This window comes from Erpetoichthys calabaricus, chromosome 6 (genome assembly GCF_900747795.2).
Source record: "Erpetoichthys calabaricus chromosome 6, fErpCal1.3, whole genome shotgun sequence".
NCBI classification, from domain to species: Eukaryota; Metazoa; Chordata; class Cladistia; order Polypteriformes; family Polypteridae; genus Erpetoichthys; species Erpetoichthys calabaricus.
In genome coordinates this window covers 148,452,068-148,524,156 of record NC_041399.2, presented here as the reverse complement: position 1 = coordinate 148,524,156, position 72,089 = coordinate 148,452,068, and the positions used below count along the sequence as shown (strand labels likewise).

Genomic DNA, 72,089 nt, shown 5'->3' with positions numbered 1-72,089 from the left:
TTTCTTTGGACACCCACTTATTGGCTATGTCTCATGAATGTACATGTTAAGCTAATTTAGAGATTTAAATTTACTTTACATGGGTGAGTGTGGGAATGTACATACAAATGACCTGAAAATGAATGGCTTCTTCTTTTTACTTGATTCTTGCATTGTGACTGTCATTGATGGGTAATAACATGGAGCTCATGCAATGTAGAAATTACAAAGAAGGTTCTGAAAATTTACCAATATTCACTACATTGTTTAAAATACATTTACCTTCCTATCATTCACTTAAGTGTAGGAATAGCCTCTTATGACATAACTAGCTGTGTAAGCCCGTGCTATAAAAAGCATGGGGTCCTAGAAACCATTGAAATGGTCAGAAAAAAAAATTGAAATGTAGAAATGTCAGGTAATTGAAAGGAACTACTCTGGGCATCTCTCTCCTAGGAAGTTTTGTTTTGCTGACGTGCTTGCATCATTTGTGCATTAGCGGCTAAGCCACTGTGTTTCTTCTGAGGTTTCATTTTGTCGACGTGCTCACCTCGCCTGTGTGTTAGCGGCAGGAAGAAAAGTAAAAGGGACACATTTTTGCTGATGTGCTCGCCACGCTTCTGTAATGGCTGATAAGCAAGTGACTCTCTCTTCGGATGTTTCGTTTTGCCAACATGCTGGCCTCACTTGCATATCCTCGGAGGTGTGTAAGCCTGTGCTGTAAAAAGCCCAGGCTCCTAGAAACTATTGAAATCGTCAGAAAAAAAATGAAATGCAGAATCTGCGGTTTTGTTTTGTGGACATGCTCGCCCCCCTTATCTATCAGAGGCTAAGCAAGTTTCTCTCTCATTTATCTTCCCTTGGTCATTTCACTTTTACGGCAGAGTCGCTTTCTTTCGGCTTCATGCTGTAGCCTCCCTTCTTTCTTCTTCTGACTCGTTAACTTTGGGCTGCCTTGCCGGCTCTATGAGCTTCATGCCATAGCCTCGCACTTCCGGGCCAGACAGACAGACACACACACTTCCATGCGTAGACATTTATATATAAGATTTCACAGTAATTATGTGTCTTGAGAATGCAAGATTGATAACAATGTAGGTATATTTATAGTAAAACTAAACATTGACTAATTAATAGTACTAGTGTTTTATTTGGACATATGTGTCTAACCAAAATGTATAGCAATAAGCTTGTACATTTGTTTAAAAGACAAATCTTGCTTTTTCTCTTTAACTCTCTCTTTTTTCTGAGATGAGGATCAGTCTTTTGAGATTTCTTTTTAATGTCAGCTAACAGCATGCAAAAATGAGGAATTGTCTCCTTTGCAAGATGTTGGTCTGATGAGCCTCACAATTTGTCAATCAAAATTTATCTTAACTTGGCACTGCAGTTTACAGGCTTTTTTCCAGTCTATTTTCTTTACAAGCCTGTGTACAAGCAGCAGAAGTGTCTGTCACATTTTGTACCAACAAAGTAAGTGCATGTTTAGAAGCAGCACTGCAAGGAAGCTGGCAGTCATAGCATGTATATGAGAATTTAAAAGCAAAAAAGATTACATGATCTAAAAAATAATTGCTTTATATTGAACATTTTCATGCCTACACTGACTGTAGTTATGAGCTACTCACCAAGAGATGCACAGTCAACTCATATCTCATTCAACTAATGTCTGCCCACAGGATCCTCCTGCTATACATGTGTAGGAAGTGAAGGTATCATACTGGATTAAGAAGAGGGTTTTGACATCCTAAAACTGCATCTCTTTAGGGATGTAATCAGTTGAAAGATAAAAGTGTATTTCTTCAGAGCTGAGTAGCCGGCCTAGGTAGATTAAGATTGATCTTTCAACAGTGTGTCATACAAAGAAGAATTCTTTTATTAGAAAGCAAAAATATATTACTAATAATTGAAGAACTAAAAAGCATATGATGAATCTGTGTCCTGCCCAAGGTGAAACACTGCCTTTTGGCTACTGTAGCAAGGATAGGCTCTGGATTTCCAAATTTGAGTTGAATGAAAAGTGGGAAGTGAATGCTAGAGTAACAAAGACATACTACACAACGTCTGTATGTTACTCATTTTCGTTTTATTCCTTTGAATGGGCCATCTAACGTTCCAAAACCCAGAGTAAACCTATTACTGTACTACAAAGCTTAAAAGTCTCTTTATTTTCTCCAACTAACCTCTAAAACAAAGATTTTTCTTCACAACTGTTGTTTTCTTTCATCCTCCTACAATTCAAGTGAGCTTTTTTCCATACTCCACTCCAGACTCTGACTCATCTGACGGAGGAGAAGAGACTTCCTTTAAAACCGGACCCAGGAGTACTTCCAGTACATCTCAGGTATACTTCTTGGTTTGTCGAATAAGGTCAGGGAAGTTGTCTCCCAAAAGCTCCATCTAGTAGATCCAGAGGTCCCCAACAGGCTTCCACATGAACTACATTTAATACGCAGAATCCAACCAGGAACAATGATGGATATGTATGTAGCCTTGGCAAACAGTCTTCCACTGTCCTTCCATTACTTTGGCTTCCTGTTCAGGAACGTTATCACCAACCATGCTGGCCAGATACAAAGGACACATTAAAGGAAAAAATTAAGCACAAAGCAACAATGCTTCCTTTTCAAGGTAACATGCGTGTGTTTAATTTCACACACATGCATTTCACCAAAAATCATTCTCTTTCATGGCAAAGAAGGTAGCCAGCGCAGAGTCAGCCAAGTGGTGTGCTGAGATTTAACTATTATTAAAATGTACATCTCATATTTTTATTAACTTACATAAATTAAAAGATGAACTTGTTACTAAAGCTAAAATACATCACAATACTGCTTTCTAGGTTCTCATAGTGTGCCAATTGTTATTACTTAGGAATCTCTCAAACTCGTCGGTATCATTTGTGTGACTGTTGAGTATTATATGCATTTTGAAACATCTTTCCCTTCTAGATTAAGCATAACCCTTTAAAAGCCTTATCTAAGCCAGCCTAACCTCATATGGTGATGTTAACGCTGAGTGTGAATTCTGCTAGCTCACAGCCCTAAGCTCTGTAATCCAACGACTTCACACTGGCACTGATAATTCAGGAGCTGCTAATAATGTGCTTAGGGTTTGCTTGTATATTTAATCTTCCAGAGGAAATCAAAATGACAGTAACATAGTGTATTTGATCCATCCTCTGTTTATTTGCTTCTGTACAATATTCTGCAGTTATTTTCTGTATCTGCCAATTTATGATTATCACTATACTTATTTATATTACAATGTCAGGAAAGAAAACTCATCCATAGGTTTCTTCATGTGAATGTTAAATATCACTGTAGATTTTATTCTTGCATCAATTGCTAGGGCTTCTTGCTGATTTAATGCATTCATGTATTGTGAAATAATTTTAATTGAGCTCAGGGTCATGGATCCTAAACCCTGCAACACTGAGAGCAAGGCTGGAATCAGCCCTTGAGGATTGCCCATTTACTCACACACATATGAGCTCACCTCTTATTATCCAATAGGTTAAGATGAAAACCCTGGGAAAACTCATTGCAAACAGAAAAGAACATCTAAACTTCACAGAAACAGCAGTTGGGCTTTGGATTTGATCTCAGGATCCATGACACAACACTGTGACACCTATAATAGATTTGCTATCAGTTATTTAAAATGTTTTAATGATCAATTAGTTTAGTATTCTTAATTTGTAATATTAAAAATCATTTATTGCACAACTTTGATCTCTTAGTAACAGTAAAATGCTAGAAGCAGTGTCAGGCTCATTACACATTCCATAAAATATCAAGAAACAATTATTACCCTGGAAAAAAAATGAAATTTAAAATTTAACAAATCTTTACAGAAGAAGAAAGCATTAGTGAACCCTGACTGATTCTGTGTTTTGCTTTAGCAGCAAATGCATTGAGGAGCCTTGAGTTTTTTCATTTCTTCTGTATTGCTCCCACATGATAATTTGCAAAATTAGCTGAATGGATTTACTTTGTCTATTAGGAAAAGCTTGGATTACTTAAAGACTATTATCCACTTAATTTCTTTTACCAACTGCTTTTAACCAATTAGGTTTAGATAAATTAGATCTTCACTGTCACAAAGTAGCTTTAATTAATTTAGAAGAAATATCCTAACTAAAATGTCTATAGTGCTTATACACACCACCAATTAGTAATCGATCATATTAATTCCAGTCAGCGGCTCATTCTGTCACATGCTAATGATTTCAGGCAATCTGTGCAGTAATGATTGCTTTCTACTTTTAGCAATGCTAAGACATATTTTTGCATGTCTCCAGCTGCTAGTCATCAATGTATTTTATATTTCAAATATTAAAATGAAGCATTTTTTCAGTTTAAAGCAATTGTCAAAATCTGTCCTTACCAACAGATGCCTCAAGAATTCAGGTATTGATGACATTAACTGTAATTATGTAAAGTCTTCAGCCACTGCTAATGCAAAACTATGTCTCTTTATGCAAATTTGTTAAACTACATGTAAAATGAATATAAGTAGATGGTGTATATTAAATAACAAAATGCATTAACAAAAACACAATCCAATTTAAAAATAGCAAGAACAATAATTTTTGCAATAGAGCAGTAAACCCTCACCCTAGTACAGTAATAGCAAACCTTTTGGGCTCAGTGTGTCAAAAATTCTCAAAATGCCTAACATTGCTCTGCTAGTATGTCAACCCCACAAAAAACAACAAAAGAGAAACAATTCTTTACATGTTCATTTATTTAAAAAATACAGTCCAGTCATGTCTGGTGCTATGTATTATAAAAGAAAACTTCCTTTTATCCTAGCAATGTTATATTTATATCCCTATTTTGGGCCTTTATCCTCCATTATTTTAGGCTTTGCCCAGATTTCTTTTGCTAAGAGGTTGATAGGTATGGAAGGAAATGTTCCAGATTCTGAAGATGGAAGGCTGACAAAGATATGCCCTGTTACACTTTCCTATCTCTATTGTCCACACACAACATACCATAACGTTTGCATGTTGCTTAACGTCACAGTGGTGAATAGCTGAAAAAATAATACAGTTTTAGGAGGGAATAATAGGGATCGGGATAGCGATAGTTGAGGGAAGTGTAAAAAGCACACGCTTAGAGATGCAGACTACTTGTCCTTGCAGATGTGTAACCACGAAGAGAAAACAACATCAGCACTCCCTTTGCAGACTCTGTCGAGACAGGTATACCGAAATAGTCTTTGAGGTTAATAACTTCCTTACCTCTGCAGCAGTGTTGTTGAACTGGCTTCTGGCACAAAATAATTCAATGTACTTCACATGAGCAACAAATGCAAAAGCTCCACCCCCAGAATAATATCAAGGAGATCAAGTTTATATATCAGTGGAGGGATGATTTAGCAGAAGGAGAAAGCTAAGTGTAAGTAAAACAGGACAAAGCAAGTTGCTGTTGGTGCCTTTACCTCCTCTCTCCTGCTCTCTTTTACAGTCAGGTCCTTAAGTATTTGGACAGTGACACAATTTTCATAATTTTGACTCTGTATACCAACACAATGGATTTGAATTAAAGCAATCATTGTGTGATTGAAGTGGAAACTTTTAGCTTTAATATAAGGGTCTTACCAAAAATGACATATGAGCAGTTTAGGAATGACAGACATTTTTCTGCATAGCTTCACCCCCATTTTTTCCAGGGGCTCAAAAGTATCTGAACAAACTAACATAATCATAACTATAATGATCATTTTCAATATTTGGTTGAAAATCCTTTACAGTCAATGACTGCTGGAAGTCTGTAACCCATGGCCATCTCTAAGTGATGGGTTTCCTCCCTAGTGATACTTTCCCAGGCCTTTATTGCAGCTGTCTTCAGTTGCTGCTTGTTCATTGGACTTTCTACCATAAGATTTGTCTTTAGCAAGTGAAATGCATGTCCATTTGGGTTGAGGTCAGTTGATTGATTTGGCCATTGAAGAATGTTCCACTACTTTGTCTTGAAAAGCACTTGGTTTGCTTTCGCAGTATGTTTTGGTCATTGTCCATCTGTACTATAAAGCATCGTTCTATCAGTTTTGCAGCATTTGTCAGAATCTTAGCAGACAGTATAGCACTCTACATTTCAGAATTTATCTTGCTACTTCTGCCAGCAGTCATTTCATCAATAAACACTAGTGAATGACTTCCATTTGCAGCCATGCATGACAATGCCATAAAACTGCCTCTGTCGTGTTTTACAGATTATTTGGTATTCATCAGATCATGAGCCGTTTCTTCTCTTCTCCATACACTTCTCTTTCCAACATTCTGGTATATATTGATCTTAGTTTATTTTTTCAAAGAAAACTGTTCCAGAACTGGACAGGCTTTTAAAAAATGTTTTCTGGCTAGGTCTAATCTGCCCTTACTATGCTTGAGGTTTGCCAGTTATTTGCACCTTGTGATAAACCTTCTGTCTTTACTTTTGTGAAGTCTTCTCTTGATTATAGACTTTGGCAATGATAGGTCTACCTCCCGGAGAGTTGTTCTTGGTTTGGCTAAATGTTGTGAAAGGGTTCTTCTTCACCAAGGACAGAATTCTGTGATCACCCATCACAGTTGTGTTCTGTTTTTTTCCAGACCTTTGGTGTTGCTGAGTTCACCAGTGTGTTCCTTCTTTTTAAGAATGTACCAAATGGTTTATTTGACCACTCCTGGGGACTCAGGTATAAATGGTGCATACGCCTGTTTCCTCGCACACTTGATGTATAAGAAGTAAACTTGGTGTAAAGCAACGCACATTTTCACGGTTACCCTATACTTTGCGTACGCAGTTTCTGGTCAATTTTACAAACTGGCGGCACCCGGCATCAAAGCAGTGCTACTGTTTCAGTGTCATTTACCTTTCTTTTTCATATTCGCATCAATGACGCGGGGTTTATCAAATACACCAAAATTAATTGCATATTGTTTACAAATTTTATTCACTTGATTGTAATCATTCAATAACAATATAATAATGCATGAAATGACCAAACTGTTCCAGCTACCATAGCTGTTTTAGCATTGTTAGAAGACATCGCAAATGGAAGAATTAGAAGAGTGCGTATTTATAGATGATTATGATGACTGGTTTTTAAGTCGATTTCAATTTCCACGAACTATCGTCTTGGAGCTGTGTATGCTAAACTTTTGCCGGTTTTACAAAGGCAGACTTTGAGGAATTGTGCTCTACCTGCTCTTTTGCAAGTTCTGTCCACTCTCAGGTTTTTAACCACAGGAGCATTTCATTGTGAACTTGCTGACCGATTGGGTATTTCACAAACATAATCAAGTCGTGCCATGCCAGCTGCACAGGATGGTATTATCCACTTGTCGTCCAGGTATATATAATCTTCTTACACTGTGTTTGAACTGTGAAACTTAACCCTTTGCGGTCGTTAGGCCAGAAAACTGGCCTTAGTAAAAAGTGCGCTATAGGTCGTCAGGCCACCGCTGGTGGCCCTGCAAGTTTCTGACCGATTTGCACAGTCGCCTGGTCGAGAAAAGTGGCCTGTGTTATTCCTACGTGCTTGAAAAAAATAACTGCTGTAATTATTGGCGTTTTTTCAATAATTAATTACGACTAATGTAGCGTGACGTTGAAAATTAAATACGACTGCAAAGGGTTAAAAGCGCAATTCACAGCAACGTCCAGTTTTCCAAATGTATGGCATTGCATCATCTGTAGCTGAAGAATCTATGAAAACGTCAGCTCCGTACAGTCGCAGGTACTTTTTCCAAATATTGCAGCAAAAGGCAATCAGTTCTTTTGAAGGTGTCACCTAAAATAGCCATCTAAAGAGCAGAGAATCAATCAGTTGTGTCGCTTCGTGCCATCACTACACTATAAAGGGGCCTCCCGATAATGAATTTGCTTATGTACACATAGAATGTATTTCTACTCCATTAATGTGCTTCTCAACAGTCCGCAGAAAGTGTGTCGCATTGTGCAGGCATATAGCATCCTGCATATATAATAATATATCACACAATCGTGGCTTGCCTGTACCTGAAGAGATGCATTGTGATGAACCCGACCCTGACCTGCCAAATTGGACAGCGTTACAACTTCGTTTGAATGTAATTACCAGAATGTAAAAGCAGTTAATCAGAGGCAGTATTTATTTTTTAACTGATTCATTTAAATTGTGGTCAATGTCACATAGTACAGTCCTCATATTCCTTAGTTCATTGGCCAGATCTCTTATAGCATCCATTACTCCGTTTTGTGACTTCAGAAAAGTCCATTAGCACACAGCCAGATGACCTCCCAGCAGTTTCTGAGACAGAGGCATATGAGCAGCCAGCGCCCAAAGCCGTACTCGGTACAGCAGCACCATCATGTTATCAGCATGGGGTTCAGCTTTTGTAATATTGTCTGAAACAGTGGGCAGCGACTCGTCTTTTCATGTCGACTGTGATATCTGACCACTTCTTTTTTATTTCAGGCACTGTGCAACTTTCTGAATTTGAATTTTCAAGTGTCTCTGTCACTCTTTTGTTGCTTATACCACTGCATAAACCAACAAACACTACGTTTTTCCTTGCCTCTACTTTGCATCCACTGAAATTCTTTTTTTCACATGCTTTTGACATTGTCTTTTAACTGAACAGAAGTAGCTATTTATATTGATTTTCATATTAAAATATGCAAAATTCTGGGAGGAGTGTGTTACTTTTCATGTTGACCAGGATTTATGGAGCTAAAGTGCATGAAAGTTGGCTTACACACAGTTTGTGCATCTGAATTTTTTGTGCATGTGCACATTTTCACCTTTGTCCATACGCCATGTTTTAGTGTGAATTCTACACACAGTGTTGTACATGAGGCCCCTGGTGTTTCTGCTATCTCTCTAATGGGTTTGTTTTGTTTTCTTGCCTAATGATGCCCTGTTTTTACTTGCATGGACAGCTGTTTGGACCTCATATTGAGAGTTCACTATGACAGCTTCCAAATGCAATTTCCACACTTGAAATCAATTCCAGACATTTTATCTGCTTAATTAATGAAATAATGAGGGAACTGCTCCGACCTGACTATGGAACAGTTGTCGGTCAATTATCCAAATACTTTTGAGGCCCTGGAGCTAAAGGAGCTACTGTATGCAGAAAAATGTTGTCATTCCTAAATGGCTCATATGATAGTTTTGGTAAACACCTCAAATTAAAGCAGAACGTCTCCACTTCAATCACATAATGATTGGCTTTAGTTCAAATACACTGTGGTGGTATACAGAGCCAAAATTATGAAAATTGTGCCACTGTCTAAAATACTTATGGACCTGACTGTGTGTATATATATACTGTAAATATATATACTGTAAATATAAAATGTAAAACCTCTTTCACACAAGGCCCTTACCACATTTCCTGCTCCCGCTGAGCCCTCATCTTAACTAACTTGTTGACTCTATGGTCAATTGGGTTTTTTCAGTAAGGTGTGTTGTGGATGGGTTTGTTATTATTATTATTTTTTTCCTTTTTCTTCATCAATTTATGAGGTTAAGCACTTGTTTTAGGTGTTTCTGGAAACAAAGATTCAGAATCTCTTAATCTCCAGTTTTGCTGACACTTTCATCATCCCATTGTTTGGACAGTTTCTCATTGTCAGTGTGTCATCAGAGGCTGTGAACTACCATTAACAAGATGACGGGTTAAAACGTCATTGTTTCAAGCTGGCCTTTGGGCTGTCTAACCTAAATAGGAAGGAGGTTTCTAATTGATCTTCTTATAGTTTGGGACCATACTGAATTGATTTCAGTGCTTATTTTTTCTTATTTTCCATTGTTTTAATAGTATTAAAAATTTTTATCTGCATCTTTGAGGTATTAAATTCTTTACACTTGTGCTTTGATTGTAATTATGGAATTTCAAGGCTTGTTTTAAGAAATCTAATAGCTAATAGCAGTCATACCTTTAATATTTTTGTTAGAGAATCTGTGATCCCAGCCTGCTTCAAAAAAACAAAGATAGACTGTATGAATGACTATAGACTGGCAGCTTTCACTCCAATTGTAATGAAATCATGTAAGAATCTGGTGTTGGGAGAAATTAAACAGAATATTCAAGATAGAAATGATAACCTCTAGACTGCATATCATCATAATCAGTCCACGGAGGATGCCATGTCTGTTACACTCCATAACAACAAGGATGATAAAAACTGTTATGCCAGAGTCCTGTTTATAAAGTACGATTCAATATTTAACACTGTTGTACCGTCAAAGTTGATCACAAAATGCCTCAACTTGGGACTTACAGCTACCCTGTGTAAGTGGAATTTGAGATTCCTAACCATGACAATAAACTTGAACTTGTTTCTTGCCACCATTTTGTATCACTATTTATATAGTGGATGCTTGTATTTTTCTATATTTTTGCATGACCACAATCATATTGTTTACTATCCCCATACCAGTTGCTAGTTACATGATATTGGGGTTACATGTTTTCTTATGTCATTACTTTCTCCCTATATATGATAGCTGTGTGCTGCTTTCTGTGTACATGTTTTTGTATTCTAAAAACAATCTTCTCTCAACATTAGTTATTGCAGACCTTGTTAGGGAGTCAGAATTTTTTGTGTTTTTTTTTTGACTATGAGTTCCATTTGCATTTTAGCTTTGGTAGTTTGGATCTTTAGATTTTTTGGCTCAGATCTTTGCCAGCTATTTGATAAACAACATTTTTCTCATCTCCTGTTGTATGGGCTTGTGTTGACCCTACTTTAAATGAGCTACATGATCAGTGCAAATGAGCAATATGCCATTGTCATGGAATCTAAGCGATTATTTTTTAAAGCAGAGTATTTCATCCCATGTGATCACAAACATTGTATACAGCAACAAACCTAAATGAAGCAAAATAAAAACCTTGCTTTTTCCCCATTTGTTGTTGGTGTGTTGATATTGTCTACCTTAAATAATTGGACATTTTATATAAATGCACATATACCATTTATAGCAGCACATTGAAGTTCATTAAAATAAATATAACTAATGCTTCCATATTTAGGAAACTTGGTGGGTTTCATTTATCTTTCATGCAAAATAAGAATTTGTGCATAAGCACATTTTGACTTGAATATAGATATTCATCACTTTTGTTAATGTGAGAAATGCATATGACTTGTGAAAGTAATGCATCTTATCCATTACTATCCATTGCTATCATTGCTTACTATATTGTCATTCCTTAGCATTTCAAAATAATTGAATTGTAGCTGAGAGAAAAATAAATGTAATCATATTGAACTTTATTTATCAGGTACAGATGTGTGGCCTACAATGGGCTGACTCTACATTTTAGAGTTGGGTTTTGCCATATATCCATCATTGCCCAGACCATGGGCACCGCAGACCAAAGCAGGATAAAGACTGGATAGATGCAGTATAAAAAGAGTAGGGTTTACAATGGTATGGCTGTGATATCTCTGCTCTTCTTCTTCTGAAACCTTAAGTCAGTGGAACCATAGTATTGTACCACTATATTAATTGTAGTTGAAAAAATTCACCAAGTATTTTTTTTCTTAGAAACTAAAATGTTTTATAAATTTTAAATAGATTGTTCATTAGTATGCAAGACACTTTCAATCAAATGGAAATGTTCAGTGTACACTAGTGTGTTTAAAAGTTTTCCTGCTCCTGCACTATCAATGACACCCAGTTTATATAATTTTCTCTTTGAGGGAATGGCCTGGAAAATTGGACCTTCTGTGCTTATGGAATCATGAGATGTGTCCACATTGCTGCATGGGGCATTTGTTCCTTCTTGCATTCATTTTCACTCAAATCTTGGAATAAAGTAAAATGGTCAAATAAAAGGTTTGATTCCCTCCCAATAATGCCAGGATATTCTAAAAGTTGATTAAGCTTGGTCAGAAGTGGATGAATGGAACAATGGGTGGATGGATGGATACCTGGCATACTGTCCAGGGCTAGTTTCTGCCTCGCAACTGCCTGATGTTGGTTTAGAAAGTAGATGGATAGATGGACTGTGTTCTCATATTCATAGTATTTGTAATAATTTGTAAATATTTTCAGTTCAGTTTGACAATGAATAGGAAACTTGTCCTCACTCCTAATTATGACATTAACAGTTTTGTGAAAACCTTAAATAATGCCTTCACTGTTCTTTTTGGAGCATACAAATAAATAAGCAGCGCATAAGATAATTTGTACTGTTTTTTTAATCTATACATTTTTGTGTTTTTTTGGTTTGGTTTTTTTTACACATACCTAGGTCACCGTGTATTCACAATATGTTATTTATCCTGTCTTTTCAGATCATTGGGACAATTCCACTGATGCCTAACTCCGCAGTGCCATCCAGCCAGACGGGAAGTGGAGCTCAGGGTCTTCAAGTTCAGCCAGTCACTCCTCAGCTCCTCACAAATGCTCAAGGCCAGATCATAGCCACGGTTATTGGCAACCAAATCCTACCAGTCATTAATACGCAGGGAATAACATTATCACCAATCAAACCAGGCCAACAGGTATAACTTTAGATTTAAGCAACCTATCAATCAATCATTCAATCGTTCAAGTTTTTTTTTTAAGTGTCTTTCATGCTAATTACCTAACAACCAATCAAACATTAAACCCACCATTTTGTATAGTATTTTTCAGTGATGAACAAAGTATATGTTAATAGATGCAGAGATTCAAGGGTATTTTAAATGATTTGTGCTGATCTGTGCTGATGCTTGTGTACAAGTCCTCAAAATGTTTTAAGAACTTACAGATTATACCTTTTGTGCAGGCACACATTAGGTAGAGCTTGTTTGAATGCCTAAAAACAGAGACTAAAAATTGGCAAGTTTAGATGATTTGTATTTATTTAAGTCATTGGTGGATATCAATAAATTATTTATTAATGGTTTAAATGGTGTGATAATGGCACAGATGGTTGTCTTGACACCTCCTATTGGAATTACCTGAAATTTTCTGGCAGCTGTCTCTCTATTATAAAAAGAAATCCTGTCCTCTGTCCTGATAGTCTACGATACGTGATCTTCTTAGAAGATAATTTAAAGACCCGCGAGACGAAAGAGACCTGCCACGGTGCGTCTCACGGGAACATAGAACGAGAGTCTTGCAAGACACACCCTACTTACAAGCAATATCCAGAAAAACAAATCAGTAGTGTAAAGGCAGTCATGCAGCACACACAGCTCCAGGGATCTCAGTGCATATAAAGTGTATAAGGTCAATACGTTAGAAATTACCCTAAGTTCTTGTCTATAAGCCGCGGCTTATCTAAGGAAAAAAGTTGTGAAAATGAAAAAATAGAATATCGGCTTATACATAAATCCGGCTTATACAGTAATCCCTCCTCCATCGCGGGGGTTGCGTTCCAGAGCCACCCGTGAAATAAGAAAATCCGCGAAGTAGAAACCATATGTTTATATGGTTATTTTTATATTGTCGTGCTTGGGTCACAGATTTGCGCAGAAACACAGGAGGTTGTAGAGAGACAGGAACGTTATTCAAACACTGCAAACAAACATTTGTCTCTTTTTCAAAAGTTTAAACTGTGCTCCATGACAAGACAGAGATGACAGTTCTGTCTCACAATTAAAAGAGTGCAAACATATCTTCCTCTTCAAAGGTGTGTGTGTCACATAGATAGAGAAAACAATCTCTAGCAAACAAATCAATGGTGCTGTTTGGCTTTTAGGTATGCGAAGCAGCGCGGCACAAAGCTGTTGAAGGCGGCAGCTCACACCCCCTCCGTCAGGAGCAGGAGCAGGAAGAGAGAGAGAGAGACAGAGTTTGTTTTTCAGTCAAAAATCAATGCGTGCCCTTCGAGCTTTTAAGTATGCGAAGCACTGTGCAGCATGTCTTTTCAGGAATCAGCTTTACAAAAGATAGCAACGTGAAGATAATCTTTCAGCATTTTTAGACGAGCGTCCGTATCGTCTAGGTGTGCGAACAGCCCCCCTGCTCAATCCCCATACGTCAGGATCACAGATAGTCAGCGCAAGGGTGAAAGAAAAGTAAGCAATCTAGCTTCTCAGCCATCTGCCAATAGCGTCCCTTGTATGAAATCAACTGGGCAAACCAACTGAGGAAGCATGTACCAGAAATTAAAAGACCCATTGTCCGCAGAAATCCGCGAACCAGCAAAAAATCTGCGATATATATTTAAATATGCTTACATATAAAATCACAATTTAAATGACCACTACGTGCACGTGTTGACTCGGTGACGCCCAGAGCAGAAAGAACGCGCTCCGGCCGCTCCAACCGCGCCATGCGGGGAGTGAGAGAGACGCCAATATCTCACACTCTCTCCCCCCTTAAAGAAATTAAATGGGTGCGAGTGAGACCACTGACCTCCCTCCCTTCTATTAGTTATAGGTTATAGTACGTTTGGCTTATCCATGAGTCCGGCTTATCTATGATGCGATTTTATTTTAAAAATTCGTATGATTTTTGGTCTCCGGCTTATACATGAGTCCGGCTTATAGACAAGAACCTAGGGTAATAGGGTAGAAATGAAACGTCGACGATTAAACGAAGAAGAAAGAAAAGCGCACAGAAAAGAGACCCAAAAGGGATGGAGAGAAAAAAATGCTAAAAAGGAAAACAATAATCTAGGTGCAAATTTAGAAAATAAGGAACGTGATGATCAGCCCGGAACAAGTGGAATGGAAAAAAAAGCACGTCCAATCGGGCGCAGAGAAAAGAGACTCAGATGCATTGGACAGAAAAAAGAGCAAAAAAGAATAATCGAGGTGCAAATTCAGAAAATAAGGAAAGTAATTATCAGCCCGGAACAAGTGGAATTGAAAAAAAGCACGTCCAATCCGACTCAGAATTAAAAGACAATGAGTAAAAGAAAGTAGAACTTCATAAAGACGTTTACAAACGTTGACGCTAAACACGTGCAGAGCAGGTTAGAGACTATGAAACCAGGGAAATTAGAAAGGCTCAAAAACAAAAAACGGCGCTATACACATGTGGAGAAAGCTGCGACAGCAGCTACCCCAACCGAACACGAGCAGCGTTATACATCCTGCAAGAAAGAATTCAACCATGCCCGTGGCCAGAAATAAAGGACAGGTATTGCTTTTACAACGTCACGCGAGACCAGGCAGTGAGCCATCATTTAAAACAAGTCAACAGACCTCTAAGCTAGCAGTTGTTGGATTGCTTTTGGCAGCCAAGCATCATGTGTTCCCAGCTCTTAAAACAACAACATGCGGCAGGCAGAAGAGGCAGCTAGCAAGCAGAAAAAAGACAGCAAATGATCCAAAGGCATATCCTTAGCGTACGTTCAGCCGCAACACCCTTCACAACACGAGCAGTATTATACGTCTGGGAAGAAAGAGATGTAACCTCGTGCGGGGCAGGAAATAAAGAAACAAGTATTGTTTTTACAAAAGTTTTTAAAGTAAAAGTGAAAATAATGCATACGTAACAATTCACAAGAAAATAACAATCTCTTTAAATTGTAGATTGCCTGCCTAAGGTAAAGTCATCCCTGATGAATGGGGACGTGGGAATGAGGGGTCCTTTCATCGGATTAGCACTATTTCAGATGTGGAATGGCAAAATGGGGGAGGCAGCTTGATGAATGAGGTCTTCAAATCCAAATCATATTATGTGATATCATCTAATGTGAAATTTTACTCCATACTTCTAGAATTTTTATTTTTATACTGTATTGAGGATTTATTCTGTTCTATGTATTGTACTGTACGGCTCAGAATTAAATGACAATGAGTAAAATGACAAAGTAGAACTTCATAATGACGTTTACAAACGTTGGCACTAAACACATGCAGAGCAGGTTAGAGACTATGAAACCAGTGAAATTAGAAAGGCTCAAAAAAAAAAAACAGCGCTATACACATGTGGAGAACATTAAAGGATATGAAAGTAGGAAAATTAGAAAATATAAAAAAAAAATAAAGATCGCAGTAGCGCAAACAAACAAACTGCCTCATTTAACTATGCACCAGTCTAACTTTGGTTTTGCACAATAATTACTACACTATTTCACCTTAACATTTAATTCTACTTTATTCACATAATTTTACTTATTTATTATGTTCTACTATACTGTTATCTTTCAATCTATGAATTTTTGTTAATTTAACTGATATTTTTCTAACTTTGCACAGTTTTTGATAAGTGGATCAAGATGCATTTCACTGCGTGTTGTCCTGTATAACTATGCATGTGACAAATAAAGAATCTTGAGAATTTCAAAAACGTAGTTTACTGCACATGAATTTATTGGTTACTTTGTTTATGTATATATATTTATCTGTCTGCTTATTTAAAAACCTAAATTTACCCCAGGTGTCAAAAACGTTCTGTCTAGCCCTTGTACAAAAACCTAGAAAAAAGCTGGGGTATCACCTTGGTAACCCCATGTACTTTTGGCACTATGAGAGGAAAATAGCACGACTTTACAGACAGGAGTCCAATGCAGAACTCTACTTACTTTTTTACTTTGTAAAAAAAATTATTAACTGCTGATAATGTAGATCGTGGGCGGCACGGTGGCGCAGTGGTAGCGCTGCTGCCTCACGGTTAGGAGACCCGGGTTCGCTTCCCGGGTCCACCCTGCGTGGAGTTTGCATGTTCTCCCCGTGTCTGCGTGGGTTTCCTCCGGGCGCTCCGGTTTCCTCCCACAGTCCAAAGAACATGCAGGTTAGGTGGATTGGTGATTCTAAATTGGCCTTGGTGTGTGGGTGTGTTTGTGTGTGTCCTGCGGTGGGTTGGCACCCTGCCCGGGATTGGTTCCCTGCCTTGTGCCCTGTGTTGGCTGGGATTGGCCCCAGCAGACCCCCGTGACCCTGTGTTCGGATTCAGCGGGTTGGAAAATGGATGGATGGATGGATGTAGATCGTTTTGTCTGTGCTGAAATTCCAAACAGAGAAACCTATCCTGACCTCATTAAAAAGATTCAGCATATTGGGGCTCGCAAGATTACAAATATTGTTTTTACAGAAGTTCTGAAATAAAAGTGAAACTAATGAAATAGCAACAATTCAAAGAAAAAAAATCTTAAAAATGTGTATCCGGAAAACCAAACACGGGGGTTGGCGAGCGAAGCGAGCAGGGGGCGAAGCCCCCTAGTATATATATAGCAATAGGAGAGGGAACTCTTAGCATTTCTATTATAACAATGATACAAGGAAGGGAGAAAAAAATACAATTCAGCCCATGCTACCTTACAGCATTTCTGGACCTACCTGCTGTATGTGTGTGCTGTGCCCTGTCTTATCAGGTGGGACAGCTCATCTACCTAACCATCAAAGCCACGCCAAGTACTGTCTTTCTCCCTTGACCCTGGCTTCTACCTCCTGTCAGGTGAGTCTTCACCCTAAAATCTCCTCTGAACTGTACACTCAAGGTGCTTTTTATGGTAAGGTGGCTCTAATTCCCTGATGTGGAATTATGTCTGGTGGACTTTCTCCTTCAACTTGGTCCCTCTGTTTATAGGAAGGAACCCTGTTCACTTACCTGGTGGTCAGGAAATATTACAGCCTCTTGCCATCTCTCTCCAACAAACCCCCTCCTTAACAGATCATCCATCCCTTTCTGTTGTTGTGACATTTATTTTTCTTTAGTATCCAGGCTAATCTGCATTTCACTCTCTTCTGTATTCGGTTGCACCCAGTACACCAAGAGTATGTAATGTCATAAGCAGTCGGTATAGTTGCATCTGTTTGTCTTGGTAGGTCTTTTTAAGACCCTCTCCTGCTCTATGCTATCTGGTGGTGCCCTTGACCTGGTGACCCCTCGCCATATTTGTAATAGATACAGATATATGTCACCCTTGCTAAAGGTGTCTGCTACAATAATAATAAAACAATTAGAATTGTGACAAAATCCTAGAGTGGAAATTGAAGGTTACCATCACAAATTGAAGATTACCATCACAAGGATGTTTCTTTCTTTACATTTAAAAGCAAATTCTTCTTTTGTAAATAATGGCCCAGACGTTCTTACCTAATAAGCAGTAATAGGAGAAAGAGATAAAGTAAAGAAAAGTCTTGGCTTCTTGGGAAGCTTCTTCATAAGGAAGCCAGAGAGTTGCAGGTAATGCTTGTCTGGGATAGTGACAACATGCTGACAATAGATTGAATGGAGGGCTGGATAGAGGACAGTAAAAGACATCCAAGTCCAAAGGTTTCAGATTTTCAAAAGCCTTAGGGTCCACCATGTGCACCATGTAATGGTAGATTCAGTACTTAATAAACCTGCCCCTGCTTGGCCAAGCAAGAAAACATCAGGTAGGGTTTATAAATTTTTTCCTGCTTACAGTCATGAAGCAGGCTGACTGGTGTGGGAGGAATTAAGGCCAGATCTAGTAAAAGATACAGAGATGGGAGGTGATTCTGAAAGATTTATGGTACTTTAGGGAGAGGGAAGTAGTGAATCAACAAATATCTATGTGGACAGGTCCAAACGTAGTTTTGTTTTTTTTTTCATTCATATATTACCTTGTGTACTTCAATAATCATCCCTTTCTTTTGTGTGTATTTTTTTGAAAAAACACCACATATATGAATAACTTTGGAATTCACTGTATTATGAAGCTACAGTATATGTAATATTTAATTATCCTTCATGTTTTGCTCTTTTTGTGGCATTTTAATATAAAGAATTAAAAAAATATATATTTTTTGTATTACAACAGTATTTCTTATAATTAAAAATAATTTGCAAAATTTTTTGGATGCCATTTTTGTTCCCATGGGTGCCACCAGGTTTGGGGTATTTATTGATGTTTATCACTGCCTTAATAGGCTTGAACAACCACAAGTTAGTAGTGCCTGAAGTTACTGATGCAACAGGCTTACAGATGTTGTTCTTCAATATAGCAGTCTTTTGGACTTGGTGACAGTTTCAATAGACTATTGGTTCTTTCTTTTGCTCGTGTTTTTGACTACACTTTTCCTCCTTGTCCATTCATAAAACATGTTAGTGCTGTTTTATCCTTAACAAAATACCCAGATATTGTTTACAGTTTCAGAAACAGCTCTGGCAAAGTGTGCGATCTCAAGCAATATTGAAGATTGCTCCCCTTTACATTTCAGACTAGCTCGTTCTTTTAACCTCATGTAGTTATAGTACAGCCCCTGGTTGACATTCCATGCACCCTGGAATCAGCAGTAGTCTCACCCTATAAAAAGGGAGTAGATGTTTTAGGATTTTTTACAGGCCAGGGTGATGTATGTCCATAAGCCTAGTGAACTGTGACCATTGCTACAGCAGATTAGGTGTCTCATTCAGAGAAAAAGAAGGAAAAAACTAAAACAAAGAATTTATAGCAGTTTAGTTACAAAAATGTAATATATCTCACCACTTTAAGAGCTAAGCCCCTAAAGAATGAACATACAAATACAAGTCACCATTTTTGCATGTACCAATATATAATGTGAGGGCTTTCATAATGTATAAGGGGCAAAAAAGGTGAGCTGCAGTTCCAGTGAGATGAATTTAATGAAATTCTTTAGAATCACCTCTAGACTACACTCTTATGCTGTATAGCTGCTTATTTTTGCTACTTCCAAACTCATTATACTATAGAAATATTATAGATGCTGTATGATATTTTGTGTAATCCCTCGTTAAAATTCAAAACCTAAGAAGCAAGGCTGAAACCACCTTTAAGATGCAAGTTATAGATCGGCTTTATTTCTAAAGGTAAGCTGATGGTCGGGAAAATAGTAGACTTTTCATTTTAAGTGCATTAATGAAAAGGAATGTTTTTGCACTGCACTGCAGGGGATCAGAAAAGTGCCTTTAGCTACAAATAAAAGATGTTTTGACAGATGTTTAAAATGAGTGCTAAGGATGTCACTGCTGGATGTGTGAACAATACTCTGTGTTTTGGTATGGTGAGCTATAAACTACATAAATCCAGACCAGAAATGATGACTGTATATTTAAACCCTGGAGTCTTAGAAGGTCAGCCTTTTGTGTTGTTGTCTACACCATTAGTAAAGCAGAAGAGAAGTATTCTTCAGAACAATTTGCAAAACTAAAATTTCCTACTCAATAGAAATCTCAAACACAAGAAAATAAATTTCTCTTGCAGCGTGAAACAGACACTAGTAGTTGATCACTATATATAATAAATGTAAGTAATTCATTCAAACCATTCATCATTTTCTATGCCCTCAATGGCCAGTTACAGGAATGCATGAGCTGTAATTTGTCCAATCCAGCCCTGCATAGGATGCCAGTCCAGTGTAAGCCACACTCACCTCCACATCCACACTTACAGGGCAAATTAGAAGTCAAGAATGAAGGTAACATTCACATGTTTTTATATGTGGGAAGAAACCTAAGTATTAACAGAAAATCCATGGCTGACATCTGATGAACATATACTGTAAAATTCATAAAGATGGTGATTAGGTCAAAGACTGAACAAAGATCCCTGCAACTATGAAGCAGCATTTCCAACCACTGTAGCACAAAAACAACCAAGTATGTTTATTTTCATGTGTTGCATTTCTCACCTAAATATACTTTCCCACATAAAGCACCATAACCTTTTACAGCTACTGTATTCAGTTAATAATTTTTATTTACATACGTTAACCCCTCCTCGAACCGCCACCTTATTGTGGTGGAGGGGTTTGCGTGTCCCAATGATCCTAGGAGCTCTGTTGTCTAGGGCTTTATGCCCCTGGTAGGGCCACCCAAGGCAAACTGGTCCTAGGTGAGGGATGAGACAAAGTGCGGTTCAACAGACATTCTATGATGAATAAAAAATTTGGACGGCATTTTCCCTCGCCTGGATGCGGGTCACCGGGGCCCCCCCTCTGAAGCCAGGCCTGGAGGTGGGGCTCGATGGCGAGCGCCTGGTGGCCGGGCTTGCACCCATGGGGCTCCCACCTATGGGAGGGGCCAAGGAGGTCGGGGGGCAGTGTGAGTTGGGTGGTGGCCGAAGGCGGGGGACCTTGGCGGTCCGATCCTCGGCTTCAGAAGCTGGCTCTTGGAACGTGGAATGTCACCTCTCTGAAGCGGAAAGAGCCTGAGCTAGTGCGTGAGGTCGAGAGGTTCCGGCTAGATATAGTCGGGCTCACCTTGACGCACAGCTTGGACTCTGGAACCAATCTCCTTGAGAGGGGCTGGACTCTGTACCACTCTGGAGTTGCCCCCGGTGAGAGGCGCAGAGCGGGTGTGGGCATACTTATTGCCCCCCGACTTGGAGCCTGTACATTGGGGTTTACCCTGGTGGACGAGAGGGTAGCCTCCCTTCGCCTTCAAGTGCGGGGACGGGTCCTAACTGTTGTTTGTTCGTATGCGCCGAACAGCAATTTGGAGTACCCACCTTTTTTGGAGTCCCTGGAGGGGCTGCTAGAGGGCATACCTTCTGGGGACTCCTCGTACTGCTGGGAGACTTCAATGCTCACGTGGACAATGACAGTGAGACCTGGAAGGGCGTGAATGGGAGGAATGCCCCCCCCCCGATCTGAACACGAGTGGTGTTTTGTTATTGGACTTCTGTGCTCGTCACAGATTGTCCATAACGAAACACCATGTTCAAACATAGGGGTGTTCATATGTGCACTTGGTACCAGGACACCCTAGGCCTCAGTTCAATGATCAACTTTGTGGTCGTGTCGTCGGACCTTGCGGCCACATGTCTTGGACACTCGGGTGAAGAGAGGGGCAGAGCTGTCAACTGATCACCACCTGGTGGTGAGTTGGCTTTGATGGTGGGGGGAGGATGCCGGTCAGGCCTGGTAGGACCAAACGTGTTGTGAGGGTCTGCTGGAACGTCTGGCAGAGTCCCCTGTCAGACGTAGCTTCAACTCCCACCTCTGGCAGAACTTCGACCACGTCCCAAGGGAGGTGGGGGACATTGAGTCCGAATGGGCCATGTTCCGTGCCTCTCTTGTTGAGGCAGCTGACCGGAGCTGTGGCCATAAGGTGGTCGGTGCCTATCGTGGCGGCAATCCCCGAACCCATTGGTGGACACCGGTGGTGAGGGATGCTGTCAAGCTGAAGAAGGAGTCCTACCGGACCCTTTTGTCCTCTGGGACTCTGGAGGCGGCTGATAGGTACCGGCAGGCCAAGCGGAATGCGGCTTCGGTGGTTGCTGAGGCAAAAACTCGGGCATGGGAGGAGTTTGGGGAGGCCATGGAGAACGACTTTCAGACGGTTTCGAGGAGATTCTGGTCCAGCGTCTCAGGAGGGGGAAGCAGTGCAGTGTCAACACTATATATGGTGGGGATGGTGTGCTGCAAACTTCGACTCGGGACGTTGTGGGTCGGTGGATGGAGTACTTCGAAGACCTCCTCAATCCCACTAACATGCCTTCCAATGAGGAAGCAGAGCCTGGGGACTCGGAGGTGGGCTCCCCCATCTCTGGGACTGAGGTCACCGAGGTGGTCAAAAAACTCCTTGGTGGCAGGGCCCCAGGGGTGGATGAGATACGCCCGGAGTTCCTCAAGGCTCTGGATGGTGTAGGGCTGTCTTGGTTGACACGTCTCTGCAACATCGCATGGACATCAGGGACAGTGCCTCTGGATTGGCAGACTGGGGTGGTGGTCCCCCTCTTTAAGAAGGGGGACCGGAGGGTGTGTTCCAACTACAGAGGGATCACACTCCTCAGCCTCCCTGGAAAAGTCTATTCGGGGGTTCTGGAGAGGAGGGTCCGTCAGATAGCCGAACCTCGGATTCAGTATGGTTTTTGTTCTGGTTGCGGAACAGTGGACCAGCTCTACATCCTTAGCAGAGTCCCGGAGGTTGCATGGGAGTTTGCCCAACCAGTCTACATGTGTTTTGTGTGCACTTGGAAAAGGCATTCGACCGTGTCCCTCGGGGAATCCTGTGGGGGGTGCTCCGGGAGTATGGGGTACCGGACCCCCTGATAAGGGCTGTTCGGTCCCTGTACAACCGGTGTCAGAGCTTGGTCCGCATTGCCGGCAGTAAGTCGAACCCGTTTCCAGTGAGAGTTGGACTACGCCAGGGCTGCCCTTAGTCACCGATTCTGTTCATAACTTTTATGGACAGAATTTCTAGGCGCAGCCAGGGTGTTGAGGGGGTCCGGTTTGGTGGGCTCAGGACTGGGTCACTGCTTTTTGCAGATGATGTTGTCCTGTTTACTTCATCAGGCCGTGATCTTCAGCTCTCTCTGGATTGCTTCGCAGCTGAGTGTGAAGCGGCTAGGATGGTAATCAGCACCTCCAAATCCGAGACCATGGTCCTCAGCTGGAAAAAGGTGGAGTGCCCTCTCAGGGTGGGAGGCGAGATCCTGCCCCAAGTGGAGGAGTTCAAGTATCTCGGGGTCTTGTTCACGAGTGAGGGAAGAATGGAGCGTGAGATCGACAGGCGGATTGGTGCAGCGTAGGCAGTGATGCGGGCTCTGCATCGGTCTGTCGTGGTGAAAAAGGAGCTGAGCCATAAGGCAAAGCTCTCAATTTACCAGTCGATCTACGTTCCTACCCTCACCTATGGTCTATGGGTAGTAACCGAAAGAACGAGATCGCGAATACAAGCGGCTGAAATGAGTTTCCTCCGCAGGATGTCTGGGCTTTCCCTTAAAGATAGGGTGAGAAGCTCAGTCATCCGGGAGGGGCTCAGAGTAGAGCCACTGCTCCTCCGCATCGAGAGGAGTCAGATGAGGTGGCTCGGGCATCTGATCAGGAATGCTCCTGGACGCCTCCCTGCTGAGGTGTTCCAGGCACGTCCAACCGGGAGGAGGCCCCGGGGAAGACCCAGGACACGCTGGAGGGACTATGTCTCCCGGCTGGCCTGGGAACGCCTCGGATCCTCCCGGAAGAGCTAGAAGAAGTGGCCGGAGAGAGGGAATTCTGGGCATCTCTGCTCAAGCTGCTGCCCCCGCGACCCGACCTCAGATAAGCAGAAGAGGATGGATGGATGAACAGATGGATGGATGGATACATACATTAATAAAAGAGCTGAAGATTGTCATAGCAACATTCACAGCAAAATAAAAACAAGCCCTGACATTCAGGGAGCACACTCACTCATTCAGGGTCAACTCATTCAGGACTGTGTAGCTCCAAGCTGCCCACCTCCATTCAAAATTCTGACTCCCTATGTTTGTTTAAGGAACATTTAAGGATTATCTTGTTTGGTGAATTGCTGTCTGACATATTTGAGCTCTTATGTTTTTTAACCTAGATATTGTAACTTGCTTGTATTTTGTTACGAGCTCTTCTCTTCTGATAATCAATTTTGTAATCTTAGTCTGTAACACACATTCATAAACAGTCTCCCAGACTAGTGTTTATTGGATTATGTTGACTTCTGTAGTAGGTTTATAAATGTAAAATATACATTTAAAAGCATCATTTATCCACTTGGGTGGCACGGTGGCGCAGTGGGTAGCGCTGCTGCCTCGCAGTTGGGAGATCTGGGGACCTGGGTTCGCTTCCCGGGTCCTCCCTGCGTGGAGTTTGCATGTTCTCCCCGTGTCTGCGTGGGTTTCCTCTGGGCGCTCCGGTTTCCTCCCACAGTCCAAAGACATGCAGGTTAGGTGGATTGGTGATTCTAAATTGGCCCTAGTGTGTGCTTGGTGTGTGGGTGTGTTTGTGTGTGTCCTGCGGTGGGTTGGCACCCTGCCCGGGATTGGTTCCTGCCTTGTGCCCTGTGTTGGCTGGGATTGGATCCAGCAGACCCCCGTGACCCTGTGTTCGGATTCAGCGGGTTGGAAAATGGATGGATGGATTTATCCACTTCCTGAACAAATCTAATCCAGTTTTGGGATCACAATAAGTCTATCATGGCAGCACCAAAAACAGAGCAGGCACCTATCTTAAATGGAGCTGTTCTCCTTCAAAGGGCATCTTATTAAAACAAGAATAGATTAATTGTGTAAGTCTAATTTTATGCAAACCATTTTATTTTAATGGATGATGCCTTGTGTCTATTACTCATGGGTGCTGTAAGTCCTAACTTTGACTTGCACTAAATGGCTTGGAATTGGAAGGATGGAGGGAAAGTATTACTGAGGTTATGTTAATTTTTTATTGTTAATTAATTTATTATTGGATATTGTGCATCCATTTTTTGGTGTTCTGATTCATCCATGTAGCCACTATTCCCTAGTCATTCATGCATATCTCACAGTGCTAATGTAAAATTCACCATATTATATTTTGATGACAGAGATGGAACCTCTTGCCTAATTCTGCTTCTTGTTTTCCCTATTCTTGTATTAAATACATTTGATGGGTGTCAATTCTAGCATCCCCAGAAATACCAGCCCAGATTTAAACATATATCTGAACTAAAACATATAACTGACTTGGCTCAGTTTTACCCAGATCACTATTGATGTGAAAACACTAGTGTGAATGACCCAGGTTAATTATTTACTTACCTATGGTGTCAACTTTTAAGAAGCTCTGGGCATTGTAGCAGCCTTTTAAGAAAAAGATGTGTGACTCAAACTGAAGACACTGAAAATGGATCAGCCAGCTATAGTATATGTCAAAGCCATTCAGATATTAGCTAGGTAAAAAAAATAAAAGCAAAACTAAAAAAAATCACTTAAATGGTCTAATTACACAATAAAGATTAATTTACTGGTACAAACTAGCCTCTAAATTTCTGAATGGCCATAAAGGAAACTTATTGCTATGGTACTCCTCCAGGACAGAGTTTGCCCTCCTTGAGTTTAATTTGTTCCCCTAAAAATAGAGAGTTACAGTCTGAATGTGAAGATATTTTTAACGTTCATAATCTCACAGGAGTCTCGAAGGAAACCCTGACATTCTGGCAAACATTCACTGAGGAAATTATTAGGAAACAATACTAATACTGGGTAGGGCCTCCATTTGCTCTTTAAAATAGCATCAGTTTTTAGTGGCATGAATTCCACATAATGTTGGAAACATTCCTTTGAGATTCTGATCCTTGCTGACATGATTGCATCATGCAAATTCTGCAGATTAATGCTGTGAATCTTCTGGTCTACTACATCCCAAAGGTGTTCTCAAAGGGCCACTGAGGAACATTGAAGTCATTATCATGTTAGTGTAACCAGTTTGAGACAACTTTTGCTTTGTGGCATTTTGCATAATCATGCTGGAAGTACCCATTAGAAGATGGGTAAGTTGAGGCTATGAAGGGATGCATATAGCAAGTAACCATACTCAAACAGGCCATGGCATTCAGTTGGTGATTGATTGTATTAACTGTCCAAAAGTGTGCCAAGAAAACATTTCCCACACTGTTACACCACCACCAGCATCCTGGACTGTTGACAGAAGGAAGGTTGAGTGCATGGATTCATGCTGTAGACACCAAATTCTGACCTTATCATCTGTATTGTTCAGCAGTAATCAAAATCCATCAGACCAGGCTACATTTTTCAGTCTTTGGTAAAGTGAGGTCCGTGGCTGAGTGCCTTTTTAAATAAATAATTGCCGCACTCGCGGCTTTAAGGAGAGGGCATGGTAGTGTGGCGGGAGCGGTTCCTGGGCGCAATGCTATGAGGGCGTTTCCGCACTTAAGTGCACAGTTGAGGAATCTCCTGTATCCGTAATTGATGCTGGGAGCTGCTAATCACCACATTTGTGTCACTTCTCCATAAAAAAGAGAAGCGAGAGGGGGGAAAATATAAGGAAGAAGCTAGAATGAGAAAAGGGTCAGAGGTTAAAATGCAGCAGAAGAGCAGTGTCGGGCAAGACGATCCGGCCACCTAGAGAGGAAAGGCAGCAAGAACAGGGGCCCTGCGAAGGAGCGTAGGTCGTGGTGCTTTAGGGGCTGGTTCTCCCATTTGATCAAAGGTGTGGAGTGGGGCGAGCGGGGCTGATGACCTCCTCAGGGCTCTGAGGTACAACTGCAGGTGTGTGAAGGATGATGGGAGGAGATCCAACCTCGGATGGTCTGGCAGACACCGATGGAGGCAGCCAAGACGGGGGGTGGGGGATGAAGATCATGGCTGCTGAGTCTCTACCGGCTACACGAGTTATTGGTGAGCTGGGGCCTCATGTATAACGCCGTGCATAGAACTCACACTATAACATGGCGTAAGCACAAAAGCGGGATTGTGCGTACGCACAGAAAAATCCAGATGCAGGAATCTGTGCGCACGCGTACTTTCACGTTCTTCCACTACATAAATCCCGATCAGCGTGAAAAGTAACGCACGCGCCTTCTGTCCCGCCCCAACTCCTCCCAGAATTTTGCCTCTTTGAATATGCAAATCAATATAAATAGCCTTCTGTGAAAGGACAATGGGAAAAGCACGGGGGAAAAATATAAGAATTTCAGCGAATACCAAGTGGAGGCAAAGGAAAAACGTACTATTTGTTGGTTTAAACAGTGGTATAATCAACAAAAGAAAGTTGATCGAGTGACAGAGTGTCGGAGAAACTCGAAAGATCAAATTCACAAAGTCGCACAGTGCCCGAAATAAAAAAGAAATCACATATCAAAGTCGCCGTGAAAAGGCAAGTCGTAGCCCACAGTCTGAGTGTCATATGAAAGCGTATTAGGGTACAAACAAAAACATAGGCACACAGTGGGAAAAAAGCACGAAAATGTCAACTTTAATCTCGAAATTTCCACTTTAATCACGTAGTTTATTTTCCCATTAAAGTAGAACATCATAAACTTCATCTTAAAATCGTTTATTTTACTAGTTTCTCAAGTAGCACGTTAAATGCTTTGTTCTGTGTTTGATCTTCTATGTGCTCTATGTGTGTGAATCACTATGTGCTTCCGTTCTTTCTCTTTCTCCGACAGGACACAGAATGCATTACATTCGAGATATTACAGCTCTCTGAATAAGTAAAATACTGAGATGTATACATGATATCATTTTCATGATGATAGGAATGAAAGCATGTTATTAAACATGGGAACACGGTGGCGCAGTGATTGTTCATATCTCATGCAAGAGGCTTGCTGCACCATGTGCGACCTTCGATGAAATAATTTATTACAGAAGTACTTGTAGCGGGGCCACATAGTGTTTAAATGTCAGTTCTGAGTGCGTCTCGTTTCATTGTCCCGTTTACTGTTTGTGCATCAGTTTATGCCGTCCCCGTAAAAAGGGGGACGGATGATGGAAGGAGACCACAGCCGCCAACCTGGAAAACACCTGTTTACAATCATTCAATCACAGCCGTCACAGGACTATATAAGCCATCAGGAGGAGAAGGAAAGAGAGAGAGGAGAGAAGGAGATTTTGTTTCACCATTACGACCACGAGCAACCTGTACCTGTTTTCCATATTGCGCTTATCCACCCAGTTTGTTTTTCCATCTGCCGGATTTATTTCAAGGACCTCATCACGAGATACCCCGGGGTAGGACTTAATCATCCACCACATACACGAGGATTCACGGTGAGGCTGTTCCATTTTTTCCGGGGAGAATCAAACATTACAATTTCACTAATTCAGTCATCCGCTTTCAGGACAGTTTCTTTATTACCGGACTCACGTACTCATTCATTTTCAGTTTGTCATTCATTGTCGTTATTCGTGTTGTGTGTTTATTTGTTACAGGGACAAGGGAGGGTTTTTGTTGTATATATTTATATATATTTGGTGGTGTTTTGTTATTGCTGGGGTGGAGGGATATTTGTATTTATATATGTTTTTGCATGTCTTGTTTTACTTAATACATATAATCTGTTTAATTTTACATCCTGTTTTTGTGCTCATATTTTTCACTGTCGATTGTGGGGGGAAAAGTTTAATTGGTAAGAAGTACGGCTTGATAGTTAGATTATTTCTCAGTTAATTATCCAGGCCACTGGGCTTGGAGGTGTAGCTGCCGGCTGGGTAAAAGGGGTTGGCCGTTACATACTGTCTCTTTCAAATGTACTAACCTCCAATTCCTGTCCATACTTTTCTTTCTCCAATCGCCACACAATCAGCTCTGTAATAGACATTAAGCCATTTGTAAGCTTAGAACGCCGATTCTTCAAAACTTTTAAGGAACATTGAAATATCTTCGTAGTACATGTTTAATTATTCTATTCGTCTATCCTTCCAGTGTCGCGTCAGCACCAGCAAGAATACAGCGCAAGGCAGGAGCTATCCTTGAACTAGCTATACGCTGTGGCGCCGTGTCCTCACATGTTTAATTATTAACAATACAGATTATTTAAATGAACTTAAAGTTTTATCTGTATAATATAATCAACATATTTTGCTGCATTTCATCTTAAAAATGATATCGTCATCATACGCACTTTATAAAGTAGCGCAGGATGTGCAATATTATAACTATAGTGTAAGTTTACAGTGAGGTGATTGTACTTATAAGTACAAACAGTTCTACAAGGAGCACTTGATGGACTGATTGAGTGCGTTTATAGTTCTTGGGATGAAACTGTTTCTGAAACGCGAGGTCCGTACAGGAAAGGCTTTGATGCTTTTTGCCGTGGTTGAGGTAGTGTGTACTTGAAACTGTATACCGATAATTCTCTTTCCGATCATCTGCTGCTGTGATTCCCCACTCAGATACAGTTGTATAAATACTCCGAGTGGTGCAGTGAGAGTAATATGGAAAAAGATGATCCGCAGTGGCAACCCTTAACGGGAGCAGCTGAAAGAAGAACAAGATGCAGTGAGCGTAACAACGCTAAAGCAGTTATGGTATTTGGAATACTATGGCTATTCCCTGGCCCATTATATTGCTACAAGTTAATTACAATCAGATGCATTACACTAATAAACAATATGCAGTTAATTTCAGTGTATTTATAAAGCCGCGTCAGGAATGTGGAGCTAAGAAAGAAAGGATGAGCACACAGGAACAGTAGTTTGACCATTCTGTGGACCATTATATTGTTACAGGTTAATTACAATCAGATGCATTAAATTTATGAACGATATGCGGTTAATTTCAGTGTATTTGATAAAGCCGCCGCCGTGGATGTGGATCTAAGAAAGGGTAACCACACAGGAACAGTAGCACTGCTTTGACGCTGGGTGTCGCCAGTCTGCAAAACCGAGCGGAGAAATTGCGTACGCCAAGGTATGAGTTACCGTGGAAATGTGCGTGGCTTTATGCCAAGTTTAGGTTTTATACATCGCGATTTGAGCGTGGAAAGGTTCGTACGCAACATTTCTGTGCGTACGCACCGTTTATACATGAGGCCCCTGGAGAGATGAAGAAGGAGGTGGGCTGGGATCATCAGTCACTGAAAAGATCATGACGGAGCCAGTGACTGTGTTTTTAACCTCTGCTTTTAAAGGATTTATTTATTGTGATTTTATCCCTGACTTCAACCTGCTTTTATGGACTTATTTATGGATTGTTGTTGAGCACTGCACTATTTATTTGGACACTGTTTTGATTTTTGTTGAATAAAAGCACTTAACACTTTGCAACTTCTCCTTACTTCGTTTGGTGTCCTCATTACATAGCTCATCTCGGTCATGACTATTGAAGGTGTCGGGTTCAAAACTGGAAGAGGGAGCCTGGAGCAGACCCACACCGTCTCACAGTCTTCAGAAGTTCTGTTTTGGTGAGCCTATGTCCACTACAGTCTTAGCTCTCTGTTCTTGGCTGTGTGGAATTGGATGTGGTCTGCTGCTGTTGCAGCCCATCTGCCTCAAGGTTCAACATGATATACATTCTAAGATACTTTTTTGTTCACTACATTTGTACAGAGTGATTATTTAAGTTGTCGTAGCCTTTCAGTCAGCCCAAACCAGTCTGTTTTTTTGTTTTTCGAAACATTCTGAGTAAACTCAAGACTGTTGAGCATGAAAATCTCAGGAGATTATCAGTTTCAGAAGTACTCAAACCAGTCCATCTGGCACCAACAATCATGCCAGTCAAAATCACCTAGGTCACATTTATATTTCCCATTCTGGCAGCTGATGTGAATATTCAATACTTACACTCCTGAACTGTATCTGCATAATTTTATGCTTTGTGTTGCTGCCACATGACAATTGCATGAATAAGCAAGTGTATATGTGTTCACAATAATTTGCTCATTGAGTGTATTTTTTTTACATTTTTTTAATTTTTTTTTTTGTTGGGAGCATGCTCTAATTACAGCACATTGCCGCACCCACCACACAGCAAACCACCCAGATTGAGATCCGAGTACAGCTGTGCAACGGGTGACACCTCAGCACCACACTTAACAGTGTGAGGTTTTTTACAGCTTTTTACAGTGGTCGGAGTGCCGATCCTGCTACCAACCCCCAAGTTTTCCCTGCTGGTTGGGGGACCTGCTTGCAGGGCTGGATGAAGATTAACGTACTGGTGGAAAAATAAAGGTTTGTTGTAGCTGGAATTAAATTTTTACTTTCACTGCTGAAATAACAATACACAAATAAGAATAATAGAAAAACAGTTAAACAACAAATGTAACAAGATGACAATACTAACTGTCCTGACTCAGATGCAGGCATTATGTTAGCCAGCTGTTTTAGAAACACTTACGCTGGCAGATCTGCTTTTTTTCCAATTGAGCTGCCATCGTTCATCACACAACTTCCTGGTCCGGTTTGCAAGGAAAGGCGGTTATATGGAAAAGCTCAAATTTACCAGAAATTCACCCTGGATACATATTTCTCTGTTTCAAGTAATAATAAACCAGATATCCCTGTGTATAAAAATAACTCCATCAATTGGCCAAAAGTCCCTTTTGTACTACTCCCAAATGTCAGAACTATGCACATAAATCATTGTAGATAATTATTAGCTCGTCTTACTCAAAACAGTAGCTTTTGTAATGAAGCATACTTTAAATGCTGAATATCACTGGATAAATAAGAAGCCGTTTCACTTGGGATTGCATTTGGCCAGGCTTACTTTCGGGCCACCTAATCACTTTATGAGATCATGTTTTAGACCTCACAACCTATTTAAGGAAGGTGCATCCCTGCAGGCTCCTAATGCCTCAGGCCAGTGATCAGGGACTTGTGCCTTTTTTTAGCCTGAGGTATTCTTTTAGCATACTGCTGTATGGGGCTTGACATTAGATAACATCTATACATCACATTTAGAGTATGGAGTCTTTGTACAAGGCCATTTCTATTTTATTGAGAGTTTTTATCTGTAAAACACAAATTTACACCTTTCAGCTAACTAAAGAAATTACACCCTTAATAGAGGGTGACAAATATTCCCTGTGCCTGTATGGGGTTTATTTTTTGGATACAGTGGTTTTACCTCTCATATCTCAAAAATGAGTAAGTAAGGCTAACTTAAAACCGTGAACAGTGTGTATCTGTGTGTGAGTGTTAGTGTTCCCTGTGATATAGTGGTGCACTGTCAAGGCTTGGATCCTGCTTTTCGTTCAAAGCTGCTCAGAATTGGTCATTTAAATTGTTATGTTATTATAGGGGAGAAACAACAGTGCAGTATTTACTGGTTCTGACCGATGGATTTACAACTGCAACTTATTTGTTGTTTGGCATTCCTCATTGAGTGCAGGTGCAGAGACCTTGAACAGTTCTCAGTTAAAATACAAGTATAGATTATACTAATTACTTAAAACAGAACATACAGAGAACAAAGTATTAACTGATTAAACATAATTGGAAAGCAATAATATCTATCCATTAGTTAACCTATTGGCCTATTGTGTGTAAATGAGAGGGAGGTCAGTGGAATGGTGAGGATGCAAGGAGTAGAGTTGGTGAAGGTGGATGAGTTTAAACACTTGGGGTCAACATTACAGAGTAATGGGGATTGTGGAAGAGAGGTGAAAAAGAGTGCAGGCAGGATGGAATGGGTGGAGAAGAGTGTCAGGAGTGATTTGTGACAGATGGATATCAGCAAGAGTGAAAGGGAAGGTCTACAGGACAGCAGTGAGATCAGCTATGTTATAAGGGTTGGAGATGGTGGCACTGACCAGAAAGCAGGAGACAGAGCTGGAGGTAGCAGAGTTAAAGATGCTAAGATTTGCATTGGGTGTGACAAGGATGGACAGGATTAGAAATGAGTACATTAGAGTGAGAAGGATGCTAAGGATAGAGCTGCCGGGCAAGAGGAAAAAAGGAAGGCCTAAGCGAAGGTTTATGGATGTGGTGAGAGAGGACATGCAGGTGATGTGTGTAACAGAACAAGATGCAGAGGACAGAAAGATATGGAAGAAGATGATCCGCTGTGGCAACCCGTAACGGGAGCAGCCGAAAGAAGAAGAGTTAACGTATTGGCCAGTTGAAAACAGAGGAGATTAAAACTGTAAAAGAGGCCAGCCAACTGGCCACTTACCCTCTCCTAGGTTTTCTATAATTGAGTCTATGCTGGCCAACCAATCTGATGACTAACAAGCAGAAATGCAGCATGCATAGCTGAATCCTGAATTCAGCTCTTGTGCCTGGCTACCATTTGTGTGGAGTTTTCATGTTTTCTCTATTTTCTCTTTGTGGGTTATTCTCTGTGGATCTGTGAATTTCATATATACAGTATATGTGTGTGTGTGCGCATGCGTGTGTAGGTGTAATATGTACAGTATATAAAACTGTGCATTTTGTGGATGCATTAAATAGGTGGCTAGCAACCTATTTACTGCACCCACTTACATATATATATTACACACACACACAAACGTGTGTAAAATTTCTAAAATGAATTCTAAATATAATGCAACTGAATAGTATATTCTTATGAGTACCATTAAATTAGTATTTACAATCATTTCTTAAAGCACTGCAGTAAAGTAGAGCCAGCTATCGAATGGCATAAGGACTTAATAGAAAACAGTCCTTTGGAATGAAAAAGAGCAGGCAGGCATTTGTGCTTTTGCTTGCTTTTTTGGTGTGAAAATGTCTATATTATGGACTTGATAACATCATACTTCTGTGCTGATATTAGGCAATAACAAGCACCAGTTGTCAATGGTTGGCATTACCTAGAGACTTATAACAGTTGCATTAGCAGGTCTACCTATCTCACGAACAGTAAATTGGATCTAAATTGTCCTAAATAATGTAAAAAGGCATGTTTCTGCTGAAACGCTTTCAGCCTTTTTAACATAAGTGAATGACCCCAAAATGCCTCTGTAAATGTACTGTAGCGTCTGGTAAAATTTGCTTTCATGTGAATTGCTGGCACACTCCCTATTGATATACTACATGTTCAAGAAAAAATCTGTCAAATTAGTGTAGCAACACAAATTCATCATTGGTAAGTCCAGCATTTCCACCTTCCTACCTAAGAAAAGATATGGATACTCCAGTATCCATCACTGAGCTGCCTAGCTCTAAACAGTAACATCATTACCACCAAATGGCTGGTGATTTGCAGGTTTCCTTCAGTAATAAAGCCTCAGAATTGTCATGGATAGATACAATTACTTATTGTTGTAGCAGAAAACATCATAGTGATGAACTCAAAGATGTTTGTATCTAGATTTGTTACAGGCACATCCAATACATTTTTGAACATGGAAAACAGCATTATAAGGCTCCCAGCTGAAATGTAAGATTAATGTGGAAAGGAAAGATAGCCTTAGCAGAAACAGAAGTCATTAGACAGCATTGTCTCTTTCTCACTAAGTACTAGGATAACAAGGACAATCTGAAAAAGCTGAAAAATTCTCCTGGCAAATGACAGTTGAGTATTTATGTTTAGCTTGGTTCCACTTTGCTTCTCTGCAATGAAGCCAATTTTTGCCCAATGTCTATCTGTTTATAGAGTGATGAACACTGAATAGCCTGCTATTCTTTGGAATTTTCATGATTTTTTGTGACTTAATTGTTGATTTTATACTGCAACTTTGAAGTAATTTTCACAAGTGTTCAAAATGGTTTTTTTTTTCCGTTCTCTGAGATTATTTCTAAGGCTGTGGTTTGGTGGAGTCCTGGAGCCTTAGAAATGGCTTTGTAGCCCTTGCAATAACATTTTCTTTCTAATCCCTTAAGGAATCATCTTTGATCATAGCAGTATATGCTTGTTGAATTTTTGTCCTGGCAAATTGACTCAGATGGGAAGGGTCAAAACAAGTGAGGATTATATTGAGCAGGGCTGGCTGTAAACAAGCCTGCCGGTGTTCAATCAGTTGACTCTAATTATCTCTGTAATTGGGTTGATGTCACTAGGGGACAATTACTTTTTCACACAGTGCCAAGTAATGCTGAAACATTTTGTTCATCAAATGAATGAAATAAGTTTAAAAAAGACTCAATTTGTTTACTCAACTGTCTTTTAATCTTAGATTTCGGTTAAAGACCTGAAATCGTTCAGTGTGAAAAACTAGTACATGGGACAATGGGACAAATTAGGAAGAGACCAAATACTTTTTCACAGCACTGCATACTGCAAGTTGATAATGCTCAGCAAATATGAAGACATACAAAATGAAACAATTTATAAAAAGAAACTTAAAATAACAAATGTCACCAAGTGACTGAACATGTTGACACAAATGAATGGTGTAATGTGTTGCAGTTTACAGAGTCAGGCATATAAGCTGACAATTCGCTGTGATAAATATTCACAGAACTAAAAAAAAATTAGTGTCACTTTCTAATTCATGATATCCGATTCATTTTTATTGTCACCTCTTTTGGCTGTTCGTTGATAAAACATTTCATTCTTTATATCAGGTGTAGGCAACGTCGGTCCTGGGAGGACGCAGTGGCTGCAGTTTTTGTTCCAACCCAACTGCTTAATTAGAAACCAATGATTGCCAATATCAGACCTTATTTAATTTTATGGCATGTTAATTTGTAATGTAATGTTCTTATATTGTAGATTTTTTTTCCTTTCCAATGAAATCATCTAAATGATTTGAAGACTAAAACGGATCAGTAAACGGATTAGTATGTTGCATTTTTCTCTAAACCAAATAGTGCGTGATGAATCCACACAGGCGTAAATGAAAACAAGTCAAATGAAGAACTGCTGGCTCCTTTGTCATTTGCATCTTATTGCTAATAAGGAGTCATTGAAAACACTGAGGGCGGCACGGTGGCGCAGTGGGTAGAGCTGCTGCCTCGCAGTTGGGAGATCTGGGGACCTGGGTTAGCTTCCCGGGTCCTCCCTGCGTGGAGTTTGCATGTTCTCCCCGTGTCTGCGTGGGTTTCCTCCGGGCGCTCCGGTTTCCTCCCACAGTCCAAAGACATGCAGGTTAGGTGGATTGGCGATTCTAAATTGGCCCTAGTGTGTGCTTGGTGTGTGGGTGTGTTTATGTGTGTCCTGCGGTGGGTTGGCACCCTGCCCAGGATTGGTTCCTGCCTTGTGCCCTGTGTTGGCTGGGATTGGCTCCAGCAGACCCCCATGACCCTGTGTTCGGATTCAGCGGGTTGGAAAATGGATGGATGGATGGATGAAAACACTGAATGCAGCTGTTTAAGACTGAAATAAGCAATTAAGGGTGGGGAACCTTAATAAGCAAGACTACTAAAATTAAGAATCAAAATGTCACTTGAGCAATAAGTGTCTTCAACAGAAATAATTGACTTCTCATTAAGAAACTGGGTTGGAACAAAAACCAGCAGCCACTGCAGCCCTCCAGGACCGATGTTGCCTAACCCTGCTTTACACCTATTAATTCATTTTTAGTCAGAAGTGTAGTATTCAGCCACTTTATCCCAGTATGATGCTTAAATGAACTTTTGTGCTTCTACTTCTTGATGAATGTGTTACGTTTTTGTGTTCTTGTACCTTAGATGCAGCAGCACCAGCAGGCACAGATAGGCCCAGCATCTCAGGCCAGTCTCCTTCACTTGCCTCACAGTCAAGCCTCAATGTCTCAGAGTCCTGTTCGCCAAGCTTCCTCATCCTCATCTACATCATCTTCTTCATCAGCACTCAGCGTGGGACAGCTGGTTAGCAGTGAGTTATCATTGTTCTGACATTATGGCTAGATTAACATGATAAGTGCCAAAAGCCTAGTTCAGTTTTCTTTTGCATATGTTGCACAGGCATTTTTAGCAAAAAATGTTCTATGGTCCCTTCAAATAAATACAGTAACAACTGTGATAAAATTAAATGAAAGCATTCTTTTGAAATTCATCATCAATTCTGCAAAATAAATTACATTTATGGTAAGGTGGGATATTCAGTGGTTCCAAGGAACTTTTCGTAGTCCTCAGCTCAGTCACTTTCTATCTGGATCTTGCATGTTCTGCCCTTGCATTTTCTCCAAGTATTCCCAGTTACTGTAAATGGTTACTCTAAATTGGCACAGCATGAGTGTGTCTGTATGATTGACTGATATCCCATGCAGCACTGCTTTCAGCCGTACACCTGAAGTTGTTTGAACATTCTCAAGGTACCCATTATCATGTATGGGAAAAATAATTAACGTCACACTTGTACTGTATGTGGAATTGGTAGAATATTTGCATGTTTGTTTGTTATCATTTTTAATTTGAGTGTCTATCACAACATACTTCCAGTCATTGAAAACCTTATACTGTATGTGTGTATGCATATTTACATAAATGAGTCAAAAAATGGTCATTTAAATAAAACCTGGTATAAACAAAGAAGATATGCAAGTAAGATTTTAAAAAGAGAACAAGTTTGGAGCACTCTTTTATCCATAATTCAAACAAAAAACATATTGCCATTTGAGACACAAATCTCAATTGCTGACACAATCTCTTTGCCCTCATGCCCCATGCTCTTACATTACTTCACATCTAACCAGGGAAGGACTGACAGCAGATGAGATAAAATGAACATGATAAATGTACCCTTTGCTTTTCGTATCTAATGAATAAAAATGTATGCCGCAACTACTTTGTAAACTTTGTGGACCAGGCGGCACTCCAGCTCCCCAAACATTCAACTCAAGCAGGCACTGACACAAGTTAAAAGCACAAAGAGCCTTTTATTGGGGTAAACTCTTTTTTTAAGTGTTCTCCAACACCACAGCCACAAGTACAGTAAAGCACTGTCATAATACACTCTTTGACTTCTTTCTCTCTGTCACTCTTCCACTGCCTCCTCTACTGCTTCTCACAAGCTTCATCTACCTTCCACCTGACTCTGGCTTGTCCTTGTGAGGCAGGCAGCTCCTTTTATCTAATCCCCAGGAGTGCTTCTGGTGACATGATGCTACCTCTTCAAAGCACTTCCAGGAGAATTTGGACTCCCAAATCCCGCAGCTCCCCTTGTTGGACCCCAGGGAATCCAGCAAGGCTGTCTCCTGGGACTACAATACCCAGCATGACTTGTGGGCACCCATGCAGGGATGTGATTCCGAGCTCACTGTCATCTAGTGCTCCAGGGGAGATAATGCCCCATGCACATTCTCTCTCCCGGTCCTTCCATCCCAAGGGCTTCCCAGTCGGGTATGGACACAGGCTGTACTTCACAGATTCCCAGTGAACTGCCAGCTATCCTTGCATTCATCTATTTGCTGAATGACGTTATTTAAATTCAAGGTCATGCATTTTGTTGAACAACACATTCATATACAGTTACTCATATTATGGAAGATTTGAGTTGCCGAACAATGAAAGACACACATCTTCAATCAATCTAAAATGCACAATTTTTGGATATGGAAGGAATCTAGAATACTGTGAAAAAATCCATTAGTAGTTGTAGAGAATGTGCAGACTCCACCTAGACAGTGACTGGACTACACATTGGACTTCTGAGCTGTTAGGTAATAGTATTGAGCACCATGGTGCCAACCCACTGAAAAGTATGCAGGCTTCAAACTTATAGTTTCTTTATTGAACATTTAATAGAAAATCAAACTGTGAAGAAAAATGATTTAGTTTTTCTGTAGTGACAATTCATTAAATATTATGTGATGTCAGCGTTTTATTGTATGTTAATTGTATTATTATATATATTGGGTGCAACTGTAGGAATTAAATGCATTACGGTGGTACTAACTAACATAAAATGTTTAAAGAACCAACAAGCAGACACACTGCATTTGATGGTGAGTGTTACTGATAAAGAATGTATACATTGTGGAAGCTGGCTTGGACACAAGGTTCAACCACCAACACACGTTTATTATACATTTTCATATTTACAATGCACACAACCCAGTACTCCCATACTAAATCACCCACAGTCCAGGCCTCTCACAATGCCTTTCTCTCTCTTCCTGACCACCTCCACTCCTCTCCTCCGAGCTCCATCCTCTTCCACCCGACTCCAGCCATCGAATGGAGGGAGGCGGCCCCTTTATATTCACACAGATGTGCTCCAGGTGCCTCCCAATGAGCTTCTGCCAACACTCCCTGGTGTGGCGGAAGTGCCAGCTGTGCACCTGGAAGCACTCCGGGTGTCCCTGGTCTTCGTCCCCCCAGCACTTTCAGGTGTGGCAGATGTGCTGAGGACCATGGCTCTCCAGGCATCTGGGCGCCCCCTGGCAGTGACCACGGGCCCCTATAGGGTTGAGCTTCCATGCTCCTTTCCCGTGGTCCCCATAGCCACCAGGGCGGTCACCCCCTCGTGGTCCAGAGGAGGCGTAATCCCTCCTTCGGTCCTTCTGGGTGTCCTGGCTGGGTACCTCCCCCAGCTGCTCGCCACAATATTTACTTAAATCTTCATTAGGACAAAGGTACAGCAAAGCTCAAATAGACTGTAGACTGGTTTGCATGCAATGGTAAAATTCTATTAAGTTGCAGACTGCCATTCCAACTTGTGAGGCCTGTTGATCATGGAGTAACTTTTTTTCAACAGCATTTTTACAACACATACAGCAATGCAAATCTGGAAACTTTAAAGGTCATGGTTATCAGGCAAAACATAATTGACAGGAAAACAAATCCATTTCTAAGCTCACTCATGTACTTACCCACACATGGCAAATATGGAATGACCTAGCAACCTGACCATTATGTCTTTAGGGATATGAGAGGAAAACTGGAGTGCATTGAGGAAAATTCATTCAGACATACAAATAACATGCAAACTCCACATGGAGCACAAGCAGGTGAGGCATTTGTGTGGTGGCAGTGCTTCCCACCGCACCACCAGGACACCCTTCTAATAATCGTAATACTTATAAAATTGTAGTTGGCCATGTTTTGAAAAGAACTGATATGTCCACCTACACAAGGAAATGCTGCAAAGCTGGACAATTCCACATAGAATGCAAAAGGATTAAAAAATGATCATTGAAACCAGCCATCCCAGCAATGGCCTTTTCCTATGCAGCAATCACACAGCCCATATGCAGCTTGAATAAGGAAAGTATCTAGTACTACATAATGCCCTACTGTTAACTTTAAGATATTTATTTAGTTAATACTTATTATTTATCACATATTTAAAATTCCTTTAATGCTTGATATTTATAAAGTGGTGTATTATTGTTACTGCCCTTTTATATCCTTCTTTAAGGCACAATCATTGGAGTTGAGCAACTGTGCATTTCACTACTTATTGTACTCTTATGTATCATTTTTTATGTGACAAATAAAATTTGTTTTGATTTTGATTTGATTTGATTTGGAATCAAACAAGATGGATGTTATGCCTAAGGATCTACAGATTGAAGCCATTTGAAACACCTGTTCTGTGCAGATAAGACTGGTACTTTACAAAAGAGCTAAAGCAGAAATGTCTTATTATCTGGAATATTTCCTAATTTTATTTTTTCAAGGACTCAGACTTACGAAGCATTTTTAAAAAGCCAATGATATTTTATGAATAGAATGGTGAGATTTTTCAGTCTGTTTTCTAAGTTTCTGTCAGATTAAAAAAATATTTTTTAATGCTAATCTTTGTTTTTAGCTAGAGTCTGTAAAGATCTTTTTATAATAAATACGTATTTAAATATATAACTGTGAATATTACTTTTTTATTACATGTTTTAAAATAAAATTTTAACAACAATCAGAAATCCAAAAAAATGGGTAGTACAAAGCCTAGAAATTAAACATCAAAAATGTTTCGCCTCTAAATGATTTTACTAATGAACTCCTTGCTTTAAGAGAGAGGGTCACTGATTCTGTTATTAAAAGCGTTGGGATTTGGGTGTTTAAACGTTGCAGCCATATTAAGGTAACAAATGACTGCTGAATCTCATGGGGTTGAGTACTGTAAAAGTGTACTAGTCAACTGCTTTCTTTAATTTTCCAGATGTCATTCTGTCAGCAAAATGTTCCTACTATTGCTATTCCTGGTGCAGGTGCTGAATCTCCTAGCACCCCTAGACCATTAACTTTTACCTAATTTTTTATAAAACTTTTTCAAAAATTATGAAAAGTCTGGCCTCTGGCCAAAGTAAAGAATTAGATAAAATTATTATAGTTACATCATATGGCAGGGCTAGAACATGCAGTAACATCAACAACTAAATTTATTTGAATACCGCAGAGCATGTACAGAATCTGCAAGTACTTTACAAAAGTTTAAAGAAAAAAACTGGAGAAGTAGAAAACAAATTGGAAATAAATAAGTATATGAATGAATAAATGAGTATCAAAAATAATAAATAGAAATAAATGAATAGATTCTAAAATATGCCTCCTCGTACTTGCCCCTCAGCATTTTGAGGGGAATTTAGACCCCTGCCAGACTGAGAGCTCCATTGGTATTATCCTTTGTTTATTCTAATACAGTGCTTCTACCTTGTGTTTTACATTATATTTTAAAAGTACAACATTGTAACAACATACTACACTATCAAAAAATAATAACATAAGATATAACAATCAATCCAGAGAAAACAAAAGAAAAAGAAAAATACAAAGAAAAACAAAAAAAAAACAAGATTCAACCACCCACAAAATCTAATTTTGATATGTATTTTAAAATTGTCATCTGTGTTATGAGAGAAAGAGTGTGGTGGCTCTGAGGCTAGGGATCTGCGCCGGCAGGTTGCCGGTTCAAATCCTGTAAATGCCAAAAGTGATTCCACTCCATTGGGCCAAGGCCCTTAATCTGCAATTGCACCATCCTGGGTATAACATTAACCTGCATCCAGCCATCTAAGCAGGTCTTCCAACTCAAGGGTTGGTGGCAGGATTGGCATTCCATTCACTGTAAAAAAAACTTCACACTGTTCCATTCCATTCAAACTAGTGTGGTGCTGATCACTGCATGGCTGCACTCGAGTCCTAATTTAGGATTCTGAGTTAGTTTGTCATGTGGTGGGTGCGGCAACACGCTGTATCAGTGCATGCTCCAACCCTCTGTGTTTATGGATTTGAATAAGATTAAATAGTCTTCTGTCTTCTGTCACCACTTTCCCAAAGGTACTGTACTGTATCTTCTTTGTCTCATTGTTTTTTAATCCAATAACACTGTTAGCAATTACCACTCAAGACACAAAATCAAATATGCAATTGAATCTGCTTATGTTGTCCCAATTCAATTCAGTTTATGTACTACTGTATATTGTGACAAATAGAGGCACTGTTGACCCCTTGAACCCTCAGACCAGACGTCAGACACCAGATAAAAGTCCAATAATAATATTTATTTGAACAAATAAGTGCACAAAGCACCCTTCTCTCCACACTACTCATAAACTACACAATAACTAATCAATAATTAATCCTCCACTCCCAGACACGTTGCCACCCTTCCACCCAGCTCAGCTCAACGTCTGGGATTTCCCACAATCCTCTTATAGTCCTTGACCCGGAAGTGGTTCTGTCCCTCAGTCCATGTGACTTTCTATCACTTCCGAGTCAGGTAAAAACTTTTCATTTTCTTCAGCCCGGAAGTATATCATTTCTTCCGTTCCCATGACTTGGAAATACTTCCGGGCTATACAGAAAGCATAAATCCCTGGGCCTCCCTGCAGCGACTTCTGGCGGCCCCCATGGTATCCAGCAGAGCTGTGAAGAAAAACTCCAAGGTCCATGATTCCCTGCTGGCATTCGGGGCACCTCCATGCTGCAAGGAGGGCTCCATCTGGTGGCTTGGAGGTGTTGGCCGGAATATATGGCCGGCAATCCCTCACAATATCCACTTAAAATTTTAGTTCCTGATTCAACATTCCTAGAACAGATGCCTCCCTGGACCTAAAGCAGTTCATGATGGCACAGCAAATGATAATGTTTCCAGCAGAATACCACAAAGGTCTCATAGCTGGTGAATTTCAGAAATAATGCTCATACAGCAACAACAACATTTATTTATATAGCACATTTTCACACAAATGATGTAGTTCAAAGTGCTTTACATGATGAAGAAAGAAAAAAGACAAAATAAATAAGAAAACAGAATTAGGGAACACTAATTAACATATTAAATAGATAGATAGATAGATAGATAGATAGATAGATAGATAGATAGATAGATAGATAGATAGATAGATAGATAGATAGATAGATAGATAGATAGATAGATAGATAGATAGATACTTTATTAATCCCAAGGGGAAATTCACATAGTATAAAAGTAAGGTCCAATGGCCAGAGAGGACAGAAAAAACAAAAAAAAAAAAACTCCAGACGGCTGCAGAAAAAAAAAAAAAATCTGCAAGGGTTCCAGGCCACGAGACCGTCCAGCCCCCTCTAGGCATTCTACCTAACATAAATGACCTCACAATCAGTCCTCTTTGTATTCAGGGTTCACATGGAGGAACTTGATGATGACGGTCATGTGGACTTCTAGCCTTTAATCCATCAATGTTGGGACAAAATGGTGCTTTGATCGGGTGGTGGTGGCGCAGATCACCACCACAGAAATCCGGAAAAAGAACAGCAAAGAAAGTAGGGGTTAGTACGGATTACAGAGCCACCAGGAATGATATTGATAATTAAATGCATGTACAGAGTATCAGGATTAAACTAAAATGAAGCTATGAGAAAGCCATGTTAAAAAAATGAGTTTTTAGCAGTTTTTTAAAGTGCTCCACTGTATTAGCCTAGCAAATTGCTATTGGCAAGATATTCCAGATTTTAGGTGCATAACAGCAGAAGGCTGCCTCACCACTTCTTTTAAGTTTAGCTCTGCGAATAATAAGCAGACACTCATTTGAAGATCTAAGATTACGATTTGGAGTGTAAGGTGAAAGACATTCTGAAATATAGGATGGAGCAAGATTATTTAAGGTTTTGTAAACCATAAGCAGGATTTTAAAGTCAATTCTAAATGACACAGGTAACCAGTGTAGTGACATCAGAACTGGAGAGATGTGCTCGGATTTTTTTTTCCTAGTTAAGATTCTAGCAGCTGCATTGTGCACTAGTTGCAATCGATTGATGTCTTTTTGGGTAGTCCTGAGAGGAGTGCGTTACAGTAATCTAGCCGACTGAAAACAAAAGCGTGAACTAATTTCTCAGCATCTTGCAATGTTATGAGAGGTCTAAATTTTGCTAGATTTCTTAAGTGAAAAAATGCTGTCCTAGTAATCTGATTAATATGTGGTTTAAAATTCAGGTCAGAGTCAATAGTTACCCCCAAATTCTTTACCTCCGTCTTGACTTTTAATCCTAATACATCAAGTTTATTTCTAATAACCTCATTATATCCATTTTTGCCAATTACTAAAATTTCTGTTTTCTGCTTATTTAGTTTGAGAAAATTACTACTCATCCACTCAGAAACATAAGTAAGACATTGTGTCAGTGCATCAAGAGAGTCGGGGTCATCAGGCGCTATTGATAAATACAGTTGTGTGTCATCGGCATAGCTGTGGTCACTCATGTTATGCTCCGAGATAATCTGACCTAACAGAAGCATGTAAATCGAAAAGAGCAGCAGACCCAGGATAGAGCCTTGTGGAACACCATATAGAATATCATGGGTCTTTGAAGTATAATTACCACAAGTGACAGAGAATTTTATACCTGCCAAGTAGGGCTCAGACCAAATTAAGACACTGCCAGAGAGGCCCACCCATTGACTAAAACCTGTATTGAGGATAAATCATTGGACATGGTGTTTTTGCAGTGAAATTACACCACGATCTGACATTTCACTGCAGTAACTGCCAATTGCCAGCCACAGCCTACAATTACAAGGGCCCTCAGAAGCAACTACCTTTTCTACACTATGAGCATTAGAACTTCTTCTACACTGGTGCACATATAGACAGCCTCTAAGCACCTTAATTGGAGAGCTTCATGGTGATGTCAGTTGAGCTCTCACTCACTCATCTGCATTTCGTGCAACACCACCATTACACTAGACCCATCCAGAGTGCAAATCCTGCCGACTACACCAAGTGTTTTGTCATGGAATCACACCACTATCCATTTCCAGTTCAAACACTATGACTATGGTAACTGCCAGTAGCCAGCTGCAAATCCACAATATATGATTACAGAAGCCCTCAGAAGCAGCTTCCTTTTCTATGCCATGAACATTTGGAGTTTTCATACACTGGGACTACAAGTAAGAACTGCAAGCAAAGTGCTTCCTGGTAATTTCAGCTGAGCTCCCTCCCACTCAAACCCCACCATTTGCACAGTACCCCCACTACAGTAGGTTACTATAATTATTTACAAATTGTTCTGGATGTTATGTTAATCTATAATGCAAACAATTCTGCATTTTAAAAGGACAACATTACCTCCCTTTTAAGAGGTTTATTTATTTTCACTTTGATAATGTATTGTTAGTTTGTTGTAACTTTAACTTTGGTTTGCTCTTCAATAAAAAGCAGTGGATTGGAAGCAATAGAGACTGTTGTCGAACTATGTAAAAATGTCACGGGTGCAGGCAGGAGGAAGTCAGGGCAGACAATTTGCCCCTTTTTTCTTTAATTCACACTGTGCCAAAAAATGCTGGTGTAAGACATGCATACTGAACATGCCCTGAACATCACTGTCCCAGATTCTAAACACCCCATTTCATGTTGTACATGTGATTATCTTTTTTTTCTATAAATAACATTTGAGAATGCATCCTCACATTTCCAAGTATACCAACTTTTATGAACAGGCTTCAAATTAAAAAAAATGTCTTAATCTGAGTTCTTCCTTCTCTTCAGTACTATTTGCAAATTGACCAGCTTCCCAAATGACATTCCAAGCGGCTCCAAAATTAAGCTTTTCAAGTAATGACTGTCACACTCAGTCCACATTGAAAACAAAAAATGTGCATTGCTCTATGATTTATGTAATTTACAAAATCATTAAAAAGAATTGGTCATAATTAGTATCAATCTAAAATCTGAGTCTTCTCATAAAATTTTAAACTTGTATTATAATTTTACCCTGCATTATGTAGTGATGTTTGTAAATGCAACACCACAGTTATCTGTTGAAACTTAAATTAAGAGTAAAAAGGTTTTGAAGAAATTAGTTATTCACCAGTCTGCCAATTTACATGCACAATATGCCACTAGTGTACATTAAAATTAAGTTTCAAATTATTAATCTGCTCCACACCCCTGACTAGAATGATGGGGAGTATGATTTTATTAAAGGTTCACAATCATTTACATTTGTTATTTTTGGCCAGTGCTTTACATACTAATTTAATCCCTTAATCCTTATACTGCATCTATATTTGCTTTTCCTAATTAATTAAAGGCAGAAGTAAGCAGCTCTATTGTAATGTTTATAACCTTCACATCCACTGTTGATATTAAAACGGTATGGAGTCTAAGCAAACAAGCGTCGAACCTCGGACATCAGCCCCGATCTACATTCTATCAAATAAACGAACCACACGCCATGGCGCAACGTAAGAGGCTTCGCCTCTAACGCTGACATCCGAGGTTCAATTCCCCGAGAGGGGGGTGCAGTGAGTGTGTACGCCTGATGAGCCCAGAATTAGGGCGAAGCACGTGTCGCGTACTCTTTGCATTATTTGACAGTTAAACTTTGCAACATTCTATGATTCTATGATCTGCTTCTCACAACTGAAAGAGAGCACCGTGGCGGATGTTTGCCGGCTTGGAGACCAACCACAAGCGTTACCTGGTAGGTAACCACCCATACAGTCAGATTGTGATTCAGACTACGAATGCCATGAATATATATATATATATATATATATATATATATATATATATATATATATATATATATATATATATATACACACACACACACACACTAGCTGTGTTACCTGACTTCTCCTGGGAAACTTTCTAAGTCAGCAGGCCTCCGTTATGTCAGGATTTGTCAGAAAGTTCTTTTCTGTATAATATTTGTATTTTGTTTTTACCAGCGGACAGTATTATTAGTTCACTTGAGCATGCTACATACAGTCCTTGATGGTGTTGATGTGAAAGAGACTGCAGCAGTACTCCATATTAAAATGGCATTTGGTAATATTGCAAAGATGATTTAAAAGTTTATTTCAAAGCTAAAAACTGCTAAAAGTCTTGACTGTCCACTAGCATCAAAACTTAAAATTTGTACTGCCTCAGTTTACAGTGGATATAAATAAATGTTTACCAACAAAACCTCAAAAGTTACTAATTACTTTTACTCATAGAAAAGCAACATCCTGTTCTCTTCCTATCACATTCTGAAAAACAGCATCTTCATCAGCTGTAGAAAAAGTTTTTTTGCTTCTTTTTCACTTCCTTTTTGTTTATTTTAATTTCAAAAAGTGCTTAATGCTAATCCTTGATTGGTAATGCAAACTAGCAGGTGGACAATGTTAAGTTTTTCAAAAACACAAATCTGTGCAATGATAAAAAAAAGTTTACAATCAGTTTATCTCAGATTTATTTTCACATGTGACATACTTCTAGTCTACCAAAGCGATTAACAACACTGCATGATATCTTTCCCCATTTCTAACTGCACTCGTTTCACCAAGCGTTTCAGCATTCCCCTGCTCTTGTAATCAGGCTTGATTCCCAATGGAAGAAAAGCATCCCCCTCACTTCAGATGTTTTCTGTGGGTCGTCAAGGAACTTATAAAGGTAAAACTTTGTCCCAAGGCAACAAAGGTTGGAAAATACTGTCCTAAGATAAACACTGTAATCCAGCGAGACAGTGAAATTGTTATCCCAAAGGTGTTGAGGAAAAACAGTGCAGCGGTTGCTACTTCTGATGACATGGCACTTTTGTCAATGCTCTTATTTAAACTTTGTGAGTGTTGATGAAATCACTTGAACCAATGCACTGACTGATGGGAATTGTGGTCCCAACTTTGGCATTTGCACAGAGTTGCAGATAAGATAAAGGGGGTGGGAGTGAGGGTAATAAAAATTAAATAATTTCTTATTGGATCAGTTGTGTGAAAGTGACTACACTCAAAACCACTGCACCTGGCAATCATGTGCTAAACACATCTGCCTTGAGCTTCGTCAGACTTTGTTCCTTTCACTTCACTTCTGCAGATAGCCTTCATTTGCATAAACTGACATGCCTCATTTCTCTGTGAGAATGCTGTCAGAGATGTGGCAAAACAGGGAACGTGTTGTGTTAGAATGTCCCACTTGCAACAGCATTATTAATGACAAATATCAACAAATAAAAAAAATACAATTAACAAACAAAATTAGTCGGTATGCTGTCACCTAAACTCAGTCAAATCTGTCAAGGAATTTTTGAGGTCTTGGGGTATTTTGTTTTTCTGTTGTGGGGGTTTTACCCCTAAATATTGATAAATCTAAATGTCTTTTCTTAGTGTATGCCTACTGCCCAAGATATACCATGAATTTTAATTATATAACATTAAATATGCATATCTTTAAGAACCAGTAAAACAACTTTAGTTTATTTTGTAATGCATTTAAATTGTAAGTCTTTATTTCTGTATTTACTTATTAGTATCTACCACATAAAATGCAATATTTTAGCAACAGAGAAGTCCGATTATGTACATATAACGGTCAGAGTCAATCATTGTTTAATAGCAGAACTTAAAATTTCCAGCCTTAATCCTCCATCCTTTTACATGACCCACTTAATAACTCACATAAAGAGTTTTGAGGACTTAGAGTCTTTCCCCAGGAGTATTGAGCACAACTCAGAAACCAACCCTGTATGAGGGACTAGTCACACAGAAATATATGCTCACCCGGACTGTACAAGTTTGGCGACAGCAACATAATTTCTCTGTCTTTAATATGTGGAAGGACAGCCTGGTAGACACAGGAAGAATGAGCAAATACCACACAGACAGCAGCCCATCTTGAAACTGAAACTGGAAACATTAAATATACATCACATAAAATGTTTGCACTGTTCAGGTAATAGTCATTATTTTAAGTACAGTATATGAACTATGGAATTACATTATGTAAAAATGACGAATTAAATACATCTCAAATGCAATTTATTGTAGTCACTATTCTGGTATTAGCATTTATTCATTACTTAATAATTTTATGATCTGCTTATTGTAAAAAAACAATAAAAATACCTTAAGCCTACATTAGTCAGTTTTTTAAATCTAATGTAATAAAACATATAATATATTTATTCCTTTTACATGAATCAAAAAGATTGCATTACTTCATGTCTATTCTCCTGCAGAATCAAACTAAGTAATAATTTATTAATTTAATAAGTAATCTAAATGTAATACAGACATTATGATTGTCCTGTACAATATTATTAATGGAACATTAATATACCTAATTTGAGTCTTTGCAAGTTTTATTTGCATTACACATTATTTCTGTCCTTTTTCTAGATCCTCAGACAGCCCCTAGTGAAGTTGATGGAGTGAACCTGGAAGAAATTCGGGAATTTGCCAAAGCATTTAAAATTCGTCGTCTGTCCCTTGGCTTGACTCAGACCCAAGTGGGGCAGGCTCTCAGTGCCACTGAGGGTCCTGCATACAGCCAATCTGCTATCTGCAGGTAAAGCTATACCAAGACCAATTTTTTTTAATCCAGGAAATGTAAGCAGAATGTTTACATGTAGGGTGGCACATTGGTATAGTGATTAGTTCCAGAGAACTTGGTTGTATGCTCAGTCCTATTACTGTATTTGTGGAGTTGGAACTTTCTCTCCTTGTTTATGCAGGTGTTCTCCAGCTTCAAGTTTCCTTCCATATCCCTGAGATCTGTATGTTAAGTCAACTGGTGTCTCTCAACTGGCTTGGTATGAATGAATGTAGGTTTACTCCTACCATCGACCCTGTAAGGGAAAAAAGAGGATCCAAAAATGAATGAACACAAACATTTGTTCACTATTTCTAGAATATTAGTAACAATAATTATTACATCTGTTGCATATAATCAAACTAGAATCATCTGTACAAGCAAAGCAAAAAACAAAATTACTCAATCAATACAGTCTGTTCACAGTGTTCATTTAAAATTAATAATGTTACTCTATTGCAACATATATAGAGATCATTTATCCACAAAATAGTTGGGTTTTTAATGAAATAATCATTTTTAAAAGCAACTGAGAACAAGTGTAAAAAATAAAGAAAATACTTCTCTATGAAATATTTTACTCCGGAATTTGTTTTGCTTTTATTATCTGCTTTAATATGAAATCAAGTGAATTGATCAGTCATTAGTGGAATTTATTATCTAATGTCATGTGCAATACCAAGCAATAATGGGCACTGTTTCTTGGAGCATTCAGAAACCATTGTCACATTAATTTAATATTTTTATATATCTGTGCATTTTGTTTGTAAATTTAACAACATGGTAAAAATATATTGCATACTCTACTATAGGAATTTTTTATCCTATAACATTTTACAACTTCCACTATGCTTAAACTTGTAGCTTCTGCTATTTTATTCTTTAAAATTGAACCACTGATTAGTTAAGAACTTATTTATTTGTATCTAACAAAATTTTTAACAGATCACAGAAAAAATAGCTGGAGAACCATTTGAGTTCTGTTATTTTTTCCTAAAAGGAACAATGTAGCTACAGTGGTGAACTAATAGACACTTTACTGATTGTATATTTGCTAATCACAGTAGTTTCTGTATCTCTCTCTCTCTCTGTCTTCCCCCTTTTTGAAATCTGGTGTCATTCTGGTCATCAGTTTTAGATGAAATGGAAGGAACCAATTTGATTAGTTAAATTCTACGTGGAGCTAGAATTTAGTTTACTGCTAAGACCCATACATGTCAGTCCTATGAGTAGATGCTCCTCCCCTTCCTGAAGCCTTTTTCAATTAGTCTCCATAACAGCTGTGTGATTATCACACAATAGTACAGTTTGATTAACAGTTCAAAAATATTTAGCAATTTTTGTTCATATTCCTTAAAAACCTATTGCAGTAAAACAAGAACATTTCTCTTATTTAGCTGAACAAACAATATAGCACTGTCTTCTGCTAAACACCTTACATGTATGAAGGTATACATATACATAAGCAGTACTATTTCTTATGTACTGTACTGTATATATACCTTTTAACAATTTGATTTCAGGCCAATATTCAGGGTCACAAAAAATTCTGAGGTAGAGATTAACTTGGTAGCCTTTTTATTCATAGTTAAATGTCTAAGGCCCCCCTGATTCTACATGACTTTTCCGGTGATTTGTAGTCAAATAATTCATTCACATAATTAAAGAGATTTAAGTTCAGTCGTGAAATCCCCAGCAATTGAGTCTGCAAGTCACTCTGACAAAAGCAAACAGTGTGTTAAATTTCAGGGGTGAGGTCATGTGTGTGTGATAGCTGATTATCAATGATAGCTTATCCTGAAGTACAATGCATACAAAGCAGTGTCAAGGAAACAAGCAAAACTAACATTTTAGATTGCAAAAACAAGGCTTGTTTCACCAATATCTCTTGGAAAAAGGAAAAATATGAGTAAAGACTACAGCTGAACACACAATACACATTAATTGACTCTCAAAAGATATCAAACTCACAATAATCTGTTATTCTCTGCAGTCTTTGTCTTTTACTCTGACATTCTCAAGGCGACAAGATCCAGAAAGTCATGTAGTGTCTTGCCTAACCCTCTAGGTTACACATGCTGTCTAGAAAACAACAAAAGCATTATAACATTCTCCAACCTGTGTTTTAAGTTCAGGGTCATAGACTGCAGGTTAATTAGCGATTCTGATTTGTGTGCACAAAGTTTGCAAGTAGGTCCTTCAATGGACTGAAACTCTCTGTAGGGTTATGTCCTAATGCTGCCAGGATAGGCTGAAGTTGCATATAATCCTGAATTGGATTAAACAGCCTTGAGGATCTGATGTTACGTTATGTTACACTGGACTGATTTAGTGCAGTGGTCCTTAAGTTCAATCCTTGCTGCCCATTGTGACTTCTACTTTTAATTAGACTTCTATAATTAAGTAAGCTATTTTTCCCAGTTTTTTCTGTTTTGGTGCCAATCCAGAAATTACAAAACTGGGTTTGTTAAATTGTTTTTGGAATATAGCAAGCATTTACTGCATTTAAAGAAAAGAAAGTTAACAATTGTTTTCATCCTGAAAAGAGACACCGTGTTTCATCTGAATAGCCTTCTTTATTTGTGTGAATTCAACGGAAAAAGCAGCTTACATATTTAGCCAGAGGAGATAGAACATGACAGTAGGCGTGAAAAGCTGTCATGTGAAATATTTTACAATAGGTATAGTAAGGTCATTGATCTTAACAGCTCGGATTTGCTTGTTTCATCTTTGTAGATAGATGGACACTTCTTAAAAAGATTTGGAGTAGATAAGATTTTTAGACTGGCATTTAGCTTGTTGTTTAATATTAAACTTACCAAAGGAACCAAAAGGTAACTGTATTTTTTATTTTTATTTTTAAGACTTGTGTCATCATCATTTTTTTTCATTCCAATCTTATAGGATTTTTGGATTTTAAGCCACAATTTACTAATAAGCATGCAGTTAGATATGGCAGTGAAGTAGCTGCACCCTTTCAGCATTCAACATTGTTTACTTGGGAAACAATTACGGTAGCAAACTCTGTAGAATAAAGGGGACTAAAATATCAAAAATGGATAGAAATAGTAAAACATTTAAGATTAAGGAAAAATATACATTTTTTTTAAATTCTTAGAGAAAAGCCAAGCAAAGTGACACCTTTTATTGGCTAACTAAAAAGATTACAATATGAAAGCTTTCGAGGCAACTCAGGCCCCTTCTTCAGGCAAGATGTACTTAGAAATTTAAATTTACTGCTATACTTTTCTGAATTCAGAATAAGAGGAAAATAAGAAAAAAAAGGTTTGCTAATTAAGCAAAGATACCAGCTAGAGGAGAAAATAACTCACTGACTGTGAAACTGGTTGGTACAAAAACCTGCAGCTACAGTGGGCCTCCAGGATTGAACTTGGGAACCACTGATTTACTGATTACTATATGTAGAAACACCATGAATCATGCAGTCATCCAGTTCTGAACAAACTGCATGTAATTAAGAAAGGAAACTACTAAAAAACTAAAATCAACTTAGCTAAGCAACACTACAAAGATATTCACAGAACAAGAGAGTCTCCAAATGCTTCTTCAACACACTGAAGGAGTCATTGGTTTGGATAGAGCTGAGCAGCTCATTCCACCAGTTAGTGGTATTCACTAGCAGACCTGGGTAAGTGACAAAGTGCATAGGAACTTGTATGTACCTGCATATAAATGGTTGTTAATTTATTGACTACTTGGTGTGTAAGCATCAAGGGTTTCAACTTAATGCTTGCTGCTACAGGCAGCTGGTAGAGTGACAAGTGAAAGGATGAGTGACATGCAGCCCTCTTGGTTTGCTGAAAACAAGAGGTGGCGCTATATTTTGAACCATCTTCTTAGACTTGGCACATGTACTCCTGCCAGTAAGGAGTTGCAGTAGTTCAGATATAACAGGACTAGTACCTGAACCAAGATGTTCTACTGCATACTAGATTAGATACAGCCTGATCTTGCGGATGTCATAGAGAGTGAATCTTCATGAATGTCAGATGTAATATGATCAGTGAAGGAGTCTGGTCATCGATCATCACCCAAAGGTTACCTACTGACTTGGTAGGTGTTAGTGATAATGACCCAGACTTTACAGAGATAGGGCATTAAATAGACAGACTGGCTGAGATAACGAGCAGGTCTGTCTTTGCCAGGTTGAGCTGGAGATGATAAATAGACTCTTGTATGCTAAAAGCTAGAACAATGGACATAACTGTAAAGAGAGTTTAGTTAAAAGAAAGATGTGCCTGTTGAGTTAGAAATTGGCTGGAACAAAAAAACAATGTCACGAAAGTTTTCAACCCAGGTAAAGAAAAGCAATGTACACACTTGCCACATCTGGCTATAGTCTTAATTAACTCTTTTCTTTTTGAACATTGTCCCCACATATTAGCAGGTTAAAAATACATCGCTTTGACAAACATATCTGATTATATTTAGCTTTGATACTGAGGTGTCATTTTTATTTATTTTTCATATCATGTTAGAATAGAAAAACTGCTTTAGATAAGCACAGCTGGGGCAACATTTCTCTTTGAAACGATTGATCTTTCTGACAACCTAAAACTGGACATTGCAATGCTCCACTCTTTAGACATGTGTCGAAAAAGAAGCAACATTTTAAAATCATCTGGCATTGCCAAGAGCAGTCTCTCTACTAGAGGTCTTATGAAAATGATTTGTCTAAAAGTAGAAATCCTGTGTTTAACATTTAAAACAAAAACATTAGATCTGTTTCTTAATTAGAAAGTGAAGTTAAATTAAATCTTTTTGGTTACCAGTTTTTGAAAGGAGGCATTATAAAGTTTAATTGATTTATTTCTCAGATATCATAGAAAAATACATTTAAATTGAGGGTTGATATACTGTATATTCATAAGCCAGGCTAATAGGCAAGAATAACTTACATCAGGTACAATATTAATTCAGGAAGGAGATCAAAGTATAACACACTTTTAGTATTATGGTCCTATTCCCACCCATCTGAACCATCCATTCATTTTTCCATTCACACTTAGTACAGTAATGTTTTGTGGTTGCTGATATTTATAGTGTTAGCATCTGGACAAAGACATGAATGGGCCTTGGTTATAGTAGTTTGTCATGGAGCAAACTAAAAACTCAGCTTGCATATTGGGCCAGTTTCAATGTAGTGCATACTTCTTTTTAGATGTGGGTTGGAAAACTGGAGAAAACCTTATGTAAACAGGATAATATGCAATCCTGTCAAAGCCAGTGATCGGGTGATGATTGTATCCCCACTCCTTCAGGTTATAGGCAGTAGTGCTAACCATTGTGTCTCTCAGTAGCAATTACAAAAGCCTGCAAGGGGCTTCTTTTTGCTTATGTCTAGAGAAGCTGCAGCCCCTGACCCTAAAATTTAATTGAATTCCAGGGGTTAAATAATAATTTTTTTTTTACATTTATATTTACATTTACTTATTTTGCTGACGCCTTTGTCCAAGGTGACTTACCTTTATGATACAATTGGTTACACTTCTTTTGGTTTTCCAATTGGAGTACAGGCTGGTCAAGAACATTGTTTGTTTAGTTAGAAATGTCATGTTTATCCATACCACCAAATAATTACATGTCTGTAATATGAAATTACAATATTTGTCTGAGCTCATTTGTATAATTTGCACTGAATGCTGCCATCTATTGTTTAAAACAGTAAAGTACATTACTATAAAAAAAATACTTGTTGCACAGAAACACACCTCTCAACCAGCCTTGCAATTCATGGTCAGTTGCACTGTATAAGAAGAAATTTTCCTTACCAGAAAGCCATGCAAATAAAAGAACCTGTAGGCCTCACATAGTGTACAGAAGCCAAACAGAAGGAGCAAGTCCCATGAGGTGGAAAATTAATACGCATCGCATCTGTTTGACTTTTCACTAAACTTTTGACTGGAAACCTTGCTTGTCATCAGATTTCCTTTTCCCATTACTGCTTTTAAAATGCATGCATTTTGTTGATGCAAACAACTGTTTATTCAACTAAGTATTATTTACTGCTGAAAATTTCATCAAATCAATGTCAACAGGCATATAAAAATTGAAAATGCTCCAGGCATTTGACCATTAACTTATATGCAGGGCAGGAACACTCTAGTGTTTTTAAAATCAGGCATAAAATATTAAAAATCTTGCATCATTCAAATATTTATAACATACATTAAAATCCTATTATAAAACTTGAGATGAGATCTTAAACGTGAAACCTCCGTCTTTTCAGTTAAAATAAGCTAAATGAAACAGTGGGCTAATGGCAGTCAACCTCAATGTCAGCGTCTCTAGATCAACACATTGATTTATTGAATGGGACTCACATTTACATTATGAGGTCCCCTATTAGCAAGTGGTTTGCAATAGAATTTTGATTTTTTGATTTCAAACGAGATTTGTGAACACATACACGTACATATGAACATGGCAGCCTCAGCTAATCTTGTGTTTAGCTCACGCAAAATTATTTGCATTGAAAACTTGTATTTTATCACTATGAATACTTAGCACAGTGGCAAGGTTCTCAGTGGCTAATCCATTAAAATATAATCTACATATAATATAATTTATCAATAACTTCCCAAGCCATAAATTATCCATTAAGAGGTTGCTAGTGCATCACATGCCAACACTAACACAGAAATATACTCCATAAGTAAAATTTTAATTTCTCCTTGGGACAAATAAAGTATAATCGAATTTGATCTAATACATTCATGCCATTTTACAGTGATCAGTCCATCCAACATATACATCCCAAACAACCCACAGAAACATGGGGTGAACATTTATACTCCAAACCTAATGTCAACCTTTACAGCTCAGAATAGCAAGTAAGAAAAAACAAAAAATACTTAAGTTATTTGCTTCAGTGTGAAAATACATGATTTAATTTTATGTGAAAAATAAATAGATAGTCAATCAATGTCTGGATTCCCAAAGTGGCCCAGTTCTTAAAGGGTTAAACAGTTCAGGTTAAATATAACGTGCCTATGTGTAAGCTAGCATGTGTGCTTCCTCTTGGGCTACAACTTCTGCCTTCATTTAGCCTTTGAAAACCAACTGTCAGCTTATATAAATGAATTTGACTCTTGTTCCTCCATGAAATGTCCTGTCTTTCTACTTTCTCTTTGTATTTGTTAATGTATTTCCTATTGTACAATAGTACATTTTTTCATTCAAGTGTGATTATAAATAGTACAAGTTGAATAAATAACAGTTGCTGTTTTCCTATAAATGTGTTGATTGCTATAAAGGAGTATAAAGCTCTAAAATATTTGTTGACATAGTTTTTACATATGAGAATGAGCAACCTTACATTGAAAGAGCCAACATGTCTGCAAAACACTTCACCATGAGTACCTGCATCTCCAAAATCTAGTAATCGCTTCTAACAAACCCATCTATCAAAACCATTGTATAACAAAAAGTAAATATGAACTTGTGCTTAAATATCTCCTCTGTGATCATTTTCTATTACAGTATATCTTATGCATTCATTCTCTGACATTCCTTATTCTGCTATACAATTGTAGAGGTTCAGAGTCGATTCCAGCTAATTTTGAGTGCAAGGCAAGAACTAACCTTGCCAGTTCATTGCAGGGCACACTCCCATATGTGTACCCGCACGCTCATTTATACACGATCAATTCAGAGCCGCCAGTCAGCCTAACCTGTGCATCCCAGGGATGTGAGAGGAAATCTGAGTAACTGAAGGCATGGGGGTATTGCACAAACTCTAAAGAGATTGTGAATGGGCCAGGATTTAGACTAAGCACTGTGGAGCAGAGAAGCATCAGAATTAACCATTGCATTGCCCACATTATCAAACTGACAAGTAAAGGGAAATGAAATGCAAAAAATCATAGTAGCTGTCAGTGAAGCTTACAAAGAGTGGTTAATGTGTCTTTAAAAGTTCACTGCACTATTTTCTGCATGTTTTTTCAGAATGAAAACTTAAAATGAAAATTTAAAATAAGACTAACAAACTTACTTAATCCAGTTCAGAGCTGAAGAGGTTTTGCATCGTCTAGTCTTACATTAATATTTTTCTGATGGACATATCTGTACCTTATAAACAACACGACCATTCTCTATGCCACTTTTAATGGTATTGCCATAAGCTGAGAACAGTTCTGTAACAAAAGTGACCACATATTATTCACATTTCAGAAGTGCTGTATACTATTGAGGATGTATAAAGGTGCATAAATACAGGAACGTATTTAGGGAAGCTTCTTGAATACAAATATTTCTCCTGAGCCTATAGGGTTTAAGGAAACATTATGTGCATAGTCTTAAAAGGAATGAAAACATTAATAAAAGATCACTCAATGTGCTGTATCCAGAATGTTTCTTTTAACTTTCAAAGACTCTTCTCCTCGCATCAAACAAATCAAGTGAAACTTTTTCTAAAGATCATAAGAATGTACTGTAAAACATTACATCAAGCTTTCAGAGTCAATAGCTACCTTGAATTTCACTGATGCTGTTCCATTACATTTGCTGATTCTTTGGTAGTGCAGAAGAATACATTATTTTATCTGAGAGAGAAACACTGCAAGGCTCTAATATTGAAGGCACTTCAAAGCTGAGGCTGTAGCAAATTAAAGCTCAGTGCTGTAGGGTAAATTTGGTATGAAACTTCTCAAATGAAGCCTTTTTTAAAGTGTTAAGTATTAACATTTGGCATAATCAGCACAACAAATGTAAGTTAATGGAAGCTAATAACTTAATACTCTGGCATTGCAACCAAATCCTGCCTTTTCCCCCTAAAAAGAATAAATGAACTGCAACCGCACTAAAGTTTAAGAACTTGGACAGATCTATTAATGAGTTAGGTAGACTGCTTTTGGACTTTGAGGAAGTGGGGGGGTATGGTTCTAGAAAGACGTTACATTTTAATTCATTGAAATCAATAAACACTTGAGTAATCAAAAATCTTTTCTAAAAATTATTCAAAGTGGGGTTAACATGATAGAAGATTAAACATTATAAAACTTTGTCCAGTTGAAAAGGGGAACACAGGCTAAGAATAAGGCCATGTGGACCATTGGGAGCTGTATGGTGATGTCCATCCATCCATCCATTCTCTTCCGCTTATCCGAGGTCGGGTCACGGGGGCAGCAGCTTGAGCAGAGATGCCCAGACTTTCCTCACCCCGGCCACTTCTTCTAGCTCTTCTGGGGGAATCCCAAGGTGTTCCTAGGCCAGCCGAGAGACATAGTCCCTCCAGCGTGCCCTGGGTCTTCCCCTGGGCCTCCTCCCGGTTGGACGTGCCCGGAACACCTCACCAGGGAGGCGTCCAGGAGGCATCCTGATCAGATGCCCGAGCCACCTCATCTGACTCCTTTCGATGCGGAGGAGCAGCGGCTCTACTCTGAGCCCCTCCCAGATGACTGAGCTTCTCACCCTATCTTTAAGGGAAAGCCCAGACAACCTACGGTGGAAACTCATTTCAGCCGCTTGTTTTCGCGATCTCGTTCTTTCGGTCACTACCCATAGCTCATGACCATAGGTGAGGGTAGGAACATAGATCGACTGGTAAATTGAGAGCTTCGCCTTGCAGCTCAGCTCCTTTTTCACCACGACAGACCGATGCAGAGCCCACATTACTGCGGATGCCGCACCGATCCGCCTATCGATCTCACGCTCCATTCTTCCCTCACTCGTGAACAAGGTCCCGAGATACTTGAACTCCTCCACTTGGGGCAGGATTTCGCTACCAACCCTGAGAGGGCACTCCACCCTTTTCCGGCTGAGGACCATGGTCTCAGATTTGGAGGTGCTGATTCCCATCCCAACCGCTTCACATTCAGCTGAGAACTGATCCAGAAAGAGCTGAAGATCACGGCCTGATGAAGCAAACAGGACAACATCATCTGCAAAAAGCATCAAACCGGACCCCCTCAATGCCCTGGCTGCGCCTGGAAATTCTGTCCATAAAAGTTATGAACAGAATTGGTGACAAAGGGCAGCCCTGGCGTAGTCCAACTCTCACTGGAAATGGTTTCGACTTACTGCCGGCAATGCAGACCAAGCTCTGGCACAGATCGTACAGGGACCGAACAGCCCTTATCAGGGGGTCCGGTACCCCATACTCTCGGAGTACTCCCCACAGGATTCCCCAAGGGACACGGTCTAATGCCTTTTCCAAGTCCACAAATCACATGTAGACTGGTTGGACGAACTCCCATGCACCCTCCAGGACTCTGCTAAGGGTGTAGAGCTGGTCCACTGTTCCGCAACCAGGACGAAAACCACACTGTTCCTCCTGAATCCGAGGCTCGACTATCTGACGGACCCTCCTCTCCAGAACCCCCAAATAGACTTTTCCAGGGAGGCTGAGGAGTGTGATCCCTCTGTAGTTGGAACACAGCCTCCGGTCCCCTTTCTTAAAGAGGGGGACCACCACCCCAGTCTGCCAGTCCAGAGGCACTGTCCCTGATGCCCATGCGATGTTGCAGAGACGTGTCAACCAAGACAGCCCTGCAACATCCAGAGCCTTGATGAACTCCGGGCGTATCTCATCCACCCCCGGGGCCCTGCCACCAAGGAGTTTTTTGACCACCTCGGTGACCTCAGTCCCAGAGATGGGGGAGCCCACCTCCGAGTCCCCAGGCTCTGCTTCCTCATTGGAAGGCATGTTAGTGGGATTGAGGAGGTCTTCGAAGTACTCCTCCCACCGACCCACAACGTCCCAAGTCGAGGTCAGCAGTGCACCATCCCCATCTTATACAGTGTTGGCACTGCACTGCTTCCCCCTCCTGAGATGCCGGACGGTGGACCAGAATCTTCTCGAAGCCGTCCGAAAGTTGTTCTCCATGGCCTCCCCAAACTCCTCCCACGCCCGAGTTTTTGCCTCAGCAACCACCAAAGCCGCATTCCGCTTGGCCTGCCGGTACCTATCAGCTGCCTCCAGAGTCCCACAGGACAAAAAGGTCCTGTAGGACTCCTTCTTCAGCTTGACGGCATCCCTCACCGCCGGTGTCCACCAACGGGTTCGGGGATTGCCGCCACGACAGGCACCGACCACCTTACGGCCACAGCTCCGGTCAGCCGCCTCAACAATAGAGGCACGGAACATGGCCCATTCGGGCACAATGTCCCCCACCTCCCTCGGGATGTGGTCGAAGTTCTGCCGGAGGTGGGAGTTGAAGCTACTTCTGACAGGGGGCTCTGCCAGATGTTCCCAGCAGACCCTCACAACATGTTTGGGCCTACCAGGCCTGACCAGCATCCTCCCCCACCATCGAAGCCAACTCACCACCAGGTGGTGATCAGTTGACAGCTCTGCCCTTCTCTTCACCCGAGTGTTCAAGACATGTGGCTGCAAGTCCGACGACACGACCACAAAGTCAATCATCGAACTGAGGCCTAGGGTGTCCTGGTGCCAAGTGCACATATGAACACCCCTATGCTTGAACATGGTGTTCGTTATAGACAATCCGTGACGAGCACAGAAGTCCAATAACAAAACACCACTCGGGTTCAGATAGGGGGGGCCATTCCTCCCAATCACGCCCTTCCAGGTTTCACTGTCATTGTCCATGTGAGCATTGAAGTCTCCCAGCAGTACGAGGGAGTCCCCAGAAGGTATGCCCTCTAGCACCCCCTCCAGGCACTCCAAAAAGGGTGGGTACTCCGAACTGCTGTTCGGTGCATACGTACAAACAACAGTTAGGACCCGTCCCCCCACCCTAAGGCGGAGGGAGGCTACCCTCTCGTCCACCGGGATAAACCCCAATGAACAGGCTCCAAGTCGGGGGGCAATAAGTATACCCACACCCGCTCGGCGCCTCTCACCGGGGGCAACTCCAGAGTGGTACAGAGTCCAGCCCCTCTCAAGGAGATTGGTTCCAGAGTCCAAGTTGTGCATCGAGGTGAGTCCGACTATATCTAGCCGGAACCTCTCGACCTCACGCACTAGCTCAGGCTCCTTCCCCTTCAGAGAGGTGACATTCCACGTTCCAAGAGCCAGCTTCTGTAGCCGAGGATCGGACTGCCAAGGTCCCCACCTTCAGCCACTACCCAACTCACACTGCACCCGACCTCCTTGGCCCCTCCCATAGGTGGTGAGCCCATGGGAAGGGGGACCCACGTTGCCTCTTCGGGCTGTACCCGACCGAGCCCCATGGGTGCAGGCCCGGCCACCAGGCACTCGCCATCAAGCCCCACCTCCAGGCCTGGCTCCAGAGGGGGGCCCCGGTGACCCGCGTCCGGGCAAGGGAAAACGCCGTCCAAAGTTTTCATTCATCATAGAAGGTTTGTTTAACCGCTCTTTGTCTCATCCCTCACCTAGGACCAGTTTGCCTTGGGTGGCCCTACCAAGGGCATAAAGCCCCGGACAACAGAGCTCCTAGGATCATTGGGACACGCAAACCCCTCCACCATGATAAGGTGGCGGTTAAAGGAGGGGTGTATAGTGATGTCCTTGTATCAAAAGAAGGAATGACTTTCATCTGGGATGTGAATCTTAATTTGAAGTAAATTCATCAAGTAGATTGGAGTCACCGCATGCCAGAGGAGACATTGATCTTAGAGTTGGTAAGATGTAGGAACAAATGCTCACTGGCAGTAGGTAAGAGGTCAGGGTCAACAAATATGGAATATAAGAGAGATGGGGAGAATAAGTTGAAAAGAGGGAGATTTGTTGTATTTTGGATGTGGCCTAATTGGCAAGTCATCCCACTGTTGATTGAACAGAGGTTCTAGAGCTGTCATGGCTGCAACCTAGTATGACAGATTTGTTTATTTGTAGTGTAAGTTCGTTTTGACAAAGAATTCTCTTGTGTCTTTTGTTTGTATCATAAAAGCTTTTTTGTGACTTTGGGCTGCCTGGCATTATTCAAGCTGTGGAGAGATACCAAGAGAATGCTCCTTTTCTATTACAATAAGTATTCTACCTCTGCCTTTTAAGTAAAACTGTCCAGTTTTTACTGTGCAGACCCTGATCTTTATTTGATTGAGACAGGACCCCTTACAGCATTAAAATGCAGTAACTGCTTTTCTTCATTATCCTTACATGCTGCTATAGCTTGTAACAGTTTACAGTGGGGTCTTTAAGGGAGGATATAGTGAATGAACTCATTACTTACTGTTGTATAACACAAAGCCTTCATTAAAGTCTTGTTATGTAAGAGTAAGTGACTAAGAGACTAAGAGAGTCTGTGTTGAAAAGTGTTGGCTCATTACAAATCATAATACAAGTAAGCAAAGCATTTGTTAAGATCTTGTTAGATAGCAGTAATAGATACACCCTGGTAGTCCTTCTTCTAAAGTCTAACATGAGTAAGCCTGTCTCCTGGTCATCCATGGGCATGTCATGGAGACCAAAAATGTGGAACAATGGGTCCATTATATTTTAAATGTCTATTTGTGGTGTACTGTCATGAAGAAACCAGTATGTCAACAATTACATATTAATGAAATTAGTGAAAAGTCAAGCAAAATGACACCTTTTATTGGCTAACTAAAAAGATTACAATATGCAAGCTTTCAAGGCAACTCAAGGGGAGAAGAAGGGGCCTGAGTTGCCTTGAAAGTTTGCATATTGTAGTCTTTTTAGTTAGCTAATAAAAGGTGTCATTTTGCTTGACTTTTCACTACATGCATAATGGCTAACACAGTACAACACCCTTATATTAATGAAATAAAATTCAAAGATGTAAATTCTAGGTAACAATTTTTAAAGGAATACTCCACCCAAAAATGATGCTTTTTATATGTTACTTACCTCATGTGTTCTGTAGTGATGGCAGAGAAAATCTTTTAATTTCATGTTTTCATGCAGAGCAGAGATAGCAGAATTTCTGATATAACAGGGGGCTATGGTGACAGAACTCTTGACCAATGAATGAGGGAAAGAGGCAAATCTTCAATTCAAAAGCACAACCTTGGCATCCTGTTTATAGACTACTTTTACTTTTCCAGATTTATTTCCATCCATTATCCATCCCACTATATCCTAACTACAGGGTCACGGGGGTCTGCCGGAGCCAATCCCAACCAACACATGCACAGGGCGCAAGGCAGGAAACGAACCCCGGGCAGGGAGCCAGCCCACCGCAGGGTGAGCACACACACACCTACACACCAAGCCCACACTAGGGACAATTTTAGAATCGCCAATGCATGTCTTTGGACTGTGGGAGGAAACTCACGCAGACACGGGGAGAACATGCAAACTCCACCCAGGTCTCCTAACTGTGAGGCAGCAGCGCTACCCACTGCGCCACTGTGCCGCCTTCCAGATTTATTTATTTAACAATATGTTGGAAAAAAATACATGAATTTTGCACATTGTGAGCAAACAGCTGACTGGCAATACAAGTAACATGAGATTTTTTTATGGATGTTCTTATATTGTTTGCTATTGTCCAGCTTTCTGTCACAAACTTTATTATGTCTGCTCTCAATGAAAACTTGAGATTAAACATTTTTCTCGGCCATTACTACAAACTGCAAGGGCCAAATAAAGAGTATTTTCAATAATTTAATCTAGTTAACTTTATTATGCTGAATAATATTTTAATAACCTTCCACATTTACTGTTTTCAGGCTCAATTTGCTTTCATTAAGGCAGAACTCCTGGTTTTCTGCAGTCTGTACTTTAAAATGCTGCAATGAGTGTTAACTAAGCATTTGAGAAAGAACATTGTTAAAGGAGTTTAAAATGTCTAATGTAAATGTAGGTATTGATGAATTCTTAACAATATTCAGAAAATTTATTATTGTCACAAGTACCAAATTAAGTTGTTACTGGTTTTTAAATCAATACATTATTTTCTTTCATAAACAGCTTAATTTGCAATTGTCACTGTTTCATATTGTTAGGAAGCCATAATGGGTGGGTGCATTAGTCCATTTTGAAACTGTTCTTTTTTCCCTTTTACATTTTGATTGGCTGCATCCAAGTTTTTTATGGCATGCTGGTCAAATTCATGTTGTGATTTACTCTTGAGATATTCTACGCCCATCAGCATTGCATTTTGCTGTATTACTTTCATTCACTCTCTGTTGAACTAGTGCTGTAACATTTAAAACATTCATAATACAATGTGATGATACACAATGGCACTAAAGATAGAAATTACTAAAGAAAGCAACACCAATAAATAAAAGTAATAAATGTCAAACACAATCATATTAAAAATCAAATATAAATCTGCAACAGTGAGGGAGAATAAGTAACATCAAACAAAACAACTGAGTTATAGATGGTCAGTAACATTGAATCAGTAATGCACACTGCTTACAAAATGGTATCTTGGCCACTGGTCAAGCTGATGACTTTTTTTCAAATTAACAGTATAATGGCCTGGATTACACCATATGTATTTGTTTAACATTGAAATATCCTAAAGTATAATTGTATAGTAGCTGAAAGTTAAAGACATGAAATTCCTACTAAAAGCCATATGTGTACACAAGATGCTACAGACCACATACTCCTACATTAACTGTTGCTGTTTTAAATGCATGTCTATTGCTGTTTACCTCTGTTGTTGGACTTTGAGCTAATCCATCAAGTCTGCAAGTTTATTTTATCAGTTCAACAAGGAAAAAAATATAATGGCCCCATATATGTTGTATGGATGGATATATGTTGTATGTTTACTGCATTTCTGTTCTCACTTTGAGCCTTTCTGAGTTTCCTGCAGCAATGCTGTAAATCACAAAATCGTGCATCACTTCCAGAAAAGCAGTTTGGCAAGTGCACTTAGGGAAGAATCATTTCCAGCACTAAAGGTTTTGATCACTAATATTTTGCTGCCACTGTTTTGAGAGTGGAGCAGCCAAAGTATGAATTGTTCAACCATTTAACTGTATATGTGAGTAGACTTTTGTTACACAGTGCTGATTTTGATGTATGATGTTTAAGACTTGATATTTATCCTATATTTTCCCATTCTCAGTATAACCCTACACTTTTTCTCTTCACATTATATAATTAATCTTCTGTGTATCAGTTCCGATTATTTTTGAATAGCTTTTATTTATTTAATTATACAGACACATGTCCTCTATTCAGTTTTCAAACCTGTCCATATACTTCTTCTTGTCTGTCTTCTTGTATTTTGGGTTTTTTCTTATTTTTATGTAGAGAAAAGCCAAGCAAAATGACACCTTTTATTGGCTAACTAAAAAGATTACAATATTGAAGCTTTCGAGGCAACTCAGGCCCCTTCTTCCAACATTACATCTTGCCTAAAGAAGGGGCCTGAGTTGCCTCGAAAGCTTGCATATTGTAATCTTTTTAGTTAGCCAATAAAAAGTGTCATTTTGCTTGGCTTTTCTCTACATTCACAATGGCTAACACGGTACAACACCCCAGTACTTCTTATTTTAATAAAATTTAGCAAAACAAATTTGGTATGTGCCACCTATGGACATAAATGTAGCTTTGTGATGAATGTCCTGTTAAAAGTATAACAAATTAGATCCAACCTCTTTATTTTAAATGAACAGTAATAAACACAGGCAGCATGGTGGTGTAATGATTAGTACTCCAACCTCGGCCACTATCTGTGTGGGGTTTTTACCATTTTCTAGTAGTCTTTATGGGCTTTCTCATGCTACTTCAGTTCTCCTCTAAAGACATCAATGTATGTAATACTATTTTATCCAGATATTAGTGAGTGTGCATGTGTGTGCTAATGTTCCTTGATGTGAACTGGTGCTCCACCCATGATAGGTTCCTGCCCTGCACTGATGCCTGGATAGGCTCTAGCATCCTGAGAATAAGCAGATCCTTTGAATAGATGCATGTTGTCCATCATACCAGGCAAAAATACATTTCAAAACATATATACTGTATGGATTTGGGTTGTGGCATGTTGGCACAATGATTAACACATTTGCTTTACAGTAGCAGCACTCTGGGTTCAAACAGCTCACCCATTCAATGTGTGTGTAGAAAGTGCATGATCCTCCTGTGGCTGCATGACTTTTTCTCCAAGTATACCCAGGCTTTCAATCCCATCCCAGCATGTTGCATGTTAGGTTAATTAACAATCCTAAATTACTCCATATGGGATGTGTGTGAGTAGACCTTGTGAAGCACTGGAGCCCGGATGCTGCCAAGGTGGGCACTGTCTCGGTGTGACCCTAAATTGGATTAAGTGAATTTGACACCGTTGTGAACTGATTATATCTCTACAGCTGCTTTCCCCTGAGAATGCCACTTAAGTCTACCTGTGGGAGAAAAGTGAGAGTGTAAATTCATTCATGCTGTTCTCAAAGTCTGGCTCAGTGCCTTATGGAGCAAGTCATGGAGAAACAGACACTGAAATAAAACTGGCGATGCTTGAATTAGAATGGGTAATTACAGGATATTAAGAGAGTTAAAAAGATACATACAGATTCGATTTTATACATCTCCTTAAAACTGTCTCTTTATCTTATTTTCAGGGGTGGGTTACACAATGTTTATAAATGGCAAAAATTCAACTACTATATCTGCACCATCTTTCCATGAATCCATGTTGCCATTTTATTTCAAAGTGTTAGAAATAAAAGTTTAATAGCCAAATGTAGATATGTTATCCTACAAAGGTCCCAAAAAGTGACAAACAAAGGTAATAAAACATCATTTTCATTTTAGTTGTGTGCATATACAATATATGGATAGTATTTTGTACTATCCATCCATTTTCCCACCTGCTGAATCCGAACACAGGGATCTGCTGGAGCCAATCCCAGCCAACACAGGGCAGGAACCAATCCTGGGCAGGGTGCTAACCCACCACAGGACACACACAAACACACCCACACACCAAGCACACACTAGGGCCAATTTAGAATCGCCAATCCACCGTGTCTTTGGACTGTGGGAGGAAACCGGAGCACCCAGAGGAAACCCACGCAGACACGGGGAGAACATGCAAAAATCCACGCGGGGAGGACCCGGGAAGCGAACCTAGGTCCCCAGGTCTCCCAACTGTGAGGCAGCAGCGCTACCCACTGCGCCACCCGTATTTTGTACTATTTTTTTTAATTATCATTTTCCCACAATGTATGCCTTCTTGCATACCTGCTTGCAACTTACAAGTTTACATCTTATTTATTTATTTTTTTCTAGTGCATTGACAGATTTAACAGTGGCCATGCTTGAAATTCACTTCATGTTTTTGTTAACATCCATTCAAAACCTCACATATTGCTTTAAAAAAAACAGTTTTAACTTTGAGTTACCGGTTTAGCTGAAGTTGTAGAGCGTAGCTTATGTGGTTTCTACTGGCAACAAATTGAAATGCACTCTCTTCAACAACAAACAGCCTGGAAATAATCAATAAATCCCCCAGCAAGTTCAGAAAATGCATAGCTTTACTTTAAGAGGACATGCACACCAGATCACCTTTGGAGACTGTCATTTCTGTAAGACTCTGAGGCTTGGGTATACATAGTACAGTACAGTACAGAAGTGCTAATGTAGACTGCAGAAAATTAACATTCTCTTGGTCTTTATTGCAACTTGTATATTAATTGTAAAAAATTGATTTTAAAAATAAATAAAAATTCACTGATAGAAATATGTGTCACTGAAAGATCTTGAAAAATATTTGCTTCCTTTTTTCAGCATCCCATTTTCAATAGTGCTCCAATATCACAACACCTGCATTTACATTTCTTTTTAAAATGGCACTAATGGATGTGATGCTGATTTTTATTTATTAAAATTCATTTTGAAAAAAGTAACCACATATAAATCAAGAGCAGGTGCTTTAAAATTTTATAAACATTTCGCTATATACAAGATAGAAAAAGTAAAAGAGAGAGAGAGAGTGGGAAAGGAAGCACATCCACATAAATGATTAAAACAAATAAAAGCACAGAGTTTCCAAAGTTTGAAAAGTGTATTACATTCATATTTAAATAAATAATAGAATATTGAAGGATAAATAAACAACTAAGTGGAGAGTATTTATAGGCTGCTTGGCCTCTTTTCTTTGAGGTTGACTGACTAACTAGTTGCATGTGGCAGGACACCCGCTTTCAGTGTAATCCTACAGAACTCAATTAAATCTCATAAATCACACAAGAAGACACCCAAGCAATTAATTACCACTCCATCAGTGTTTAATCGCTCCATGGGAAGGAACAGAAGGTACCTACTGAAACATTTAGAATGCTTAATGTTAGAAATTTAATGAGTGGTATCAATGCTTAGGCAAATTGTAGTATAAAGTTTAAAAGGAATATACTTTTTGAAGCATACAACAAAAATGAAAAAAAGAAGGGAGACACACGTGTTTGCTTGTTTTTTGTATACCTCAAATCAGACTTTTTCTTTAAAACACAAGACTTTCAAAGGTGATTGAGGTTAGGAGGACTGAGCTGGGTTGATTCAGTAATGTTATTGGTAGACTGTGCACTACAAATACTATTGTAATGTTCCATTCCATATCGCATTCCAAAAGATTTGTAATAGTATTACAGTATTGTCATTTCTACTTCCGTAAATACTTACTCACCAATATTGTATGTGATTGTTGTCATAAATTATTTAATCACTAATAACGAACATCTTAAACCTACTAGGAGGTTCAGTAAGCACATTACAAGACTGATAACAACTGGTAATATTCACTCTGCCATTGATAAGAAACAGCTTAGTCCAGAGTCAGAACTGATACTGTATCATGGAGTAAATGTGATATGCTAATATTTTTAGTTGACACTGAAGAATTATACAATTAACTGAAAATAAAATTGTCAATTCTAAATCTGATTTCTAAATCAGGAGTTTGTTATTCTGTGGATTCTTGATTGCTAATGGTGTCATGATTGCACTTATTTTTTTCTAAGAAGTAACATTATGCTTTTGTATTTTTATTTGCTTGCTGTATGTGGGTACTTTTAAGAGGCAAACCAAAATAATGACCAGACTGCCTGTTCCTGGATTCATTGGATATATCTCTGCCAGTCGAAAAAGGGGTTTCCTTAGTTATCAAAGGCCTGTCTATTCATTCGAAAATGAGTAACTGCTTAATGGTACGGTTAAGCAGAGTGCTGGCTGTCAGCACAGCTTGTTTCATGGAGTCTTATCTCTGTCTGGAGCTGTGCATTTATAATTTTTTAATGGCTCAATTCAACCTTTATCCTGTTGTCCTGAGTGCTGATCAAATGCCTAATAAGTGAAGAGGCCACTTGAATCCTCCCATTTCAGAACAGCAGTTACTGCATTTATGAATGAATGTGTTCTTGTTTATGAATCCTTGTAGTTTCTAAGGAAGCCCCTTCTGTCACTGAGGGAGGCAGGAAGCTCCAGCCTGGCAGAGCATCAGAGTAAGACTCTTCTTTCTCAATTTTCCCCAGACACACCATCCTGAGAAGCCACTTTTTTCTACCACAGGAAGCCCAAGAGAACACTATAGCTAGCAGTTTGACAGCCAAACTGAACCCTGGCCTTTTATATCCTGCCAGGTTCGAGAAGCTGGACATCACCCCAAAAAGCGCCCAGAAGATAAAGCCAGTTCTTGAGCGATGGATGGCAGAGGCAGAAGCCCGCCACCGCTCCGGAATGCAGAACCTCACAGAATTTATCGGCAGTGAGCCCTCTAAAAAGCGCAAGAGACGGACATCGTTCACTCCCCAGGCCCTGGAAATACTGAATGGTCATTTTGAGAAGAACACTCACCCTTCAGGCCAGGAAATGACAGAAATTGCAGAAAAACTAAATTATGACCGAGAGGTTGTCCGTGTCTGGTTTTGCAACAAGAGACAGGCACTAAAAAATACAATAAAACGTTTGAAACAACATGAGCCCGGAACTGCAGTGTCGATGGAGCCTTTGACAGACCCTTTGGATGAGCATTCCTAAATTATTTGAAAAGAAGTATTTTAAGAAAATGCCAGAAGTCCTTCCCCTGAACTTTATAAAACATTCACTAGTAAGTAAAAACTGAAAACTTTTTAAGCAGTACAATTCTTTGCTGCTTTTTTGTATTTTTAAAGAAAAAAGAATAATAAGCACTTAGTGTCTCGTAGTGTAGTTGTTAATGCCAGTCTTTTAAGGGACCTAAACTAAACCAAAAACAATAAGTACTATTTCTGTGAAAAATGTGTAAAAATATGTTTGATGACTTTCTGTTTTAAAGAGAAGCCTGCAATCCGGAGAAAGAACTTGAACTTTTTAGATACTGAAATTCAGTTTAATAAACAAAATGAAAGAACAAACAGAGAAAAAACTACTTACCAAAGTCAGAATTGTTGCATTGAAATAGATTGTTAGCCTTTTCTTATTTTTAGTGAAACGTGTTCAAACTTTTTACATTTGTATGGATAGAAAAATGAAGAATTTACTTTTTCTGTGTCTCTGTTTTGAACTTTAATTATGTTGTAACTTCACTTGCCACCTTAAATGTAACTTATTTATTTAATTTATATATGGTTTTATAAGCTTACTGTGTGCCAAATATATCAGTGTGTGTATGTATGTATATGTATGTATGTATATGTATATAATTCCCCAAATTCCCAAAGTTTATATACATATAAACACAATATATATATATATATATATATATATGTATATACATACACAGTTCACTTTAAAATAATATTTGGCTACTTCTGTTTAAGAGCCCTTAAAGCTACAGTTTAACTTGTGGGTGCTATGACGTCTAAATGTCAAAGTATCTTAAAATGTTTTTTTATTTTATTTGCTATTCATCCTTTGTTTTAACACGTCATTACCACAGTATTTGAAGTTGTAAAAAGCTGTATAGTTATTTATTAATTTTGCAAATGTTTCAAAGTATGGAGAAGATTCCAGATGATTAAGGGCATTCCAAAAATGTTGTGTAATCTCTTATCTGAACTGACCAACAGCATGGGGATAAGATGCCATTGAAATTCACTGTCTGTATAATGATGTGATTTCTTTTTCCTTGCCAATGTGTGATTGCCAAAGAATTCCTGCAGGATTACAGTCTGGGTAGATACCAGAAATCTAGACTATATCTACAGTATATATCTACAGTATATATATATATATATATATATATATATATATATATATATATATATATATATATATATATACAGACCGCAAAGAGAAATCAAGCAAAATGACACCTTTTATTGGCTAACTGAACAGATTACAATATGCAAGCTTTTGAGGCAGCTAAGGCTTCTTAAGATCTTGCCTGAAGAAGGAGCCTTAGCTGCCTCAAAAGCTTGCATATTGTAATCTTTTCAGTTCACCAAAAAAAGATGTCATTTTGCTTCACTACTCATTGCATCTACAGACCGTATAGTAACAAAATGCCATTAACTGATTGGTGCCCTGTCCAGTGCTGTTTCTAGTGGCTAGTGTTCCCAGGACAGATCCCACCACCCTGAATTACACTAAGCCAGTTGAGATTAGTATGGTGCAACAAAATGTGATATCATTATAAGATTAATATATTAATGATTAGATGAATATGAGGCAAAAGAACAGGATTTGTTTATCAGTCCATTTACTGAAACACTTAGCCAAATTTATAAGGACACATTTACCTAGAGTCTACCCA

The 72,089-nt window shown here is 39.4% G+C and overlaps 1 protein-coding gene across 1 annotated transcript; it reads left to right on the top strand.

The window, feature by feature from the left end:
• The first annotated feature begins 12,242 nt into the window (after positions 1–12,242).
• On the top strand, positions 12,243–70,393 carry LOC114653584 (POU domain, class 6, transcription factor 2). Its single transcript, XM_051928779.1, has 4 exons — positions 12,243–12,476; positions 36,539–36,704; positions 49,356–49,524; positions 69,889–70,393. The coding sequence occupies exons 1-4, from the start codon at positions 12,243–12,245 to the stop codon at positions 70,391–70,393; spliced, it is 1,074 nt and encodes a 357-aa protein (XP_051784739.1).
• Positions 70,394–72,089: the final 1,696 nt, after the last annotated feature.

Coding starts and splice junctions, on each gene's coding strand:
- LOC114653584 (XM_051928779.1), top strand. CDS start 12,243: ATGTTATTTATCCTGTCTTTTCAGATCATTGGGACAATTCCACTGATG. Junction 12,477..36,538: donor CAATCAAACCAGGCCAACAG/GTATAACTTTAG, acceptor CTTGTACCTTAG/ATGCAGCAGCACCAGCAGGC. Junction 49,525..69,888: donor AGCCAATCTGCTATCTGCAG/GTAAAGCTATAC, acceptor AATTTTCCCCAG/ACACACCATCCTGAGAAGCC.